The sequence below is a fragment of the Rissa tridactyla genome, chromosome 6 (genome assembly GCF_028500815.1).
Source record: "Rissa tridactyla isolate bRisTri1 chromosome 6, bRisTri1.patW.cur.20221130, whole genome shotgun sequence".
Lineage (NCBI taxonomy): Eukaryota > Metazoa > Chordata > Aves > Charadriiformes > Laridae > Rissa > Rissa tridactyla.
Window position 1 is genome coordinate 16743908 of NC_071471.1, and position 60948 is coordinate 16804855.

Consider the following 60948-nt stretch of genomic DNA (forward strand, 5'->3'; position numbering starts at 1 on the left):
TTGCCAATATATTATTGCACACAATAAAGGTTTTTGGAACTACAGAGATAAGGAATGGGTAATCTAGAAGACCCAGAATAATGATCCCAGAGCCATTCCAGTTGCTGCTCCAGCAAGCATTCCCAGTGCAAGATCTCCATCGCTGTCACGGTAACGCTCTCGAATGATGACATGGTTTGCAGGGGGTTGCCCGTAAGGTCCTAGGTAATAAGAAATTATTAGGAAGAGGGCAGAAGAAATGTGTATCCTAATATCATGCATTGCAATTTCAAAGCATGCCCGATCTTTCACTGTCTTCCTTCCATTGAACACTAAGATGATGTCAGCTACACAAGTAGAATACATCTCTGCTTTGGATTCAGCCTCCACATGTAGTAAATAAATCCAGAGGCATAGCAACACCTCTAGCCTCCTAAGAGTTTAATATCTGGGAGAAAAACTCACCACAAATGTAAAACTGAACATTGTTCTACATTTATATTAGCAAAGAACCTATGAATTACTTAAATCATTCTATCAGACACTTAGTGGATTTAATGTAAGAAATGGGTCTAAAAATTGATTCAACCTTGAAGTTAAGGGAAACAGTGCAGTTCCCCCAAAAAATATCTTTGGTAGCTCTTAAGCCAGTAGTTTGTCAGAAGCTGTGTATCAGTCATTTACTCTACAATTACTGCCTACTATTTCAATTCACCCTTCATATCCTGGACTGATCTGTTGTGTGGTGACAGCTGCTACGTTTATTTTCAGATGAAGACTGTCCCAGTAGTAAGGAATTAACCTAAGACTCAAGAAACAACGAATTGACCCTTGCTCTGCAACAGACTTGTACAAAGTCCACCTGTCATGTTTTGTGACTTAGCTCCTACCTGCAAAGCAAACATAATAGTATTGCTTTCCCTTCCAGGCATTTCAGGAAGATTAAGTATTCCTGAAGATATTGCAATGTTTTTTGTAACAGATACTGAAGTAATCCAAGTAACAGAAGTGGAAAAGGCTCTCACTGACTCGATACATGACTAGGAACCTCCTAAGAAGGATTATGTCAATTCAGAGCATGAGCAATAAAACCAAACGTACAGGGGTTAAGTTAGTTGCTGGGGTGAACTTGACCCCCAAGACTTAGTTGCAGTAACCCTAGCGAAAGAAAACGTCGAGGCTTGGTTAGTATGCCCAACCTATAACTAGTATGTTAACACACTGGACTTGCAAACTGTGTAGGAGAGTTACTGTTTAATACTGCATTTTTATCATACAGGTTTCTGAGGCTTGATTTCCAAGGCCTGCTGGTAGTTTAAAAATGGTTCTTGGGACGTTGAACAAGCTGATGCTTGTCATCTGCTGAGAACCAATAGATACAGATATAGATATATGATCTGTATCTTAGGACTTCACTAACTTAAATTAGGAAAGCTTTAAAAGCTTTAGGCTGATGCACCTCCCTTGTAACAAAAAATGGAAAAACAAATTAAATAACCTGACAAATGTCAAACGGAAAACAAAAATCTCCCTCAAAACTGAAAAAAATTCTGAATAGAGCTTCTTGTTTGCAGAGCCAGATCATAAGCAATTAGTAAGTTAAATCTTCTGATTTTTATTACCCGCACTGCTCTAATGCCCCAATTCTGTAGGACTGGGGCTCTCTATGCAAAACTAATCCTAAATTAAGGTGACTAAGCTTGAAAGATCACCCTAAAATTTTAGTCTCGTTCCTCTTTTATTTGGATTGAAAGCTATCCAAGCCTGAAGAGAGCAATAGAAGACTTTACAAGGCTGAATATACTGCCTTAGGGCAATTCCAGCACGCAGGGAAGGAACCAGTTACCACCATGCTTTGGGAGTGGATTTACCATTGAAACTTGCATTTAATTCTGAGGTCATAGCTGAACATCAGTGTTGAAATAATTAAGCCAGGTATAACAGCAACAGGTGAATCAAAAGCTCCATCAATGCCCAATATGGAGTACTGAATCAATCTTGTTCTGACTTTTCTATCTTTCCTTAGAAAAAATGCTGCCTACTGTAGTTAGAGTTATGTGTGCATCACGAAGAGTTTATGAAGTAATTTAAATATGTTTAGATCACATTGAAAAGGTTCAATCACTTAATACAAATTTCACTGCACTTACTTTGTTATGAAAGGGTAAGGGGACTTGATTATAGTTATGAGTCTGGTTTCTTTCTATCACCCTGTTGTGCAGGAGTGGTGGGTGGGAAAGGCTGGCTATTAATAGAATTAAAGCCAGAAAGACTGACTCAAATAGTTTCTCTAGGAAGGTGAAGGATATGGTTGATACTGCTTACCTTGGTATGGATACTGATAGGGAACGGCATAAGCTTGTCCATTGGAGGCATAGAAGACTTGAGGACCAGTAGGGGGATATGCGCCGTTGTACTGATCGTAGCCATAGCCATAGACCTGGTGAAATCAAAAACGTCCATTACAAAAGTATTCTTTGCTATGTATCCGATTATGCACTTTGTTCAGTTGTCCCTCATTTCTAATGCAGTTAAAGTTTCACTAAAATATCCAGTCTGTACTGATATAGTCTATGTACTGCCTGGAAAGGATTTAGAACAGCTGTTTGAAAAAATAAGTGCTCTTAAGCAGCATTCACTCTCCACCCTTCCTGGACGGTGAATGGCAGAGGCAGGGCCTGGATCACCAGGCAGAGCCACAGCAGCCTTACCAGCTTCTTCTCCCTGCCCTTATGCCAACAAGAGCTCTCTGGAGAGCTCAGAAGCGCCAGGCAGGCAGCAGTCGATCCCAAGAAACTCCAGCCAACTTTCCTCTAGCACACTGCAAATAAATGTCAGATTCAGGACAAATACTTCGTAGCCGTATGTTTTGGAAGCAATTTTGTTCTCCAAAAGAGGAGGCCTGCTGCTAGGCCCAGTATAGCTCCCAGTACCACATCTAGTTCTTAACTGTTACTTTTAACAGCAAGGGACTGGAGCAGAGCACCTATAGTGCAAAAGTAATACTACCCCAAACTATCCCTTTGTGTATCACCGCACATCAGTCAGAACATCCAGAAACCCCCAATATATACTAGTTCAGTCCCAGTGCTGCGCTTGCTCCACTGCAAACGAACTGTGCATCCAGAAGCTAGAGTTATCGTGTTGCTATGACATCTTAGATACAACAAAATCCTTGTGTGTTAAAATGACATCTCCAGTCATTAAATCCTATTTTAAAAACTCCTGATTTTATATTCTTCCAGTGCTTACACAGTGTGAAAGTGTAGTCACACTTCCTTACGTTAAAAGCTCCATGGCAAATATTTTTCAAGATTAGCCAAATAACTTCTGCCCTGTCTTTAAGAAGCTTTATTTTTCAAGTTCACTGAGCAGCCATCACTTTATATACTTCCTGGCCAAATCTGCCTCATCCCTTTCAAAGGAAATCCATCTCAAATAGGAGTGACAGTAGATTGTTAGAGCCTTACTCTCGCTCTCCTTTTGTACAAACCTTAAAGCTGGATTAACTGTGAAACACAGCACTTTGGGACTACAGTTTGGGTGCTTGAAGAATGCCTGCTTCTGGTACCACACTTATTTTAATGCTTCCCAGCTGCCACTCTTACCTCAGGTGATGGTGTAGCATAAGCTGTATAGGGAGGAGGGGCTGAGGAAATGGCTGTCTCATCATACATCACGTCAGATCCCACGTAGCCCTAAACACCACGGAAAGGTAGCAGTTATCACCTTTTCCTACAGATAGCCAGTTAGAGTAGTGCAAGGATTAAGACTTAATGACACCAAAGAAGGGGTAACCTTTAGACATGATGCAGTTAAGAAAGCAGTGAGTACCTTATAAAGCGCTGCAAAAAGAAGGTACTTGGAGAGCAGACCTGGGAGAACACAAATGCCTGATGAACCACAGGAAGGAGCCATAAAATTTTGTACCTGCGTGTGTGTGCGCGCACATGTGCATACAAGCATACTGATTCCTTCCCTCATTTGATAGCCTCAGTTTTAGAAATGACTCTCTTTTTCGTCCTCTGTTTTCAGATAAAAGTCTTCACAACTAAGCTAGCTGCTTCCTGGCACCCTACAGTGGTATCATCATGTTCTGCAAGAGCAGATAAAGGAAACAAACACAGTAGCTAAAAGTGGTACATGAACTTTTTAGAACATTGTCACAGTTCTTAGCCACCTCTCACTTTCTGTCTGTGAGGAGACTTAAAAAAAAATGCAGTAAGAGAAGTTTAAATGTAGGGATTTGAGGGGCTTGGTTGTTTTTAGGGAATTACTTTGAAATGCCACCCATAATTCTGGTCCTTTTTGAAGGCAGCTATGAGGCAAAGGTGATGACTTACTTGAATCCACCTACAAGGAGCTCTCAAAGATAATTAACATTTGTTACAAGAGCCTCATATTCTTGCCCCTAGTATCAGAAATCTACAGTGATGCTCTTAGTGTCCTATCCCAAGAAAAGAAAGCAGCTCCCTTTTTTTAATTTACAAGTGAACACTTTAATAGCTCAATAGAGAATGTTCCTATTGTCTCTTGCACCTGGACTGTAGGGCATACTATGGCCATAGCCCAGGTCAGATTTGTGTTGGAGGTTCTAAAGATTGCTTGAAACACACTGGTGAAAGCACTGTATGAGGAGGCAGGTATAACCATCACCTGCCAATAAGTCCAGCAAATGCTCACATGTTAGCAATAAATTTAATCTGTTCTGCTACAGGGAACTCTGTATAGGCATCTGACAAAAGCCTGCAAATGTCTGTAAATGACATAGTTCTCAAAGCTAGGGTGATCACCCTGCTATTCCAGTAAAGTTATGAGGCATTGTTGATTGCTCAGTATTTTTGAAAGCTGTGTCAGACTCCTACAGATGGACTCAAACCCAGTTACCCGGTTAGTTCAAGTCCTTGTTGGAGACCTTTAATAGCTTTGGGAAGTGCTAATTTATGATACTACTTGTGCTGAGAGCTACCTGTCCTGCTTTCAGTAGCAGGGGTCTGCCTTGGCTGACCAAGGTGATGCACTGGCAAGTTTTTAATACCGTCTACCAGGGCTGTCAGCTGAGTGTGAGAGACATGAAAAGCAGCAGCTCCTGAAACCAGGGGTCACCATCTCACACGTAAGCAAGATAAAGCCCCTAAAGCTAGAGCAGACAGAACCATGAGTGTTGTGTCCTCTGCATAAGGACAATTCTTTCACTTCTCATTTAACACCATGAAGCAGCATAGCATAGCTACAGTCAGAGGCAATCATGTCCAGGGTAGTTTTGCTATGACAAGCGTTTGCTTTGAGTATCTACAGATCTAAGTTATATCATATGACAGATGCCTCAGTACAGTGGCAATGTTAATGTGACTCATCAAAAACTGAGATAAGATTATAGAAAACCCAGCATTTCCTCATGAAACAGAAACATCTCAGGTTGGTTCAGTTTAGCCATCTAAGAAAGCTAGTGCTGAGGAGTACTCTGGAAGGCAGTCTGGAGGAAAAACAAATTAACAATACCCACAAGTGGCTGGATGTGGCTCCCCAAAGATACAGTTCTCTAGAGAACTCCAAGACTCACAGGGAGGCTTTCATGATTCCTGACCTCTTCACTCTCCACAGCTAGCATGCCAATGCAGAGGTGATATACTCCTCCTTGGCATGCCTGCACTCGCCTGCCAACACCTCTTGCTCCTCCCCTAGTCTCCGCCAGAAGCATCCCACAATGTAATGGATCTACATTAACAAACAGCTTCTTCGCAGTAAGCTTCCTTTAGCGCTGCGGCTGGTAGGCAACAAACACTAGCAGTGAAAACTGCATTTTTACTGGTTGCAGAGGTCCACAGCCTCAGTGCCCGCTTCTCTTACAGACCAGCTTCCCAAACATTCACTTCCACCCAGAGAAATTGTTCCCTGAAGTCATTCACTTCCACCCAGCATACATTTGACTTGGCTGCAAGGATGACATGTGCTCGTGATCCAGAGGATCATTCTTCTCCCCACCCACAAGCCTTAGCATCGTGCTCATGACTCTGTTTTTCTGTAGCAGAGAAATATGGAACACGATTTCAGAAGTAAATTGCTGGACAACACTGATGTGCTGCTTTCCATCAGTACCAAGTCTAGGTAGAAGACACTTACTGTGTTTGTTCTGGCATCCTGGAGAGCAATTTTCCACGCCCTGTGAAAAAAATACCATTATTTAGTGAAACGGTGATAAAAATTAACGCCTCTTTTTCTTTTTTGGACTATGAAAAGAACAAGGTTAGCAACGAGATGTATTACAGGAGCAGAGTTTAAGATACTGCATGTGTCAAGGCCTAATGATACACTAAAATGAATGCACAAAGATGTTCACCAAGACTGAGAAATAATTACTTTCTTTGCAGAGCTGAGAAGGAAGGAGGAGGAACACGAGAAGAAACAGAAGTAGTTTTGAAGGTCCTCACTGCAAGCCCAACAGCCAGGTAATATGCAGCCATGCTTGGGATAAGGAAATAGGATGAGGTGCACCAGAGAAGTTGTATCTCCTGCCTGAACAGTTGCATCTGTGCTGACTAGAGAATGTGGATCTTGACACTATTGCAGTTTGAACAGAAGGTACATATATTTCACACAGATACTCCCATGCCATATGGCTGGGAGCATGTTTGATGTACCACGCATACTGGGCAAACACTGGTGCTGGAAGTTATTTAACTATACATAGCCAAGCTCAGTTGAGAGTTCACAATAATGGAGTATATTCCTTTCACTACTGATCAGGATGTCCTTGGACTATGTGGGGTCGTGTGCTACTTGAAGAATGGGAAAAGTGAAGAAAAAAAATCCGTTCAGCAAGTCTCGCATTAACCATATTAATAAGATTCTTTTACTCCTCCTCACCCTTTGGTGTTTTCAGTGATTTAATTTGCAGTTAGTTTGCATGAGCCAGACAACTTCTTAGAGGAAAGCTACATTTTTTGTCACTGAAAGCTTGCTTTTGCTTGTTTGAAAACTTTCTTAAAATGTGTCTCTGAAAGTCCGAAAGAGGGAAAATAATTAAGGAGAGAAAGAAAAAGATAAAAGAGAAAGAGGCAGCAAAATCAATATTCTCTGGCAGACTTACAGGCAGTCATCGGCACTCTCTGCACAGAGGTTGACTGTCTTCCCATCACGGCAAACAATCTGCAGTAAACAGTCTCTCTGCTTCCCCTCTGGAGGCTGGAAATCTGAGTCAGAAAAAAAGAGACGAGTTATGAAATATCTATAACCAGAATTTCATCATTGCATTTACAAGAAGGTAGTATGCAAAAACTCTGGACAAATGAACTAAGGCCATTTGTAGCTGCTTTCCGTGGCATCAGAACAAATTACAGAAGGAAATAACCTGTTCTCGCTCTTTAGTGTCCTCAAGTATCTCTGAACATCAGTCCTAAGGAATGCAAGTGTCTTACAGCACAACCAATCCATATTTAATAATAAGTACTCTCCAACACTTGTGTCAGCATCAAGTTGAGTACTAACAAATGCTAGAAGTGAACTTAGTAATACTTGAAAAAAATCTGCTGAGGTTTCCTATTTCTAGTCCTGCCTGTCACTCCAGCCAGTGCTATAATTACACCAGTAACACTCTAGCATCAGACGCACAAATGTACTGTGAATGAACATCCCACTCTCACGTGCATGCCTGCCACCTGCGTACATGGTACACTGTCCTCGCTAAGTTTTAAAAGGAAGTAGCAAACCCTAACCTAATCTATCACGTGGTGATACTATGCTCTGGGTATCTATAAGGGAATTTAGTAATTGGTTGAGCTGGACTTTTTTGGGGGGATGAGGGATGGTGGGTTTTTTTAACAACAATGAAGTGCACGCTTCTTGGATATGTTTACTTCTGCAGTAGTGTTGTAAAGGGTATGCTGGGCAGGCACTGAAGTTGTAAAGAATCTCTGAATACCAAATCCTGAAGATTTCATTATTACCTCGACATTCATTCCCCACTCTGAGGTTGATGCAATGGATTCGCATGTGGATTTTATCTTCTATATCATGGCGATTTTGATCATCATAGAATATTAAGCGGCCATCAGACCACAGGTCAAACCAGTTCTTCTTCCAACGCCGTAAAATAGTACCTTAAAAATCAGACAGTCACTTTTAAGGGCACATATTGGGAAGTGTTTGTGTCCTAAAGTCAATAAAAAAATAAACCAAGAAATCTTTCACAGTTGCCCCAGACATTCTGAGGTGACAAACAAAATCCTATACTACAACATGCCCACCTCATAACATTACAGGATTGGGTTCCATATTTTATCTAGCATTCGAAGTCACAACTGAGTTTATTTTAAGTGCATAACCTAGCGCTTTAGTTCTAATTTGCTGCAAGAAAAAGCAGAGGGCATGACTAATTGAAGACTTTAAGTTAAGGTGTCAGGTAAAGTTTCCAAGTCTCTACTTATACAGCACTAATTACAGGGCAGCATCTGAAGCTGAATGCAAGTCAGACACCTTGATATGGTATATCCTGTTTCCCAGTGGTTTACCCAAAAGCTCACGTGGAAATGCTGTCATGACAGGTCATTTTATGAAGGTAAAAGGTAAAAAAAAAGCCAAACCAACCCAACCCACAAAGCTAGAAATGTGTTTTAAGAAAGACCTAGGAATTACCAAATCACTGTGATGTTTTTTGAAGTTAGACACATTGGGGATAAAAAGAGGTAAAAGGCCCATGACTTACTTTGCCGGAGCAGCCATCCACTCTTCACAAATGCCATTATTGTTTAATCTAGTGGACAGAAGAGGAGGGTGAGGGGGAGAAAAGCAGTCTTCAGTATTTCGCAATAATACATTAGAGGCATCTCAAGGTCAAGGTCATATATTATAGCTGCATGTACACAGCTTGTATTGCAGAAAGACAAGGTAGATCTCAGCTGAAGATATTCAGCAAGGCACAACTAGTACTCTAGGACTTAAAAAAATGGAACAAATGTGCAATTGTAGCAGTGTGACGCTTAGAGACCACTTTTAAGTTTAACTGGAAAGTGCACAAGCTTACAGCTACCACTCCTGTGACACGGGGAAAAGACAGGCTGGAGTGACTGCTTCCTGACTCACCACCAGTTCCTTTCAAACTTGTTCTTTTGACATACATGTGCTTCCTGTATTCTGCAGTCTCAAGTTACTAAGCACCCTCACTTCTTTTGTAGCTGCCTTTTTCTGTACTTCCCTCTTCTGGTTTTTTTCAATCACTGGCTCAAAGTCCAGCCAAAACAAAAGCTGAAACAGTTTAATCTTAAACAGGAAGGAGAAGGCTGTTTTTATGACTTGTATTTCTTCCAAATCATCACTAGCTCCCTCCAAGATGAATTGAAATAAGTAAAAGTTCAGCCCATAAAGTGAGATTCTTGTTTCTCCTTGACTTAAATGAAGCTTGAAATGGGATGGGAAGGACCCTGCATTAAATTCAAGTTATCACACATGACATTAAGCACTCGGCCACTGCATTCTGGTTTACGAGCATGCTAAAGAAAAAGAGATCAGGCACAGGATATATTGGAGGATTAGTTTTTATTTTATAGCATAATGGTGCTGTGATGATTGTTTTAAAATGGATTAATAAAAACACAACTATCTGGATGCAATCGAACTAGAAAAGCAAGAACAGAAGCATTTTAAAGCCTCCCTTGAGAAGGCTGCCTCTTTTAGAAATTATTTGTGGGGCTTGTAAGCCAATATGGGAGACAGATACTTAAACCTACCAGATAACATTCTACGTGTAGCAGTGTAAGAAGAGGTGAGGAAAGGTAGCTTAGTAGATCTGATAGACAGAGGAACTCCTCCCAGACAAGACAGGTGTTTAAAGCTGGGAGAAAGGAAGAGAATAGAGTTTTGTTATATTCTAGTAAAATACAGTTAGTAAGCATCCACTTATCTTCTGATGGATGTATATATGCTGTCTATTGGATATTACTTGTAGCTCTGTCCTCTTCACAGTACTGGGCAAATACTGCAGCTCACAAGTAAAGACTATAGCCAGCAGGATTTCACATTGAAGGAATGCCACATCCAGCACGGGCTCGGGTGTGATGATGAGAACCACCTGCAGCTAAAGTTTAAACTCCAAGATAAACCTCTTACTCTTGGCTTTTGTACCCAGCTCACTGGGAAAACAAACATTTATTTGACAGCCCATTCAAAGGGAGTGTCAAACTCCTATCCGGCTTTAATCCTGGTCATCAGGTCCTGCTCTGAGGTCTAAGCATGCTGTTGTCACCTGTCTACAGAGGGAGAGCTTCAGAACTAGAGGCCAATTTATTCTTCCAAAGTAACAAAGCGGTACAAAGGACCTGAGCCTCGTTCTCTCTCCACCCCAGGATATGCCCCTCTCCCCCTAGATTCTCCTTTACAAGGAAAGAGTCGTCTTACACTTCATTTTCACAGAAATGGGTCTCTCCAATGGTGCTTCCATGTCTTCCCATTTGCCCGCTAAGGTGAAATCACTGTATATCTCCAGAGGCCTTTTAATAGTCTAAGAGCCACTAAAGATCTTGCATGAACTCGAGTTCTGTTCCAAGTGCTAGATTAGGCCATTGAATGTTTGTTGCTGCCTTTAAACCTACTCTGTTACACAACAGCATAATTAGATTTAACTTAGACACATAAAGGGGAAGAAATGAAGAAGAAAACATTTTTTCTTGGCAAATTAAGCTTTGCCTGTCATTGCAGAATGCCTCATAATCAAAGTCTCACATTACAGAATGTCGCACAGCTATCGAGAGCTACAACAGCAGAAGAGGCTTCAGCAGCTGTACAGCACCTCACATGGAACCTCAGACGCAACAACTACATCTTCCCAGCACAGAATATTAGTGCCCAAAACTTAAGCTCTGGATAGAGAGCAAGCAATCACACAAAACAATCTGTCAGCACTGAAGGAGGAGGTGCAAAAACAATTAGATATTCTCCTCTGTCCCTTTTTAAGCACAGGCACTCACTTAAAGTCCTCTACAGTATTCACAATCAACCCACATTATGTTTAAAAGAGTATTTGCAGAGATAGATCAGAGCTGGCAAGATAAGTTGCAACTGAGTATTTATTTGCTTGTTAAACTAGCTCAGTGCAAACCAACATTCTGCTTAGCAATGTGGTTTAGTGATGGTTTTTGTGTCAGTGTTAGGTTGATGGTTGGACTAGATGATCTGAAAGGTCCCTTCCAACTGAGGCGATTCTATGATTCTAACATGGAAAATGGGATTTAAACAAAGATAAATCAATTTATCACCAACCTCAACAGAAGCTCCTTGGTGACTGAAATCTAAAAGTAGTAGCACTCTAAACTAAACACAAGTTAAGAGTAAATGCAGCAAAGGGGTGAGGCTATTCCTTCCTGCTCCCTAGAACAGCAGTTTTCCTTTTTTGCACAGAATATAATGTGGAATATCTAACAGTCTGTTCCAGTTCATTACTTCTCAAACCAGGTTGGCTGGTAAAAAAAGCAAACTTCAAAACAAATCAAGTGTATCTACCTGCAGCTTGTAATTACTAGAGCAATTTTGATTAATGCAGTCAAAGTAGCACTGGACCAGATGTCACAGCCCACGTGGATGGACGGGGCTCAGCCATCCCGACCGACCTCCAGAGCTGTCCCACTGACACCTCGCTGTCGCTCTCTTCCCAAGACTTCAGGCAGAGAACGACACAAAGCTCAGAGGAGCGTTAAATGTAACCCTCTTTGCCCCCCTCCCCCTTAAAACAGGTTTTCTATTTTTGGAACTTCCTTCCTCTGCCACTAGCTCCTCGCAGGCCTTTTTCCATGAAGTGGTGTTTGTTTTAGCCAACGCCCCACCCACGTGGCTCTCGGTTCAAAACCGGTTCACCAGTGAGCGACCCGGTGTTGGGAAACAGACGGCCTGGAGGAGGCACCATCCCATCTCTTCCCCCCGGGGCCCGCTCCCCCCGACAGGCCTCCGGGGGCGGGCTGGCCCGGGGCCCGGGCTCTGTCCCCCGCTCCTGCCCCGCCGCGGCGGCAGGCAGCTGCTCCGCGGATCCGCCTGCCCGGGCACCGCGACCGCTCCGCTCCCCGCGCCCCCTCCCCGGGCAGCGGGCAGAGCGCGGCTGCCTCGCCCCGAGAGCTCCCTCTTCACCGGCACAGCCCCTGCCGGGCCCGCCGGCCCCGGCCTGCTCGGCGGCCCCGCTGACCTTCGCGCGGGTGCCGGGCTGTGCCGAGCCGTGCCGGTCGGGGCATCCGCGCCGAGCCGCGCGCCCGCCGCCCCCCGCCGCCGTGCCCAGCCGCTGGCGGGCCGCCGCCCCTACCTGCCGTGCCGACCCCACCGCCGCCGGCCCCGCTCCGCCCGCGGGCAGCGACAGCCCCGTCCTGACGTCAGCCCGCCGCGCCGCGCCGCCCCGGCTGGGCTCGCGCCCCCCCCCGCCGCCACCGCCGGGGCCTGGCGGGACGCGCCGTGTGCTCCGTGCGAGCCCGCGGCCCGTGGTGGGGTGCCGGCCCCTGTTGGGGTCCCTCCGCGCCGGGCGGGACAGCCACCCCCTTACGGCTGATGTGGGCGCGCCGAGCCCCAGCGGTGTAACTGCACACCCACCCCCGCCGCGGGGTACAGCCCGGCATAGCGTCAGCCCCCGCGCACCAGGACTCTTAGACTTACTTCTTTTCTTTTATCTTATTTATAATTATGAAGGACGCTTTCTGATCTCATGCTATGGGACTGCAGCAGAGAACGGCAGAGTCACTTTGTTGAAGCAGTCACACGGGCGTTCAAGGCCAGAAAAGGCCGGCTGGGCTGTGACCTCTTACATAAACCAGCCAGAAACTGCATCTCCGGGATTCTTGCGTGACAGCTCTAAACTCTATTTGGGTCAGTGCTGCCCACACGCCACAAAATCTGAACCGATGGAGAAGGCACTGTATCACTGGTTAATTATTTTCACAGTTCAAATTGTGTTTTCCATTTCTAACCCAAAGTATATGAGGTAGTTACAGTTTAACTAATATTAGGGAGATTTCCTCTGGGTGATGTAAGTTTTCCCAGGCTGATCCTGGTAACATAGGAGGGAGTATGACTCCTGTTATCACAGTTAGTAAAAACAAGAAGAAGAAAAAAATAATTGATTGGTTGGCTTCAGCCAGTCTCTTTTTGTTTTAAGACTGGACAATACAGAAATAGCATTCATCATAGTTACAATTTCACATAATCTTTCAACAAGCTCCTAGACTTCCTCCTGCCCATCTTTTCGCTCTTGTTGAACACAACAGCAAGTCTAACTGGAAATTACCTAGAAAGCCTGTGATAGTGTAGTTCACGGCTGTGGTGTAGTGCATGCTTTGATGTATCGTTGAAGTACCATGGAAGTGGTGAAGGCAGAACAGGAGGGATAAAGAGAGATCATCTAGCTGTGAATAGAACTGCAGGTTTCAGAAACAACCAGTAAATGTGATTTGTGTACATCACATTCTGCAGCAAAGTCATTCCTTTTTATGTAGGAGTCCTTTCTCTGGGGCTAAAACTGTTCACCTTTCATTGCTGAAAAAGTATTTTCAACAACTTGGATGTACTGGGGTAGAGGTGGAAGGTAAGACAATCTTTATACTGGGGGAGGGAGCAGTTTTCATCTGGAATGAAAAATACTCCTCTTAAGGATTTGGGAACTCAGCAGATCCTATCCTTGGCGAGCAGTGACGAGGGGACAGCTGCCTTTTGGCATGTGTTCAGTGTTGGCTGTCTGGGTTTATATAAAACTTAGATTTTTCAGATTAGGTTTAAAACCATTTTGAAATTCATTGAGAAACTGTCATGGTGTTTCCTGAATGAATTGCCTCTGTGGGCACAGAACATCAAGATTTTGTTTAGTAGCTGTTTGGGACCATGTCCTACACTATGTTGACCTTGGAAAATCGGGCCGTGACCCCACACAGGTCCTGTTAAGAGGGTGCACAACAGAAGCACAGATCCAGGAAACACCAGCTCTTCAGTCTGCCGGAAACTCAGGCATATACTGGAAACCCATGCAAACATATATTAGGCTTATCATCTCATTAAATTCTGAAATATTTTGAAGTAAATATGTCGGGCTCTGCATTTGCTGATGAAACTTTCGTCAGGAAGTTTTTAACTAGCTGAGCTGAAGGCCTGAGTCTTAGTACCCTGAGCAAAAGAACTAGAATATTTAGATGAATACTATTACTAATGTGGATTGTTTTCAAATTGTTTGCCAGTGAAGCATGGAAGAGAAGGTTTTTGTTGAACTTTTAAGCCTATTCATAATTGCACCTTCAGTCTGGTCACGTTCTAAGCATGGTATAAGATTCATCCCTCCCTAATAACTTAAAAAAAATGTTTGGAATGTTTCAGAGTTACCAACCCCCTTTTTTTTTATCTCCCATTCTTGTCCTGAATCAAAGAAATCTAAAACAAGAAGTTCAACTTGCCAGTTGCAGTTAGAACATGCCAGTTAAAAATCAATTGGAAGACTAAATTGCTAAATGCTTAAGAAATTGCTATTTGGAAAAATTGAGCCATATGGTGACTTCTAATTCTTTGTCATAATGCAACTGATATAACCCATCTCTTCAGTACATGCTAAATCTTGACTGCCACCAACGTAAGCGTTCGATTTCCACAGTCATTTCAGGGTCTTCGTAGATTCTTTATACACTGCTAAAATCTGTATTTCAAATCTCCTACTTTTGTTTGTAAAATATAATTTGACTCTAAAGCAAGCAGAATACACATTTGCATTAAGGATAAACAAATTATTTTAAACAAAATGCACGCCAGTACTATTATAAGTACTGTAGTTAATGCTGTTAATACTACTACAGCTAATACAGTCCTCAACCAGGCTAAAAAAAAATCATATTAAGAATCATCATTGTTTGCAAGTTAATGAAATGAAAAATATTAAAATCAAGAAAAATATGAATAATCTGACCAAACAACCGTGTTTGCAACAGAAAGAGAGCTGCTGCTGGAGAACACCTGGATGAGGAATTTAAAGAACTAGGACTCCAAATTTGTTATATGGTTATTACTGTATTTATTAGTTTTCCAAAGCTTAAATATGAAGGTTATGGGCAACTTGAAACTATTTAGGCAATAGGTGAGAATAGCAGACCAGAGGATAGGTCCAAAGATAAAGCAAGCTTGATTAAGTGTTTGTGAAACTAAGCAACTCTGCAATAGTTGTACATAGCCTATAAAGTTTCCCTGTTGAGAGGGAGATGGAAAAGAACATAATTCTAGTTTTCCAGAAGGTTGTATTGTCTTAGCTATGTACATAATAGTCCCAAACAGAAAGGTAAATCACAGACTTGGACAAAAATCTTTATTCAGACTGCTTTAACATACCTCCTTCTCTCCTGTGGAAAAGACTCTTAGCTCTTATCTCCTACCATTCTTGTGGGTAATTGACCTGCACCCAGGATTAAAATTCCTTGGCACATTTTACCTGAAAAGAAATTAATCGTGCAATCAGCTTTTGTCACGTTGTCCCATGAGATGAGTGCTTACTTAGCGACTGAAGAGGGTTCTTGTGGTGTGGTACGGAGGTTCTGAACAGGACTGCAGTATACAGGCAGAGGAGGACAGCCTTCCCTCTGAGGAACTACAGTCCAGACAGGTCTCCTAACAGGAGTATTGTCTTACAGGCGAGGAGCTGAAGTGAAGGGCACAGATTTTTAAATTGCTTTGGGTTTTGTTCCATGCAAATTTACAAAATGTAACATATCCATATAGCAAAACATAACATGCAGTTGCAAAACATGGCATATCTGTATAACTTATCTGGAAGGTGAAGTTTGCTTGCAGACTGCAGAAACATTCTGTTCCAGCTGAACGCAGCTAGTAATAAGAGCTCAGCAGTGCAGCCCGGCATGTGCTAGGCCTGGAGGGAGGCATATTGTGATGGCAGACATGCAGGAAGGGTCTTCCACTCGTCTTTCCGCTCATCTTCCCAGCCCTCACCAACCTTGAGAGATAGATTTTGCTAAAGGTGATATGAGCAACAATCTACTGCATTGACAGAACAGATAAGCATTTTTGCAGCAATTCAAGAACTTAGACATCTGTGTCTTAGGAAAATCTGTGGGCTAAGGCTTCAGAACTGAGAAAAGCCTAAATTGCTTTTGAAAGTGGGACTTGCCTTTAAGCAGAACAATGCCTGATTAGCTCTAGCATACTGACAGCACGAGAGAGACTTGCCCTAGTGCACGAGAAGCTGTGGCAGAGCTGCAAGATGCTTCTTCTTGACCTATACCTGAAACCATGATTCCTCTCTTTTTCCTCCTTCTGGCCTGTGGTTCGTGGAGCACTCCAGACACCTCAGTATGCTTCTGCAATGAAATGATGTCTTCAGGGGAAACAGTCTGGAGAGGTACACGCAAATCAGATGCTGTCTGCGGCTTCCTGCTGCGAGGCCAGGCAGCAGATTGCAGAGTGCACCCAGAACAACAGACAAACAAAAAGTCCAGCCAAAAGCTGAGGAACTTTCTGGGTGAGACTCTGGGATTTCATTGTCAGCTTCTATTGTTTGGATCTGATTAAAAACAAGCTGGCAGGAGAAAGACCACGTGCTTATCAGACATCCCTGCAGGTCACGCTACTAGAAAGCCATGTGGCCTGTTTGGCAGGAACTGCGTTTTGGATTTCACTTTTATTTGTAGGCAGTTTTGAAAAGCACAGGATTATCAGGGATGGGCTAGGTCCCTTGCAACTTGCAGAAAAGTTCCTGTCTCATCACAGCCATTCTGAAGAGGAAGAAGAAAAAAAACTTGCACAACACATCTCTGTTTTCCACTAAGAACTGTGTTTGGGCCTGACAGCCAGCCATCATCAGTGGGAGTGTTTCCTTGGAATTATCTAGGCTCTGACTCTCACCTTTACATTGGCTGTACTATTCCATTAGCATTTAAAGACAGTTCTACATGCACAAAGGAGAGGATTTACACTCATAGCCAAAAGAAGGCCATGGCAAGGGAAGAGGGAGAAACCAAAAGAGTAGTTACACTCTGTTTGCATTGAAGGGACTAAAGCACAGGGACAGTAAGACTTAGTCACTTCAAAAATCTGTGCCAATGTGGTGAAACAGATCTACACCTCCTGTAGCCAGGCCATAGCCCAGTGGCCACCACCACAGAAGCTCCTGAGCTATATTCTAGTCTATCATTATATTTGAACCTAGGTAAGAAAGCTTCAGTTTCATGCTGCTTATTAATGAAGATTTAGACTTAGGGCAGGAGTTGACTTTGGGAGAACTGTTGATGAGGGGGCATCTGTTTTGCTTAATTTCGTTCTAAAAGCTCACTGGAACTGGTAAGTTAAAAGTCAATTCCCTCATCTTGCTCTGAAGACCCTGCTCTGTCTTGTCTTCAAATGCATATTGAGCCTGCCCTCTTAAACCCAGCCTGCCAAACACTAGAATAAATGGAAGTCATTGTGTCTTCAGAAGGTTTTGCATTAGGCCCCCATATTTTTTCCCTTCTCTTCCATCAGTCAGACATTAAACACCTTGTCACAAGATGGAGGGTGACTATCTGTCATGGTGACTAGTTGCTTCCTGAGAGTTATTGTGCTGTGTACTAGCTACACTGAAATGCATAGGAAGTGTTTGTGTTTGACTACTGTTTTTTTTATAGGGAGAGACTCCAATATCTGCATCTCCCTCTGCATGCCTTTTGAGTAAGCAGCTGGAGCTCTGGCTAAGGGTAGAGCTTCTTGACTGATAGTGGTTTATTTCTACAGCTGAGCTCTGCTATACAGTCCTGAGGTGTTCTGGTTTCCTCTGAGTGAAAATAGAAAATCTCACAGCTACTTTTCAGAAACAGTCCTGAAAGAGGGCCAGCGCATTCTACACACCCAAACCCAGGTACTCTGAATTCTTTGCTAAGAGTAATTTCTGCCAAGCTATATATTCCCCCTGAGATCCTCTGACCAAGTTTCAGTACGAGGGCCGCCACACAGCGTAGTGCCATTTGTTGTTGCTAAGAGAAGCCAGAAGCAAATTATCTCCCATCAGAACAAGATAAAGGCCAGTAAAGTCTGCCTCAGAAGTGTCTCCCTTCATCTGCCCCTTTGTATTTAGTTCTCCTGAATGATTTTTCTTACTTAATTCTCCTTCTTTTCAAACCTCTACTCTGTCACTTCTGAGACTGGATATTTATCTTGCACATACACGGACATTGACGCAGAAATGTTTTAGGCCCATGGCCTGCAAGAGGAAGAGTGGAGAATGCAGCACCTTGCATCAGCATTCAACTTGCAGAGTTAGTAGAAAGAGGCAGGCGCATGAAACAATATGCAGGATAATCTTCTTTGTCTAAGCAAAACTATAGATTGCATATCAAGCTGAAACATTCCAGATATGAATCTGACTGGCATACAGAGCAGTTCCCTTGCAGCCCGCACCTAGGTTCCCCTCTTATAGAAAGGCTACAAAGGATGGAAGTATATGCCTAGGTTGAAGGAAGAGACATCCCTTCTATCGCCACTGACATGATAGCACAACATTGCTACAGGGGCTGGCAGCCTAAACTTTGCTATGATCATATTGGATTTGAGTCAAAGCAGAAATGTTATCGCCTTTTGTTTCCTTACTGTGTCAAGTCTGGAAGTGCTTGCAGGTTGCTATAAAATGCCATCAAAATGAAAATTGTAAAGATTTCTATTTGAAGCACTGAAGGTATTTCCTCTATATTGATGTGTTGGGCCAGCACTGGAAGAGACAGCCCTTAATTAAAATGTAGTGAAGAATACTCCAGACAGCGCCTATTTGTGCAGTAGTTGATAAATGTAGAGAGGATAATGCTCTCCATATTGTATATTCTTTGCATGTACAAAAGCTTAAGAGACAATTACTTGACAATTTCTATGTACCTTGCAGAAAGCATTCACCAGAAACCAGTGATGGGAACAATCAAGCTCCAGGCATGGAGCCAATATGCAACTGACTTTCACAGTGTGTGGATCAATTGCTGAAAACCTCATCTATATGAAAAAGGCTTCCGAGTGAACACTAAAAGCTCTTTACATGATTTGACCCATGATCTAACAACAACCAGAAATGGAGAGTTCTGTTGTCATTTGTATCACAGTAATTACAGAGGCTTGGGCATCTCTGTGCTCTGTATGTATGCAAACCACGAGGCAGCCCTTCCTCCAGTACCTTATCATTGAACAGACATGGTACAAAAAGGGTTAATACAACCCATCTCTGAGACCAGCTCAGCAGATACCGTGCTATTTACTTATTTTGAACAGGTTGATAAGTTGGCTCCAAAGCAGAAAGCTGTTTTCCAAAACCACTCAAGCAAGAAAAGCAGATAGAGTGATTTCAGGGATTGTGGTTTCACTGTAGTTTTATTGCCAGCTGTGTCAGTTTTTCAAGGTGCGCTGCCTGGTTTGCAGCTCGGCAATAACATTCAGCCAACATCCATGTCTTCAAAGAAATTATTTTAGCCAAAGACATAAGAGTTAAGGCAATATTTCAGACATTCTTTGTTCAAGTGTCACTCGACTCTGAAAAAGCTACAAACCTTCAGAAGAATGTTAGATCTGTAGGATGTGAATTCTTCCTGCTGTGTTTTGTGTGGTACCCTACACAGTGGGGTTTGGTCTCAGCCAGGCCCTACTGTAATATAAGTAAGAGAATAAATTATTGCAGAACAGGCACTTACAAAGTTTAAGGCATATCAAGAGAGTTCATGTTCCCTCAGAACTAGCACAGTTTGAGATCTAATAGTCCTAATTCAGTGCATAAAAGCTGTCTACTTCAGGCGTTGCCTTCCCTGTGACTGTTCCTATTGATAGGCATCTGTGCTGAATCAAAGCATTAGGCCAGTACGGTCAAAAAAGTTAAAAATGCCCATCCCTCATGTTCAGCAAGGATTGGGACCTACCAGCTGGCATTTGACAACGCCTCAGACATTTGGAGCCAGCAAGGGATCTCCATGTAGAAAATCCAAGTATCCCATTTATTCATGTTCCTTCCACAGCATTTACAACAAACACATCTGCATATCGTCTATACATCTGCTCACTCAGTGTGTGGAAGCTTAGATTAACTGAGTGTGCTTTTGGCTTCAAACTCAATGAGTCAATGAAGATAATCGCTAATCTGGAGACATTTCATTTCTGAGTCCCTTCATGATGCCCTTTTCTTTGCCAGCCACTGAGCCACTGTAATGTGATAATTCCACTGCTGACAGAGCCTAAATGAAGCCAGACAAGTTATAATGTGTAATAGGATTTCCTGGAAGCTTCCTTATGCTGTCCTCATTTGTATAGCTAGAAGTTCGGATTTGCCAACTTATTAGGTGCCTAAAGAAGCAGGTAGGAATCAATTTTATAAATAATCTAAGGAGGTGCATCATCTTCTTCTTAACTTTCTGAGGCACTTTTCATATACTTCTAAGGTACCAATTCATCCCATCAAACTTCCCAGTACATTAGGTACTGGGACAGTAATGCAGTTGCTTTAGATTCCCTCTATGATCTCCAGAAGACAGAAAGGCCTCTCCAGGGAGTACTTCCACCCATCTTGATTTCAGTCACTCTTTAAGGGTGCCATTATCTCTCTATTGAAACCCTAGAGCGATCCTTCTCCTAATTTAGGTGTATCAGGGGCCTACGGCTAAGTAGAAAAAACCCTGGATGTAGGGTTTCTCACTGTATCTTGACATGTCTTGAAAACGTGGTCCAAGATGAGTTCTTCCTTGAGAAGCACAGAGCACGCGGGTTCATGCATTCACTTTGACTTGAAGAGAACATTGGCTTCAACTGAAATAGTGGCTCTAACACTCACTGTTGCTCACCTGTGGTGGTTGCACTGCATAGTAGTCGTCATTTCTCCAAAGCTTGCAGAAAGATCTGTTAGCTCTTTCCTTGGGGAAGAGGGAAGGGCTTAGAACACTATATATTGCTCTCATTAATATTGCATTGCCCTGCAATAGCACTGAGCTCCTCCTTGTACCTAAATAACGCCTGTCCCATTAAAAAGCTTAGGTACATTAAAAAAATGCTGGAAGGCATTAATATTTATATTACCCTTAAAATGCACATAAGCGGGTGATGACAGCAAGTTCTCTTTCTTTGTCTGAGTCTAGTATGCTTTCCTTTTGCTGAGCTGAAATTCCTAGCTCTTGTGCACTGTAATAATCATTCTTGGAAACTTCTGTCTTGGAGGGCTGGCTGCTGCCATCGCTGAGTTGTGCTGCTAATTGACTTGCATGCTTCCCCTTTGGTTTTATCCATTGAATCGCTGTGTGTCATTAATGCTCTCACCTCTGTATGTCATTAATGCTCTCACCCCGGCCTTTGTGCTTTGAATTCAAGAGCAGATGATGACAGAAAAATCTGTAAATTAGATGACCTACAGCAATACCATTTCCGTATGAGACAGTAAAAAGCATCCCCACCAATTTACTTCGGAGCTTGTCAGCTTTCTTTTATACTTCATTCCTGGAGCATGTGTAGGAATAAAACACATCATCGCCACATCTAATACAACCATAATAGAAATACAATACGGATGTCAGGTTTTGCAAATGGATTTTTTCCCATTTACATCCACGCAGTTGCCCTCATCAAAACTTTCCTTGACCTCCTGGGAGCCCTTTGCTTTCACACAAAATGGAGGCAAAAATGATGCCAAGTTGAAATAGGACTCCCATTTTGTACTTGTGTCAAAAGACTGCCAGCCAGGGAAGAAGAGGGTATCTGGTTCCTAGTGGCACTCTTTATACCATGAAGCTGATGAAAAAATCATCACTGCTGGAATTATCTCTGCCAGCCTCAGCTGAGAGCACTGGCAAGCAGTGAGGTACACAATGAAGGGATGCAGACAGTAGCCTAATTATTTTCATGTCAGTGATACACTGAGTGCACTCAGTTCACCGGGGAATAAACAGAGCTTTCAAGGGAATGGGGACAGCTGAGGAGAATACTCTTTTGATTTACATCTTCCAGCACTCGTCAGATGCATAATTGCTATGAAAGCAGCATGTATATGGAAGATGCTTATTGCAGCTGAGAAGGCGTTACTGGTTTCTTTAAAACTCAATTTCACGGGAAGAATAGATCCAGTGTAACAAAGCCCATCGTGACTCACTTGCGCAGAGAAAGATTCGCACTCCAGGAGCTGTTATTGTGGTGAGATACTGTTGTTATGATCCAGCAATACTTTAAAAATGCCCAAGTAAATAGAAAACTGTACCCTGGCTGTACCCTGGCTGTAGTCGGGAGAGAGCCAGCTGGCTCTTGGGGCATCCAGATGCGGGCACAGGCCGGGGGGGTGCAGCTGCCTGCGCTCATGTGCCTCCAGGAACAGGAGCTGAATTCAAGCATGAACCAAGCACTGTGTCTGTCATGAGGATCTCACTTTTGAGGGTTTTGTTTTGTTCTTAATCTTTGCTGCTGAAAGCGTCTGCATCGGCAGAGAAAAAAATCTGTGACTCTAGGGTCAGGCAGCTGAACTGGGGAAAAAGCACAGGGGAAATTCCATGGAACTGATCAGACTTGTACCACAAGATCATGTACCAAGAGGTTGTTTAGATAGGGTGTATCTGGCGTTTTCTGGACACTTGCAGAAATGCAGAGAGCTCATGATACTCAGAATTATTCATTTATTTGAGGGTTTTTTTCCCCCAAAACAGAATTGAAAATTATTAGACCTGTTTCATAGCTTTTTCCTATGCTTCCTCTAAGATATGGGCTACGTAAGGGAAGAAGGATGTTAGAAAGAATACCAGGCATAACCCAGTTTAGAAGAGCTTTATATAGTCAGTAAAAAACAAAATAACACAGATTCCACAACAGGCATTGTCCCTATGCCCAAATGCAGGACTCTGAAGGGCAAGTCAATACAGAAAGCTTTGAACAGCATATTGTGTGCATCCTTATGCATTACTTATTTTCATTGGATTTATTGCCTTCAATTTCTTAGCAAACTGCTTACAGAAGTTTAATGATGATTGTGAGGCACACTTCCATCAATATGTGGTGCTACAAAATTGCCTTTATTTGCATTATGTCTATATATATATATGCCTATAAAAAGAAATTTAAGCTTTCCTGTTGTGTGATGAAGTTGATCTTTGTAACAGGTTTTTTTTGTGACTAGATTATACCTTCTTAAACTGATAGTAGGAAGAAAGTGAAATAGGTTCATCTAAAGTTCAGCATCCAACCTTATAATTTTAGAAAGTTGACTGCGTAGTAAGGGATCAGCTGTTAAATTCTGTAAATTACCTATGCTGAAAAGTAAAATTTTATTAGAGACAGGCAGGGTTGAACACCTACGATTAACCCATCAGCAAAGCAATTACAAAACAGCAAAGAGTCACCTAGTCCAGAATTCAGTTTATGGAAGTCAGGTACTACTTTCAAAGCAAGACCACTTTACAAAATCCAGATACTTCAGAAAAAGAAACTAGTGTCAGAAAGTCATGAAGAATTCAAAGTCAAGGTCCCCACAGAACGTAGCACTTGCTAATAAACACCCTCTGCGTTAAGTTGTGCAAGTTAGGAGAGCACCCAACATTTGCAAACAAGTGTGCAGGATTACATCTTTTTGCAGAAGTTTGCTAAAAACAGCAGTGTGTACCTAGCCTGAAAAAAAAAAAAAGGACAAAAGAAGAAGAGAAAAGAATGATAACAACATTACATACTCCAGAGGTTTAAAAAAGCATACAAAATTTTGGTTGATATACCAGCCGCCTTTGTTGCTAGTTGCAGACTTGATGCATTAGTTATTCACATGAAGCCTCTGGAAAAGCAGGAATGTTCTGTTCTTTTCTTGAAAATGTGACATATTTTACTTGGTAGAATGAATTGTATTCTAGGCACTTCTTAGATCCATAGCTGTAGGAAGCGTTTCTGCTTGATATTTTTAACATATCTGCTAGCAAATTCAGAAATCAGAATGTAAAATCCAAGGCACCATGAAGATTTGAAATAGTCTTAATTTTATGTGGTAATTTAACATCAAGTATCAGAGAGCACGGCTGAAAACACTGCTTATATCAAGCAATACAGTATTTTTATGTAATTAATGTCTTATAGATCAGTTTCAGTAAAGTTTGCTTATTCACTAAACAGAGCCACAATGAAAAATAGCATACTGTAAATTAAGACATCAACTGACAACTGTATTTTCCTGTGGTAGAGGGCTATGAAACATGATTGATTTCATTAAATGTAGCCTAACTTCATCATAAAAATGTTTTATGGACCTGAACAAATATTTGTTTAATGAGGGAGTTAGCCATAATAGGTTTTCACAATTTGCAGCATCAGAATAATAAAAAATATCCCTATTGAATGGAGTTTCAATATATAGTACTTCCCTGGATGTTACTCAACAGTAAGAAAAAAGCAATGCAGAATGTGGTATGGGGAGAATATGCTTCCCTGGTAAACGTTGTGTCTAGATCAGATAGCATGAGATTGGTAATTAAAAACGAGGGGGAGGCCACCAATTTGGTGAGTCAGGCTTTGCACTGAAAAGTGAAATGTATTCAATATTGTCCAAACTAGACATAGCTAAACTACATTTCCCTGTGCTTACGCACATCTTCACGGCTGTGGTCAGCCTTGTGGCTAATGTCTAATTAACAATTAGATAATTGACTTTTGCTGTTGGGATCGATGTTACAAGCGCAGAGGCTTGTTAGAAGCAGGGTTTGTCAGAGGTAGTCTGTGCGTGCCATGAGGCCTGGCAGTATAGGGGGCTAAAGAAAGTTTTAGGTACAGGCTTAATAGAGAGGGAACCGAAGGAAGAACTATTTAACCATTTTTAGTGAATATCAAGTTCTACTAGTTCCAATAAAGTTCTGACAGTAGTTCTTGAAGAAACTGGTTCTCTGTAGGGCCTTATTATTGTCACATAAGTGTCAGCGTTTGGCTGGATTAGTTGAACTTTCCAAGCAGAATATATTGATAGGCAAATGGGAATCACTGGTGAGCATTATCACGAAGGAGGTGCAAAGAGCACTGAATGTTCTCTTTTTCTTTAAAATGTCATGGAAATGTCTGGCAGATAATGATCATTTGCTTTTCTACAATAACTACTCAAGACTTTTGTCTCTGCCATTATAAGCACTTGGACTAGGAACTGTCAAGCTGAGTATATTAATCTTAGTGGAAGTTTCTGCTTTAAAGTGCTTCAAATGTGTATTTGAGTGAGAGAGGTATCTGTCAGAGTAGAAGTGTAGAATCATTACCATCTGAAAATGTCTCAGTGCAGTGTTTCACTGTTGTTAATTTTAATCACAGAATGGTTCGGGTTGGAAGGGACCTTAAAGATCACCTCGTTCCAAGCCCCCTGCCCTGAGCAGGGACACCTCCCACTAGACCAGGCTGCTCAAAGCCCCATCCAGCCTGGCCTTGAACACTTCCAGGGATAGGGCATCCACAGCTTCTCAGGGCAACCTGTTCCAGTGTCTCACCACCCTCACAGGAAAGAATTTTTTCCTAATATTTAACCTAAATCTCCCCTCTTTCAGTTTAAAACTGTCACCCCTTGTCCTATCGCTACACTCCCTGATAAAATGTCCCTCCCCATCCTTCCTGTAGGCCCCCTTTAGGTACTGGAAGGCTGCTATAAGGTCTCCCTGGAGCCTTCTCTTCTCCAGGCTGAACAGCCCCAACTCTCTCAGCCTGTCCTCATAGCAGAGGGGTTCCAGCCCTATAATTTGAAACCTCTTTATAAACACTATGAGAAGTGACAAAGATGAAGGGCATTCAGCTGTCAAATAGCACAGCTTTTGGAAACTAGTTTTTCCCCCCAAACAAAAGAAAAATAACAAGTTCAGGATTTTTGCAAATGGTATTTCTTTCCATATAGCAATGACAACACTTCTTCCTGATGAAACAGGTAAGAATTGCAGCTGATGTAAATTGGATGCTGTGTGTTCATATAAAATGAATTGCTGGCGTGTAAACTGGTGTATATAACAAAAGTAACAAACTTACTGTATAAACTAAGAAAAAGTAATATCAAAGAAATTTAAAGACTCATCTTAAAGCTTCAGTGTACATCCACATGCCTGCAGCTCTTGGCCTGCTGCCCTGCTTTGAATGAAAGACTTGGTGGGACAAATGGAGCCAGTCGTCAACTTTCACCCCTGAGATGGGGACGGGGACAGAGGTCAAACAGGTGCAGTTTTTCCTGCATACAAACTCGGGCTGGAACAAGGATTTTAATCACATCTTTAATGGAACTTCCAGCCTGTGGCAACAAGACCCTTCACTCACTGATTGTCTGGCCTTGGCGCGTTGAATATGCCAGCTCCGTTTGTGTACGGATACCTGGCGAACAGCACAACATTGCCAGGTGTCATGTGTGTGTCTGTCAGCAAACCCTTCTGTGGCTCTGAGCATCTGTCTTGGAAGGGTTTTTTCAGCACCAGAATGATTCCCAGAAGACAGACAGATGGTACCATCTGTGTAGTCTTCTGATTTCCAGCCTTAGTGCTTGCTGCGATCTCACTGGGTACCTCTTTTATTTAAGAATAACTTGTTCAGTTTATGATGCCAACTGATTCACATTTAGAATTGGCCTAAAAATTTCCAGGGCCAGTGGTCATCTCCGTGCCTCTTTTGTGGTTCTCAGGAAGCTTGTTTTGATGGAAATGAGTCACATCCTTAGAGCATGCTTCACTCGTTATGTTGTCAAAGCAGAAATACAGATAAGGAAAAAATGTACTTGGGGAGAATTACCAGGCCACATACTTAGATGTGACACAAAATCCCTTGAAGCAGACTTAGAAGAGAAAATGTTTAATAGTTACCATTTCAGTAAATAGCATAGGGAAAATAATAAATCATACTGTGCTGTGATTCTTAACAACATAGACATCTATTATCCTAGCCTTATCTTCATTGGGTTGCAGGTTTAGAACTTTGCATAGTAGCTAAAAATATGGAGAAACATACTGTACATTCTTTAAGAGGGGCAATCAGTCTTCTACTGGAGGAATGTCAGATACTGTTTTCCTCCCAATCAGGGCAGTTTCAAGAGGAAGCTAAACTGGTGTTTCATTTTCCATCCCAAGTTTCCATGGTAACAGCATGTAATCATCATATTTGTAAATAGCAACTACCCATTTAACTTCATAGCCACTTTGAACATTTTTTGCCGCAATTTTAACCTCCTTGAAATGTCCAGCTCTGTCTTCTTACAATTTTGCTGCCCATATATATAATTATTTGGGGCTATTTATGACATCTTCAGTGATGGTAGTAGCAATGTAATATGTATAAGTGTGTGTTGTGTGTGTGTGTACAGGCATACATGCACGGACACATATCTTTATGATGAACATTGTCAGGCAATGGCACATCCCATTATAAATCTTCATTTTTCTACTTCTAATAACTTCCCCAAGTTGAGGCCACTCAGGTTGAATGCCATTCAGCCCAATTTACATTCCAGAGGTTTCTTTTGATAATTTGAAGTTTCAGCTAACTTTTTTCAATTGTAGTCAAGAATGTGGCTGTGGAAGAAAACAACATTTTGCCTTCATGGAGAAGATTCTTACAGCCTTTCGGCAATCCCTGGAACAGGGCTGTAGAGCACGTGGATGATGCCTTGCTGTCACAGACACAGCTTTTTGCTCTCCTACTAAGAACTAACCCAAATTTGGCCAAGTTTTAATCCTGTGAAAAATTTCATCTCTCATATACGCAGTCTTGCCTTCCTAAAATTCATAGCTTGAATTTGCTAATGTTTCTATCTGCATAAAGCACAGTTTAGTCCCTGGAACTCCTACGTGCTGCCTGGCTGCATGTGCCCAATCCCCAATTGACTGAGTGTGCACCATGGTGTCTGCTGCTCCAGGGCTGAATGACACTTGATCTCTAACTGCCTTTGTTTGGGTTCAGTGCAGCCTGGGGACAAGAAGTGAAAGCAGAAACAGAGAGAAAGGGAGAAGGACTCTTCTGTGAGACCTGCACGTATGGTTAACGTTAAACAGGTATATAAAAGCTTTGCAGAGTAAGGATGCTGTGCATGTTTTTAACAAAGCCCCTTCCCCGAATCTCTCAAAGCACATCCCTTGCAAACTTAGGCTCTTTCCCATTTCCACCCCATCCACCTCATATCCCCAGAACACCACTTCAGGTAGAATTATAAATCAAGAATACAGCTTTTGGTTTTGACCTGAGTAAGTGATCTCTATTGGAATCTTGTCAGTTGTTTTCCATTAGGAGAAACTGAGGATGAAGTGGGGTATTACTTTGATGTAGCCTTTTTTTTTTCCTAAAGAATATACAAAGGTCCATTTCCTTGGGCACAGGAGGAATTAAGGATACTCATAGTATCTAGTCCCTTGCAGTTAGCAGTTGGCCAGACAAATTCATTCTGGCCATGATCCCAAAGCTAGTCCTTACTGCTGTTTTAGCTTTCTCTGGCTCCTCCGTGAAATCCTCTGCTGATGTTACCATCCTGGACAGACGCACATGAGGCTATCGAACGGTATGAGCCAGCCTACTGCTGCACTTGCACACAGCTGCCAGTGAAATCACGTCGCCCACACAGCTTGGATGGCTGAGCCCTCTTGTATGCAGTCTGTATTTCGGGGGGTGGCACTTAATGTTTCCACGGTCTATTCCATAAAGAAATGTATTTTCCTACATTTATCCTGCATAAAAGACAACTGTTTATGCCCATGAATTCCAGAATGTAGCCCACACTCACGATAGCATATCATTTTTAAGAACAAGAAAAAATAGCAACAGAAAAATCCTTGCAGGTACACCAAAGTTAAACAATTACATTGTGCAAAAATGCATTCGTGTACTGTTAACAAGAACTACCAGCATCAGATATATTTGAAACGTGCTTAAAACAGGAGTATCAGAAAAATATTAGTATTTTCTCTTTTCTTCCTTCCAGATTCTAGAAAATAATCCAAATTTTTGCAGACAGACTTTTGAACTGAAGCAAATAGTTTTTGGTGATTTCGAGGGGAGTGCTGTTACTTAGTTTCCAGTAGGCTGGAAGATGGGCAGCACAAGCTGGTATCTGTCTGCAAAAGACTCTGTAGACTCAAGCTCCTGACTTCTTGCTGCTTAATTTAAGTCATTTATTGTAGTGTCTGGAGAAATAAATAGAATCAGAAATTGATGACCTTAATAATAAATAAGATCAAATATACCCTTTCACTTTATTAATGAACAAATGAAAAAGGGTGCAAAAAATTAATAGATATTTTTGTTTAAGATATCAAAATGATAACATTCTTTTTATTTCCTTCTTCACAACATTGAATTAACCCTGTTTCTCTTTCTTCTGCAAAACATTGGCATCAAATAAAAAGCAACGGGTCAGTGACAGGGAATACATATTGGCTTCCTTTTCTAAGTGCTATTATTCTTACTCTTGATTCTGGCAAATATAGGACAAAATTGAATATAGTATTCCATAACACTCTCTGGAAATTGTAAAATATTCTACTGATGCTAGTTTGAATGCTGTTAAACATTTATCTGTAGCAGCTTATTTATCTTGAAGCTGGGGGGGGGCAGGATTCTAACTACTTCTATGTAGAATTTTTATTGTTAAATTCTAACAAAAGAATTTCAGTTTTATTTGTAGAGGCTCAGGGTGACTTACAGCACTAAGCAAACAGAGCAGGTGTTCACTCTGCCAGAACTACTGCTTATGGCATTTATCGGTCTGGGAAGTCTCTCTCCTCTGCTTTTGCAACAAACTAAAGGAGATTATTACAGTGCTTTCAATAGTATTCAGCAAAACTGCAGCTGATGATTTGCATCGTTAAAATAAGTCACAACATTAACGAACATTTGCAAAGCCCCACTAAATGCCTTAATGCAGTGGTCCATGTTGTAAGCTCTTACTAATAGAAACGTAGAAAATACGTGTTTCTTTGTTATTTGCTCTGCCTTTGAACAGCTCTATACCTAGTGTACAAAAGCTGTCCACATGTTTATCAATAGGACACAGTGGCTTAAAACCTGCCTCCATTTAGTGGAAAAGAAATCTAACCAGGAGATTAAGGATTTTACTGTGTAATAACAGAGTAGAATTGAGACCTTGATATTTACATACATACATACATACATTTACATGCGGCACAGCATACTTTCCTTATGTTAGCTGTGCATAACGTAGGTATGCACTGAGTGGAAATACTTCCGATGCCCATAAAACAGAATCAAAAGAAATGGTTCTACTGAATAATAAATCTTCTGATGCCCATAAAACAGAATCAAAAGAAATGGTTCTACTGAATAATAAGTCTTTCCTGTCTGAATTTGTGTTAGATCTGTGCTACAGCTGGTGACCACATGGACTACTTTTTTCAGAGGCTTTTGTGTACCTGATGAAGATACCTGTGATGGACTTGTCATTGTAGAAAAGCATGTGGCCCATACAGAAATCCTCAAGGAATTAAACTCTCATAAAAAGGAAATGTGCCCACTATAGAGAAACGGAAAGAATCAGGGAAAATAGCATTCTGAGATATTTTCATATGGTTGGTGTGTCAGCAGGGTTCTGGCAGATGCCCTCAGAAAATCAGAACACATTTGCACATTTCTTCATCCGCATAACACCTTTTGAATTATGTTTGTCACCCAAAGCGTTTGATCAAAAAGTACACTTTTGAAGACTTTTAATGCCGGAGAGAGTGATAAGGCCCACAGAGATGGCATTTTGATCTTGTGGAAAAAATATGAAGGGGAAGCATGAGAAGAGCTTCTGAATGGTGAAGGAAAGGGGTAGGAATGGAAGAAGGCAAAAATGAGAAATGCTTGTGAATATTTTTATAGCATTTACCACTCTTACTGAAGGCAATAAAAACTGCCTAAAATCTAATTTTCAATCAAGATACCAACTCTTAGGGGTATTTTTTAATTACAGGCTCACTTGAGACTGCTAAACAATATAGACAAGCTATTAAAATATATCCTGAATTAACATCACCCTCCACACATCTCCATTGCATGCTCTTACTTGCATGCCAGTAAGTTTTGCTTCCTTTAGAACGTGTATTATGGGTTTAAAATACACAGACAACACAGTTCAAAACCACAAAACAAAGTAATAAGATGACAGTAAAGGCCTATCCGTTTATTTACAAAACTGGAAAAGAGTTACCCAGGTGAAAATGTCACGCTATTGCAATAGCTTCTAATTGCCACTGGGTGGTGGCTGTCCAAGTCGTCTCTCTTCAGGGCAAGTCTGTAGGTATCGCGGACGCACAGATTTCCAGAACAGTTGAAGCAATTCCAGATGAGACAGCTGATAGCAGAGGAGATTCTCAGCAGTGCAGAATAGCGGGGGGTGGGGTGTTGGCTGTTTCCAATATTATGGAATATTCCACAAACAGAAGAATTCGTTTTGGCGCAAGTACCAGCTCACAGTAGATGGTATCTTTCCCTGTAGTGCCGTTATTGTCTCTTCCTCATTACTAAAAATTGAGTCCCCTCCAACAGATATATTGAAGTGTCCAAGACTACATCTTCTCAAGCAATTTTTTTGTATCATTAGTGTGGTTACAGCAGTTATGACCTCTCATCCCCCAGATAGGTGTCTCTCCTCTTACCCAAACAAACCACACACAGAGGAAACACTCCCCTGAGGAGAAGGATTGGGGGTGCTGGTGGACAAGAAGCTGAACATGAGCTGGCAATGTGCGCTTGCAGCCCAGAAGGCCAACCGCATCCTGGGCTGCATCAAAAGCAGCATGGCCAACAGGGTGAGGGAGGTGATTCTACCCCTCTACTCCTCTCTGGTGAGATCCCACCTGGAGTACTGCGTCCAGCTCTGGAGTCCTCAACACAAGAAGGACATGGACCTGTTGGAAAGAGTCCAGCACAGGGCCATGAAGATGATCAAAGGGCTGGAGCACCGCTGCTATGAGGACAGGCTGAGAGAGTTGGGGTTGTTCAGCCTGGAGAAGAGAAGGCTCCAGGGAAACCTTATAGCAGCCTTCTGGTACCTAAAGGGGGCCTACAGGAAGGATGGGGAGGGACTCTTTATCAGGGAGTGTAGTGATAGGACAAGGGGTAATGGTTTTAAACTGAAAGAGGGGAGATTTAGGTTAAATATTAGGAAAAAATTCTTTCCTGTGAGGGTGGTGAGACACTGGAACAGGTTACCCAGGGAGGTTGTGTCTGCCCCGTCCCTGGAGATGTTCAAGGCCAGGTTGGATGGGGCTTTGAGCAGCCTGGTCTGGTGGGAGGTGTCCCTGCCCAGGGCAGGGGGCTTGGAACGAGATGATCTTTAAGGTCCCTTTCAACCCGAACCATTCTGTGATTCTGTGATTTTATGAAAAGTATTGCACTGTAATGCTGGAGACAGTATTTATGAGTCACCATTGTACTCATTCCTCTCCAGATGTTAACGGTAGCATTCTTTTTGTAAGGTAGCTAGAGTCAATGCACCAACTCTCCGTTTATTGTAGTATTGCTCTGCAACTGACCAGCATGATTGATGAATGTCAGTTCACTTTTCTGGAAAGCATATTACAGTAAGAGGGAGACATCTGAGGATAATTAGAAAAGAGCAAGCTGTCCCACCTGTCATAAATGTCAGCAAGCTGTGAATCAATTTGCAGTTGTGCTGCAGAGAACATTATCACTTCTACATTTTACTACTGAAGCAATGACACTGTACAAGAGAAATATCAGGTCTTCAGTTTTATTAGTGTTTAAAAATAATTTCCTTCTTTTCGTAATTTTTTTCCAACCACATTTATATGTTTGTGTTTTACTGGTTGACGAGGGTTGCGCACCATACAATCAATACGTAGTTAATATATGAGACTAATAATTGCACAAACCAGACAGTGATTGGCTTATGTATATGCTGCCAGTGTGTAAGATTGTTGCTTTGCCATCTCTTTGGTATCAGATTTTTGTTTTGGCTGGAATGTTTTCCACCACGGTGTATGGTATTACCCCATGAGACAAGTTTAAGCTTACAATTTAGGCATAGTTTGCAGAATGCTATCTAGCACAAACAGTAATACCCCTATGGTTTTTAATAGTAATGCACAGTGGGATAACAGAAAGGGGTGTTAATCATGTTGCATATCCCTACGCAAGGGAAATTTTAGTGAACCTAGTCACCCAATTCAGCAGGTTTCTGAGGCACCCTGTAACGTCAGGCAAGCCTATGAATGCCAGGCCCGTTTGCACAGGCTGTGTGCGCCAGAGCTCAACCTGTTGTATTGGAAACCTTTAACAAAAAGCTGATGTGGTATCTTTTGTTGTCATCCCTTTGGGATTTAAGGACTTGTTGGTTTATCTGTAACATTTGTCTGTCCAGCCGCGCAGTTTGTTACAGCAGCAGGGCTGCTGCTCAGAACACCCCTGCAGTGCCCCATCACCAATTGTCACCAGAGACAGGCCGACGCTTGGCCATTTGCCTCTGACCTGTTGCAGTTTGTTTGGTGTTGACGCCAGTTACCACTCTCCAGCAGCACGCTGGCCTGTGCACTCGTGTGCAACCTAGGATCAATGAACACTGGAATTGCAGTCATGCTGGCCGCCCCCTCTTTGGTAGTATTCATCACGGTGCCTGTCAGGAACACCTCTGACCGAATGGCACCGTTTGTAGACCCTTCCCGACAGATGCCCTCTGCTCAGGCTGCCTCCACGTGCTCAGAGTTACGCTCCCTTAACAGCTGCTGAGCAGTGCCCAGTGCTCTCTCGGCTTAGGACAAGCACACGCAGCTTTCCGTGTCATTTTGTGAAGGATATGAATTCTGCACAGCTCTCACTTTGGTCTCTTTTGCTGCGTGTTCAATAATGCCCACAGTCTCTGGGCCAAATTCCATCTACCATACGTTGCTATTTTGTCCCATCCTCAGCAGATGCACAGTGCTTTATGAAAAGCTTAATTCTAGGCGAGAAGTCCAAGTGTTTTGTCTGAGGACAAAATGGTGACCTTGGCAGGCCTGGTTAGGTCCAAGCATGGTAAGGGTGTCTTCTACCCGTCAGTGGCAGGACGGAGTGGCAGTCAGAAAGCTCCCTGACCTAAAATCCTAACATCTGTTGAAGCCCGCCTCGCTCAGCTCTTTCAGCTTTGTACCGAGCTCAGTACAGTGCTGATTTCTAGAAAAGTTTCATGGTTTTGTCTGCTCTGAGCAAACAAAAACTACCGAAAAAGTTAAAATTTCCACGAGGAGTTACTGCACTGACAGAAGTACCGCCCAGGCGCCTCGCTGAGCGGTGCTGTACAGTCCAGCTCTCCTTTTCCTCACGGGTTTCACCTCAGACTGATCTCCAATTTTTCCCTGCCGCCGCCCACCCGTCTCCCGTCGGGGCTCAGCCCTGCACCCTGCTGCCAACCGGCCCGCCACAGCCCGCCCCGCCGCTGCTCAGCCCCGGCCCCGCGGCCGGGCGCCGGTACGCCCCAGGCACCGCCACCCGGTAATGGCGGCGGCGGGGGGGCGGCCCGCGGGCGCTTCCGCCCACGTGACGGCGGCTTCCGCCCTCTCGCCTAGGTGCGCGCGCCCCCTCCCCCGCGGAAGTGACGTAGGGCGCTGGGTCGGTGCGCAGTTGTTCGGTGCGGCCGGGCGCGGAGGAGTCGGAGTCGCCCGGCGGCCACTGCCCCCCCCGCCCCGCGCAGACAGCGCCGCCTGGCCCCGCCCGCCGCTCCGCCCCGCCGCCGCCTCCCCCCGCACCCGCGTACCGACGGGCGCACGCACCCGGGCAGCGAGACAGCCAGCGACGGTCGGGCCGCCACCACGAAGCGCCGCAGCCCGGTGAGTGTGAGGCGCCCAGGCCCGCCGCGACCGCGGGTGGCGCCGGCTTCCGGAGCTGCTCCTTCCCCCCCCTCTCCCCGCCGCGCCGGGCCGGGCCCGTTATGCAAGGGAGCCCGGGCCCGGCGCCTCCGGCGCGGCCTGCGCCGCCGGCCTCCCGGGCGGGCCGTGCCGCTTGGCGGCTCACCCGGAGCTGTCCCGGCGACCCGTTCTCCGGCGGCGGGGTGGGCCCGGATCCCGGCGCAGGGGCGGGGGGCGGGTCCCAGCGGCGGCGCGGGCAGCGCAGCGGGCGATGCCGGGGAGAGCGCTGCCGGCCGGCGGGCAGCTGCGCACCGCTCTCCGCCAGGCGGGGCCGCCAGTAACCTTCAGCGGCGCTCGGGGGCCGGGAGGGCTCTCGGTAACAGGTGTTTGCAGCGGCCTTGGCACGGCGGGAGGTGGTGGGCCCGCGGAGCAGGGAGCCGGTCACCGGCCGCCCCGAGGCACCGGGGTGGGCAGGGCCTGCGGCCGCCCCGGGACTCATCCCCTTCTGCTTTCCGGCGCTGCCGGCAACTCAGGTTACCTCTGCGCAGTCGGTTGGTTTTGAATGCATGGGGCGTCTTGAATATTGGTTTGTTGCTGAAGATTGTGCCGTTGGTAACTTCATAAAAATTCGGTGTAGTGTCACGAGGGGCTCAGTCGGCTGGATTTGCAAATAAACAGTGCCAGTAAGCTTCAGCTGCGTGTGAAAGGCTGTGCGTGGTTTGCACGTTGTATCTGCCCTATTACCTGTGTATCTGTGAGCTGGAGGAAGGAACAACGTTGTAGTTGTCTGTAGCTTCTAGGAAGAGTTGTGAGGCAAAACCAAAAAAGGCCTGGTGCAAACTGCGCTTCCAGGGCTCTTCTAGAACTTTTGGAACCAAACTGTAAACACTGGCCAAATGATGAAATCTGTGCTCTGAGAAACGTAAGAAGTTAAGTTTTAAGTAAGGGGTGGTATACAGCTCTCAGCATGAGAAGAGCTGGATTTAATGTGTTCTTCAATGTTCAGTAGTAGAGTACATGTTACCTAATTTGACTAGACTTTCTGTCTGCTCTAATGTGATTTTACTGTAAGATGTATAATTGTTAGTGTCATAAAACTTCCATGCTTGTACAACGCATGCTTCCCAACCTGTACTTTTTGTGGTAGTAATTACATGCTTTAACTTTCAGGTTAAAAAGTAGGAGGAATTAAGAGGCTTTTGGAGATTCTATCTCAATTTGGAACTTGTGACAGTTTCATCTTATTTCAGAAATGAACATGGAGTAAACTGAGAATTAATTAATTGAAAAAATGCTTTGTAGGATAGAAATCTACCAAGAAGTAGAGCTTCAGGTTTTAACCAAAAAGTTGTGAATAAGATTCCTTCACGTAGTTTTATTCTTCCAATTTGATTTTTTTTCCCCCCTGTTTTCATCGTTGATTAACTTCTCCTAAATTGGGCAATAGGTAGGCTTCCAAGACTCATACCATGAGGAACAGATGATTTTGCGGCACTACTCCACTTTTTTGAAATGAGAATATGCACGATCTCAAAATTATGCAGAAGATGCAAGGATTTGAGCTGACAATTTTTATCCTCTTGTGCAGTGGCAACAACAGAAATTGTAGGCTTCAAGAAACGCTGGGCTATTTGCTTAATCTAGCCATAGGTAGTGCGGTTTTTGAAGAAAAAAGGTTTTGATAATGTTCTGGGTTTTTTTTGAAGAATAGAACAATGCCACTAATGAACAAATGAAGTTAGTTCACGAGCAGGATCTTAGTATGACATTTTTGATATAAGTTTTATTTTTGTGAATGACATATAGAACTAACTCTAAGTCTTGAATATATAACCAGATTCTCTGTCATACAAGTAGTATGGGTGTTAATGTATGTATAGTTAAAATCTGTTATTCAACAAAAAAACCCCAATATAACAACAAACTACTAGTAGAATAGGCTTACAGATGAGAACTGTATTCATTAGAAAGGATTAAAAAGTCTAAACGACTCTATTCCTTTGTAGTCTTACAGAAATAATTGTGTGCACGCAAAACATAGAATGGTGATTGCAGGTGTCTCATTCTTTCTATTTTATGACAAGAACATCGAGCAGGGGAGGAAGACTTGCATGTGAATGGTGTTTCCATCCTTGTATTTTGCCTTATGCAAGAACTTTGGGCCAAGTTGTTAACTGTCCTTTTCCAGGCTGTGGTTCTGCAGCCTCAGTCTGTACTGCCACTATCCAGTCCTCCTCCCTTCCTTGCATTGGAACTGGTGTTGTCTTAGCCATTTTGGTGATGGGTGTCAGCTCTCTCAAGCTGGTAGGAAGAAAACAGGAACCCCCTGCCCAAGAAACTCCAGCAAACCCCTGAATTCTGCCATCTAACTTAGGTGTTGTAACTTACCGAGGGGTTAGAGTGCCAGTGCTGTCCCAGCGCAGGGAGTGGGGTTGATTGCCAGAAGCGTGGCAGTTCTGTGTAAGCGTTGATTCCAGCTGGCTTCAGTCATGGACTCCCAGAAACCCAGCCCCTCTTTTGAACAGGGGTAATGCTTCCTGGTAAAATTCAGTGACCTTTCCTGAGGTCTTGGGTGAATGGAAGAAATGAAGCACACACTACCTGCAAATACCAATGCAGCGTGGGAAGTGTTGTTTTAGACTTTATGAAGTCTTGAATGCCTGCTGATATGAGCCCTCCTATTTTAAACTAATTGTGACAAAAGAGCCTGTTACTTGGCCTAGGATTTTCATCAAAGGGCCTGTTTTGGTGGCTAAAGTTTTAACAGAACATAATGCAACTGAGACTTTAATCCTTGTCAGTTATTTGAAGAGCAGGAGTGTCCTGAACTATTTTGTTTGTAACTTAGCAGTGGAAGGGACTCTTTTTACGTTACAAACTACCAGACTTTAAGAAATTGCATTTTACTTCTGTTAAGCTTTGACTGGAAATCCAATGGGTAAAATGTAGAACACTACTAAGATGATAATTAACATTGCTGAAGTATATAAGTGGAAACTGGGTCATTTGTACAGCATTTTAAAAACATTCCAGGATGGATAGATATATGTTAAATACTGTAATGACTTAAAGTGAATCTGCTTAAGTTCCAAGAATGAAAACGTTAGTGGACCACAACAGTATGCTTTAGACAAGGTACTTATTTAAGAGAGATTCTTCCCCAATTCTTGTGATAGAGTTGTCATAAAAAGAGCACAAAGTGGCACTCAGTAGATACTGTTCTGATAGTGTTTCTGCACAACTCTGAAAATATATTATGGTAATATATCTGTTACAAAGGAATGTGCAGTTTGGTTTACGGTATTTGCATTGATCTGTGGTTTTTTGCATGTATCTCTGTAAAATGATTTTTAAAAGCAGAATTTCCTAGAAACGTGCTCATTCTGAGTGTAGCAGGAAAAGCTATGTGCAAAAGTGTATCTAATTCGGAGTGGTAGAGCTTCAGTATTAGCAGCAGTTGGCCTTTGTGCTCAGCTTCCTGAAACATGGGTTTAAGAGAAGGGTGATTATCCTGGTATCTGTCCCAAGATGAGATTTAACAGGCTTGATCAAAACTGAGTTTGATTGTTTGGCTTCGGCAAGAACGGAAAGTGAAGCATTCACGCTTCCCAAGCATGCTTGCATAGTCTTTAATTGCAGCATCTTTAATAAGTATGATTACCTTCATTTCAGCTGAAAGAATTAGTTGGCTGTAATTTATATACAGTTGACTCTCTGCAATTTATATACAGATGATGCACAGTAGACACTTATTTGCATATACATTAACATGAGAATGCTTTGGAGGGGATGCCAACAAAAAGGTTGAAAGCCACGATTCTTTGGGTTCACTTTATACTTGCTTCCCTGGCATTTGATGTGGACTTTGAGCATTACAGGGAAGTGGACTGCAAGGTTCCATATTTCAATACAACAGATGCCCTTCCAAGTAAAATTACGGTAAGAGCGGGATGATTGCAACCACTGGGTAATACTGTATAATTATACTTACACATGTTGGGTCCTTCAGAGAAGGCCTGAAAATAATTATTTTTAATTAGAAGTCATCTGAAGTTTTGTCTGCGTTAGAAAAACCGTAAGCAGCTTTTGTATAAGCTGGTGTATCTGTACTTGTATTTCAGTGGTGAAAGCAGAAGTGGTGAGAGTACGTACCTGTTTAGCCAAAGTTGAATTAGTGTGTGTTTGTGTGTACATGCACAAATTTTGAAGTATGGATGCATTTGAAGTGGAAGTTGACATTGTTTCCAGTACGAGGCAGCTCGTAGGCTCCCAGTGCCATGGTTTTTTTCCCCCTTGCTTAAGTGGAATTCCTTTCTCTTAATCTGCGCTTCCTTTGAGATTGTCTGGTGAGTTGTCTGACCTTTTCTATTCATTTTCTGTACCTTTTCAGCTTTGTATGGCTTCTAAGTCATCACCCCAGAATGTGTGTCACTGTGTTCTTCTGCAGTCATTGACTACTAATATGTCTAAAAACTGGTGGGGTTTTTTATTGTATTTTACCCAAATATTCACAGAATGCTCCTGCTGGTTTTCTAGGCCTCTTCTCGTTGCCATTCAGAATGGGTTACAGGGTCTTCTTTCCTCCTAGTTGCTGTAGAGACTGCAAGGAGGAGCAACATACTTGTAGGAATATGGGGGTGTGGGAGATATTTGTTTGTATTTGAGCGGAAGGGTATGGCCACCTCCGTAAAGACTTTTACCTCGCAACTCAGAAATGCTGAGACTGAGGTGAAGCTTGAACCTCTTATGGGTGTTTGTAAATTTAGAGACAAAATGTGACAAAATTAACATTGAAAGAGGAGCAGAGAAGGAAATGCAGGGAGATAGTAAGGGAACAGACTGAAAGTTTTCAAAAATGAGAGTCATTATTTGGAAAAGAGGATACACAGAAGAAAGTATGGGGGGAAAAGTAACTGTCTAGCTACAATAAAGTATTAGTCCAGCAAAATACGCCTCTTCGTTGTGGCACAGCAGAGTTAATGCTAGTAAAACTCCATGGGGCTTCAGTGGAACGTAATGCTCTATACTTGAAGACAGCTGATTTGCTGCAGAACATTTCCAAAGAGATTTGTGTCAAACTGCTTTTTTGATTTTGGTCAGGTGATTAAAACATGCTGTTCTGGGGAACTCTCTTCATACTAAGCAATGTAAATGGCAGGTTGGTTCTTTTTTTGACTCATTCCTAATGGATTCCGTTGTCTTGATATGTAATCAAGTATGAAGCTGGAAAAAATCATGCTATTTAAGTTTATATTATTGCTAAGTGTGTGTGAGAGAAAGTCCAAGAAACTGATGAATCTTGTAACTGTCTTACATCAAGTTTGAGTGTTTTACGAACCTGATGATAGACTTTCTGACAGCATTTGCTTTCTGATTTCCTAATTTTGTGTTTCTTTTACTTCTGTTGTGTACTACGAGTTGCTAAAACTCTTGGCGCAGAGCTGGTTTTAGTGTTACTTTAAAAAGCAAACTACTTACACTTTATACAGTCACTTAACGTTGGTTTATCAGTGCAGCTATACTGACAAACTTAGCTCTGATTCCTGCCATAACCTATTCTGTAAGTAAAGTAGTTCATGTGCAATCATCGCTCTTTCTTGCTTCATAGACTTTATTTACAAAATTCTGTTAAATTGTGTTAAACTGCTTAACATACTGTTCATTTAAGTAAGACAGCATCTCAAGACGTAGAAGAGGAAGTGACTCAAGTATCAGATACTATGAGTTAATAAGAAAGTCTGGTTTCATAGTGTGCTATCCTGTCTTGGTGTCAGAGATTATTTGTAGGAAAAGAAGTGGTAAATCTGTAAATATGCAGAAAATCAGATGATTGATGATATTGTGGTTAAAATATGGGGATTTTTTTTCTAAAATATAAGATAAGTTGTGAACAGTACTCTTACAAGAGGTATGTGGTAGGTTTGCTTGTGAGCTGTGCTGCAGTGACTTATATTTCTGGTATATAGACATACTAGGAAAATTTAAGAAGCATCTTCAATGCCATTTTATTTTCCTTGGTGTTTACGTACAAGATCCTATGTAAAACTGGGGATTTGGTTTTATTCCTGCCAGTGGTGCTAGCTTAGGTGCCTTTTTGGTGTGTGAGTACATAATTCAGAAATGACCAGACACAACTGTTAGCTTCTCATAGGCTCTGAAGAACTTAGCAGCAAGTAAACAAATAAATAAATGAGAGCTACCTGTCTAATACAGATAGTCTTTTGCCACTTACTTCTGTAATACTTGGGCTATTGATGGTGGATGAATTTAGTGCTGGTAAAGGACTGGAATCCCGCTCTGGAAATGCCAGTAGTAATAGGCAGTATGTATTTGCATCCCTTGGCTAGATGCTTCAAGAAAGAAATGGGAAGAAATCAAGATTGGTATATGGTAGATGGGTAAGTGATTGATAGGTGACATGGGGGGAGAAGTCCAACGCACGTGAACTCCTGCAGTGGGTTATGGATTTCCATGCCATGGGGGAGCTCTCAGGGATGGAACTATTTTGAAGGCAGGCTTTGCAACAGGGAATGTTTCATTCCGGACACATTCTGTAGCCGACTGAGGGTTGTGATGCTTTAAAACTTCTGCAGTGACTCTCCCTTGCTCGTAGCTACAGTTTTAATGTTGATGAATAGTGGAATTGCTGCTTTTTCTTCTGTTACTTTTCCTTCTGATAGGCTTTCCCTGGTTTCCAGTTCCATTTTAGCTGATGAGATTCCAAGCTTTCCCTATACTTGAGTAAATACTTTTTTCTTTTTTTTTTTTTCTTTTCTTCCCCTGATTCAGTTACTGAAACCATGAATCCTGTGTATAGCCCTGGATCTTCTGGGGTTCCCTATGCAAATGCCAAAGGAATTGGTTATCCAGGTAAGTAACATCTTTCTTTTTTTTTAATGCATTTTTGTTACACCGGTCTCTGTAATCAAGAAGAAATACTCACTTACCAATGGTTTCATGTATGGTAATCTGTTTTGGTATTTTTGTGAGGTTTTCTTAAATTCAAAAAGTGACATTTCAAGAGTCATGTTAGTTGTTCTATTATATTTCTAACTTCAGTATCTCTTCCGAAGCAGCTTATTCTAGGAGCTCTAATAATTACGCCCTGCAAGAAGAGGAGTCAGTCTGTTTCTGCTTCTAGTTGGCTGGTGCTGTTAACCTTTCTATCTTCTAATTCTTGTTCATGCTGTCTGTTTTATGACTGCCTGAAGCATAGCATGAAACATGGGACCAAGAACATGGCCAAAAATGTTTTTAAAACAGAAATTATATATATTTCTTGCTTCCTCTGCTTCTCATTTGACTTCAGTTTTCTCACCAGGGTTTTTTTCCCCCTCATCTCCTAATGTGTGTGTGAGCAGGCTTGATTTCTGATCTTCCCATAGTTCAGAATGACCCAATGATAAGGAAATGATAAGATTTGGACAGAACTTTCCGGGAAAGCCAAAGAGAAGGGCTGTGTGCTTCTGAGACACACTTCATGTATGTCTTGATGCAGTCTTTTTTTTCTGCTATCTGCAGGGTAAGGGAATTATTCTATCCTGGGAGAGGCTGGAGGGTCTTTCAGCTCAGATGTTATGTATTGTAGCCAATTAAACTTTTGTAGCTTTTACGGGGAGGCTATTTTATGATTTAGTTGGTGTTTGTGTTGGGAACTAGAAATCATTCTGTGCCATTACTGTTTACATTCTTTGTAGCTGTACTATATTTTTCTACGGGTATTTACCATTTTTAAATTTGTTTTTCAGCTTAGGTAGTGTACTGGAGTTCCTCTTTTCCTGTTCCACTCTTCTCTGTTCCTTCTTCTAAATACTGCTGCATAAATGAATTTTCTTCACTGTTGACTTGATTGTCTCAAAAACCTTTTAACTTTTATTTTTGCTTTTCAGCTACTTTTATTTTTTTCCTCAAACTAGTGTACCTTTCTTGATTTCCACAGTATTTGTAAGGGGAAAACAAAAATATGTTGCAATGTTTTTAAGTCTATTGAGTGACTGAAATGGTGCAGTAATAAATTGTAAAGCTGATGCTGTGTAACCATAAGTCCCGCGGGATGGTTTTATTGTCTGTAACTGTCTTAGTTGTATGGATGACAGCAATTTTATAATAAGGCAAGCAGCAGTGGTTTACTAATTAGTATCAGTTACAATTATTGCTACATTTGTAATAGATTACTTTTCCAAGGCTTTCTTTTGCTTTAGATAAAGATGGTTAGGAATTATTTAAATATAACTTTATATTTATACCTCTGTTCATTTTCTAAACACAGATTTATATTCACCAGGGTTTCATTTGTACTTACAACCATTTAAACATTGCACTGAAGTTCTTGTTTACACTGACCTAAGTGGTACCTTAATTAATTAGGAAGATATGTTTTGTAGATTCATAAATAGCAGTTTAAACAACATTGCAACTTCTAATCTTTTATTCTACTGTTAAACATATTAGACTACATTTTGAATTACGTAAGTGCTGTGTATTTGCCAGTCTTCACTTCATTGTAAATTAATATAACTAAAATATATGTAATTGAAGTAGAATTGTTACAGAAGTGTCATGCCACAAAGTGGTCACTCAAAATTCTTCCTTACAGCAGTCAGTCGGTTTATGCAACTGTGACCCCAAAATTCAATTTAATCAATGAGATCTTGTGTTGCACTCTTACAGATAGTTTGCTGAGCTGCCTGGTTCAGGCTTAAAGGTTGTGGGATAAATGCAAAACATGTTCTCTAAAATGAAAAGCAGTCTTGCATTTTAGGATTTTATTTAAAAAAAGCCCCAAACTGTTGCATGACTAAATCTCCCTTCTTTGCCTCTCCTAATTTAAAAGCAAGAGATTCTCAATTCAGAATCATTGAATTAACTGGGTTGCATGGTAATAGAAAGTAATGAATCTATCGCTAGGTGGAACGTGTTATTTAAAGGCACTGTGTTTCTAAAGCTGTTGCATATTTAATAGCTGTTTATATTATACTACATCTATTTGAGGGTTTGGATGGGTTTAAAGTAGCAAGCAACCAATATTCGAATGTTCTCCCATGGATGAGAGTTCTGTGTAGAAGTTAACTGCTGCTTGTTGTAGTTACATTTTTAAACAAAGAGCTTGTTTCTTGAGCAGCCCGGAGTCCTCTACTGTGGAGCTAAACCTGGGAAGAAAGAAGAGAGGACTGAAAATGTACACAACAGAAATAATGTTGCAGATGTGTAGTTGGTTTGAGTAAGGTGTAAAGCTCTACTAAAGCTTTTCACTAGCAGCTTGTGAATTTGAAAACTTAAGAGCTATTTACACTCTGAAAAGTTGTTATGAATTGGATAAGTTATTTTTACCTTTGATTTTTAAGCCTAATGCTTTTCTTAGTATTATCCATGCTGACCACCTAATAGTAGTGCCAAGTGTCTGTCACCTGATATCTTTACAGAGTGCTTTACAAAACGAGGTTAGCATATATAGTCCTGAGCTAAGGAATTCTTTTTTATCAGGTGTAATTGCTAAGGACTCTGGGATTTATAGCAAAACAGAAACTTTTTCAAATTTGAATAGCAGTTTAAAACTAGCAGCTTTAGGGCTGATAGTGAATATGCAAATAGTAACTGCCTTTTATCTGGAGCAGTTGAAATCTTTATATGTTGATAACAAAATATGGTAGGAACTCTGTAAATACAGACGTTACTCAGTTGTACACTTTGAAATAATGTAAATAAGTTCCTGGAAAGATTAAAAGCTATAATTAATTCAGAAATTTCACTTATTACAATCTAAATAAACTTTCGATCTTTCAAGTAACTGTAGCTTTTTCTAATGCTGTTTTTCGCCTTATGTTGGAGGACAGTATAGTGCGATGTTAGTTCAGCCATAGTGGTTCTCGTATTCTGGTATGGAATTCTTTTACCTGTGGTTTTGCTGATACCTCAGTGAATCACTTGTTACTGTTGACTGTCATAGTACGTGCCTGAAACTGGTGAGCTTCTTTGATACCTGAGTGTAATAACAAGTCTGTATCAAATGCAACAAGCATTTTTGGACTACCTAAGGCTGCTTTGTACTCTCTACTTGGGATATCTCTGATCTGGAGTGTCAGAGTCACTCTGAATTCTGGGGATCTAGGGATTAATTTCTGTGAAAAAGTCTCTTTTCTTCAGATAAATATTTTACATACATCGGGTCTTAACTTGAGGCAGGGGGAGGAGGGTTGGATAGTTGCATAAGACTTTGCTGTCCAACCGACTGAAGAGTTACTTGGCCAACTTCGAGATCTACTGAAGCAGGGATGTAAGGGAGAATGGCACTTGTGACTCCTTAGCTGTTCCCTTCATCTAGCGTTCAGCTTCGGGTGGCTTGGGAGAAGAGGAGCCTGGTGTTTTAGTTGAGGAGGTGTGATTGAAGGCTATCTTTCAGCTTATCTCAATTAAAAGATATACAGCGAGAACCTTTGAGAGTGAAGTCTGGTTAGACTGAGCAGTCAGTCTAGAAAATAACTTTGACATGTTCTTTCTTTTAGCTGGCTTCCCAATGGGCTATGCAGCGGCTGCTCCTGCCTATTCCCCTAATATGTATCCTGGAGCAAATCCTACCTTCCAAACAGGTATGTGTAATAGGTATATCAAAGCAGTAACTGAAGTTTGGAAGCTGTTAGAACCAAGAATGAGGAAGAGCTTGTAGGGGCTTACAATAACACTTATACTGTGGGATAAGTTTTACATTACTTTGAATATGACTCATAAGGAATCATCTGATAAATTGAGTATAATCTTGTCTTAAGTCATACTGCTTTCACCTTCACAGAAGGTAGAAGATGAGTTTTTAGCTGTTGTTTCTATATTTCAGGCTGGTGTTTGAGGATTGCATTGCATTTCCCTTCGCTGCTTCCTTCATGATTCTCCTTGCTTTGCAGCCTACTGGTTGTTTCCAGATTCCTGTTTTTTCTTCTGTTGTCTTCAAAATTCTTTTTTTTTCATCCTTTTCTTAAATCGTATCTTTCTGAGTTCAGCTTGCTGCCGCCTTTCAGCCCTTAAAATTATCTTGCACGAACTAATTGTCTGGAAATGCTGGGTAAAACTGTTTTGTCCACAGTGGATACTGGGAGAGGATTTAGGTAACTGCACTTGAATGCTTGTCATTTAAGAGAAGGGGAACGTGGTGAGCCTAGGAAAATGAGATGGAAAACCAGACACAACAGAAACCAAATCACTTGCCTAAGTTCTTTTCATGTAGTTCTGCTTTCACTAATAGAAGATGGTTTTGATGTGCTAATGCTTGAAACAAAACAGAAACTGGTCTCATTTAATTTCCACTTAAACCAGGAACATACATCTGATAGAACAGTATTCTCCCTGTGGTTATTTTGCACGCCAAGGAATTCCTTACATTGCTTTGTTAATGTAGACTTGGGCCATCTTCAGGAGCTCTTTAACTTGCTGGTATTACGCCAGTTTTTCAGGGATACATGTGGCACATAACCAACTTTGTCCCTGAGTGCCCTTGTGTAACTTTCAGGGTGAGGAAAGGATGCTGCTTGAAATTAGGAAGCTGATGGTGTGGCAACCTGCTTGCAGTATTGAATTTCAGTGCTGAAGTTTGTAACGCATGGCATTTCGTTAACTACCAGGAGACTCTTCAAAGGGTGTGGCAGCAATAACCGAGGCAAGAGAAAGTCATCTAAAATGTTTGCCTGCGGAACCTGTTAAAATGTGTAGCTGTGTAGCTGTCCCTGGAACTGTGAAGTATTCTAGTTGGTGCAACCTGTGACTCTGTGCAGTTTGCTGCTTAGAGGCATAGCAAGTGCAGAACTGATTTTGGCATGTCTTCAGTCTTGAATTTAAGTCATGGAAAGGGATGGATATTACAAGTTACAGTAATTTAAAAAAAAAAAATCTATCCTTTGGATAGGGTATTGCCTCCGTGCAGGTGTCATGTCTAGGGGTACCAGCTTGCATTTGCACTGGATTGCTTAAGAACTTCTTTGAGAGCAGTTCCCGTCCGGGTGTAGCTCTCAGCATGGGAATCAAAATCATGTGTGGGCTTTTATTATCGGCTTGTATTGCTTACTGATAGGCTGTCCAGTTCCACGGTTGAGATTGCCTTAGTGATTTGTCTCTGCCTTCTGTAGTTTGTTGTACGTATCACGAGGGTTCCTGCTGCTGTGCTGAGGAGTAGCTGTAGTTTTTGATTCTAGGATCAAATAACTGAAAGGTAGTTCCAGTTTTACTACTGGTTGCAGTTTGCAGATCCTACTGCAGGAAGGTGAAGATAAGCTGCATGTGATCAATTTACCAAATCACAAGACTGATGTAAGAAATTTTTCACTTTTGTGTGAAAAAGGAGTAAAGAGGTATAGAAGTTGTATACCATCTTTGAATGTCCTTATTTTTTTTTAAAGCTAGAACTATTAGAGTCTTCATTGCTGTTGAATAGGAAATAAGCTTTTATTTCAGAACTAAGAATAGCTTTAATTTTTAGCTACTCTTTAAGCTATGAACTAAAGTTCAAAATGTCCATATTTTCTAATTTGGGCAGATAACAATTTGAAGTACTTTGTCCTAACAGCTGCGATTTTTTTTTTAACTTTTCTGATGTAACTGTTTGTTTTTAGAATCAAAGCTTTTGTAAATTCATATCACGCAGCAGTATTTGAACATGCCATGGCACTGCTATTGAAAAAGGGTACCTTTTTACAGGTATCTTTCTTAAATTTCTGTGGTTTTGAATAGCCATGTGGTTTACTTTTAAGGTCTTTGCTCCCTGTAAGGGAGAAAAAAATTAAGTGGGAAGGCAGAGTACTTCTTGTACAGATGTACCGCTTTGCAAGAATGAAAGTTAAATTGCCTGTACAGCTGTATTAGTGGGATTTTAGAATGAGAGTGGGCTTGACTGAGGACATAGTGGTCGTTCAGTAGTGGTGCTTCATGATCGGCGTTTGTAGCAGAGTTTTTCAACACAAATATCTCTCCATAGTAGTTACTTCCTCAGCATGCTCTATTCATTAGGATCTCTAAAAACAAAAGTTCAGAATAAGTGCTGCGCTAGCTTTCTTTAGTGTCTCTAAAGGTGATAAATTCTATTTAAAAAAAAAAAACCACACAAAGTAAACCTATTTCTTTGTTAACGTAACAATTTTCAGTTTGAAGGGTGGCATTAAATTGGAAAGGAACTCAGACTTCTGCAAAAAGAATGAAGGTCATCTGTCATCATGCTGTCTGCATAGGCTGATTTGTCACAACACAAATACCAGTGTTCTCTCTGCTTTATGGCTTCAGATCTCTGTACTGAAGTCAGCACATTCTAGACAGTTTTTAAAGTAAACCTCATCTCTATTCTGATAGTCTCATTTTTTTTCTATAATTGCCAAGTGTTTTTTCTTCCTTGTGTTGCCCTAGCACCAGTGTGTACAATCCCAACTAAATAGAAATCGTATCTGTGGATGTTGTATCTCCTAGTGTGGTGGACCTACATAAGACCCAAGACCTTTTCAGCATAGCACAGGCTAGGGCCTTGATACTTTCTCCAGAATAGCTCACGCCTGTTGTTTACTACCCTAAATGTTATTGCTGGGGGATGCTGCTGCTAAGGTATTTCTGTTCCCACTTCGGCCATTAAGCCATAGTATAATCATGGAAGTATAGCGTGCAGCAGCAATGGTGCCTTTCATAGATCTCTTCCATGCCTCATCAAGCCCTTGTTCTGTTATCCTGAGGCCTTGGCTGATGAGGGTTGGAGAAATTATGGAAGAACTGTCTTTAGGCAGGGTCTGAATCAGCAGTTGCTACTTATCTCTGTAAAAATTGAACAGTTCCCACCATTTACAAGGCAGACTGATTTTGGGGGCTTTCTAATAGGAATGCAAAATTCTTTCTGATGGCATCTGAAGTCTTATTGTAATATATAAAAATAATTCTTAAGTGATGATTAAGGGTATGTCTATGTATGTAATACACAAAAAAGAGATTTAAAGATACTAAAGTGCCTTTGAAATCTAATTTGCACTTGCGATGAATTCTACAGTGCTTGTGTGTTTTTAAGATATGGCCTTTCGTGTTTATTTTAGCCAGTTCAGAAAATGCCAGAAAACAAATATGAATAAATCTAAGTTGAAGTAGAGGTTGCAGATTGTGTCTCTCAGTTCTCTGAAAAGCCATCTCGAGCTCTTTACGTGATTCTAACTTTTGAATTTCTTATTCTTGTGTTGTATCATCTTCTACACAAGGTAACGTCAGGTTTGTTAACCATTACTATGTTTTGCTAGTACAATTTGGGCTGTGTTGAGAACCGGGCTGATACTAACATGTGCCAAATCCTCCTATGTAGAAATGCTGACTAACATGCCAAATCCAAGTATTTAATAATATTACTACAAAAATACAATTCAACTTTTTTTTTTCCCCTGGTAGCCATAGATTTGAAAAGCAAATTGTGCAAAAACGCAGCTAACTTTTCATGCTTAGTTGACACGGTCAAGTATTCTTTTCAGACTGTTATCAGTATTAAGTAAATGGTAGAACTTATGCTTGGATATTGTGACTAGCCTACTAAGTACTCACATGAAGATTAGAGAATTTGGAAATAAAGAAAACTATTACCTCTGACTCTAGAAAGCAGTGTACTGACACTTGTTTTTCATGTTTTTAATGCAGATTTACCTTTGTTTCAGGTTATACGCCAGGCACCCCATATAAAGTATCTTGTTCACCCACTAGTGGTGCAGTGCCACCCTATTCCTCATCGCCGAATCCCTATCAGACTGCTGTGTACCCAGTTCGAAGTGCCTACCCACAGCAGAACCCATATGCACAGGTAAATGAACAAACCCAAAAAAACTGTGTTTGGATTGCATTTTGTTCATCTTGTAATATCCGCTCAAACTCTTAACTTTACATCACATCTGTTTCTTTGTGGATGGAGAGAATTTCTATCTGCCTCCAGAGAATACTTACTACAGTGATTTACAGAGTGCACTTTTACATTCTCTCTCTCATGACAGTTACTCTGCACTTCCTGAGTGTGTTCAGTCTTTGAAGAGACACTAGATTCAGTAGTTTTAAAAGTGTGTGCTGGATGCTATAGCTACTGCATCCTGATATCATTTTCTCAAAAATTATCATAAAGTTGCATTAATTTTTTTTTTTAGGAGGCCTCTGTTCTGATTCACGGAGTTGTCAAGTCTCAGAGCAGGCAAATTGTTGAAAACTACTAGAAAGCATAGAATTAAGCCACTTTAGTAAACATGATATTTTGGGGAAAAGTTGTCCCTCTTTTTGCATAGAGGAAACTCGGCTGGTGCGTATGCAGTAGTTGAAGAGAATAAGTACGTAACAAGGATTATCCAGTCTGCTTAGTGTATTTAGATGTGTTAAAAACCTTTGGTTCCTTAACTAAAAGCAGCTGAATAAAAAGCTGTGAAAGAATGAGAGAAGTTTTGTCATGGATTAATATATAAAACGATCTGAAATGAAGGGAAGGAATGACAAATGAGCCCATATTGCTGGAGATGCAGTCAGCATTGGAGTTCTGCAAAGGTCCCTGCTTTTGAATGTTATCCAGAATGCCTTAAAAAGAGGCCAAATGTTAAAAAGTTTGCCAGTGAAATGCAATTGGAATAGTTGAAATTAATGTTTTGGCTTCTGCTCTGTAAATACATTGCATCTTTAGGATAATACTTTTTTATGATACATTTGTGAAAGAAGACATCATTTATCTTCCCCACCAGATAAACTATAATTATTTAATTTCCTTTTTCTCTCTAACAGCAAGGCACTTATTACACACAGCCTTTATATGCAGCACCACCCCACGTAATTCACCACACCACAGTTGTGCAGCCTAACGGCATGCCAGCAACGATGTATCCTGCTCCGATTCCGCCACCAAGAGGAAACGGTGTGACTATGGGGATGGTGGCTGGGACTACTATGGCAATGTCAGCAGGTATATGAGCTCGGAACCCTTGTGTTTTCTTGATGAAGTTTTCCTTTCAGGTCGAGACAGAACACAGCTGAATTACAAAAATGTGGTGCCAGAGCTGTGCCTTGGGTCCAGCGGGATCAGGTTTCATACTTGTTCAGTGATATTTTGATCATCTCTAAGGATGGAGATATCAAATCCTCTTTTCAGATATTAGTGTTATGGTAGAATAGTTCTTCTGTATATCCGTATGGAATTCCACTTACTCTTGCATCCTTTGCTTATCAGTGTCAAGAGTCTGGCTTCTCATACATTTCTCTATGCCTAGCTGAAAACAGCAGCCTCTTCAGGCTGAGGAAAATGCGGTGTTCTCAACCCACCCTCATATCGCTGACCTTCTCTGTATGTCGAGATACAACATTTTATGTGTTTGCACTGCCTGCAGGTCGTCTGTGCATTAGACAATGGTTAGGGATGTCTGCTTCCTAATGCCACACTCTTTAAGTGGTAGTATTTTGGAGAAAATGTTGTGTAACCATTATCTAAACTCATCTGTGAGTGTTTGGTTTACTAAAGGCATGTCATTCTTTGTTACTCAGTGGGCGTAGAAGAAATGTTCACGTTCACTCAAAGGATGCTCAATTCAGTAATCTAAAAAACAAGAGCCATGAGCTTGTTTTCAGATTCTGGTTTTTATCTTGTCAGATTTATAATTTAATCTGAGGAATCTCAAAACTAGAGAACTTGGTATCACAAACTGAGCTAACAGTGGAGTTTCGTATGTGGGCGAGTTATCCCAGTGTTTGTTACTGTTCTTACAAAGCACTGTAGACCTTGCTGTCTCGGCCTGTTTGTTTCTGAAGTCTGTAAAAACCTATCTGGAATAGTGCAAACAAGAACTAATTTATTCTGATTTATCAGTCAAGTTATCTCTACCATCTGATATTCTTATGGCCTGTAACGCCTGCTGTGGGAAAAAGTTTTGCAGTGAATAATGCTTATGTTGCAGGGTTTCTGCTAGAGCTATTTTTGAGTAAGGAGTATCTTTGTGTGCATTGTACTAAACATCAAAATGATCCTCTTGCGTAAATGTTTGAAGGAAGATTGGGGCTGGAGAGCAAAACGATGCTAGTAATTTTAAATCGGAAGATAAGCAAGCTGTAATAGTGCTTTTTTTTTTTTAAATTAACTTTTTTGTCCTTTTCTTTTTCTGTACTACAGTTTGTGCTTACTGAAAAAAATGTTCTCTTCATCCTAGGTACTTTGTTGACAACTCATTCCCCAACTCCAGTAGCCCCTCATCCAGTTACTATGCCCACATATCGGGCTCCAGGAACACCAACCTATAGTTATGTGCCCCCACAGTGGTGATCATCCTGGCAGTCAGTGTAAGTTACCCGTTTAGATTGAAAGCAACTAATCTTTCTTATAAATGACAGCATTGCAGGTTGGTTTTGGGAGATTTTTCAGAAGGTAAGCAGTCTGGAGTATTTCTATATTATTCTAATTGAGTAAGAATACACAAAAATTATTGCTTATGTAGTCGCTGTTCCCTGCAGGGAGAGAAGCCTAATCAGACTTCTTCAGTGGTCTGTATCTCCAGAAATTATGAAACGTTTTCATGGTTCATGATTGTTGAATATGAAAGAATGAGCCTTATTAAAATACATCTGTGACTAAATGTATTCAGTATTTTGGATTCATTGGTAATTGTTGAATTCATCAGTACTGTGATTCGTGAATGAAGCAATGTGTGTAACTTTGTAGTTTTACTTTTGATTGGCTGAGTATGTAGGCAAGGTGTGTGTTTTGCCTTGCACTGAGGGTGAATCCTTCTCACAAGCTGCTGAAACAAATACACAACCTTGAGTTAATTTCATATATTTGCTCTGTTTCGGGTAAGTCTCAGTTCATATTTCTTGCAGTCAGCATGGAAAGATCATTTCTAGTGTGGACCAAAATTTAGATCATGGGTTTCAAGTAAAGGAGTTTTAATTTTGAAATCTGCTATAAGGTGGGATGGGTTTTGAGGGCATAATGTGTGTCAAACTGACGCAAAGCCTAATGTTTTTGGGAGCCTCACTTCTGCATAAATTGAGAACAGCTTAATTTGAAATAAGGACTGGTCAGTCCAACTGAACTAGAAATTTTCACTTCCAATCCATTAGTTTATGATGAAGTTAACTTTGTTTTAAATTTCTTTGGATTTCTGTTTCAGCAGTTAGGAGAGCTCTGTGATTACAGGTGACTGTATTCCCTCTGAGTTAGTAATGCAACAGCTGTTTCTCATTTTGCTCTGATGCTCCGTATCAGTCTGCAGATATGAAATGTTTCACATATAATATTACAGCCAAGAATGTTGCATTACATGAGCATAAAAAGTGAGAGTTTTGCTGTGACTAAACTCATGACTGCTGGTAATTAAGTTTAGCATAAAATACCTTTTTAATATTGCACCTTCTACTTAAGACAAATCTCCTAGTGATGATGGACAGCTGGAATGGACGTGAGAGGAGAAAATCGCTGTAGTGAATTCTTAGCCTAGAAGCCCATAGGTTTCAGTTGACTGGATAAGTGGGAGGGTGGCATTATATACTACTCAACATCCATTGTGTGTACGTATCAGTGTGCTGCATGCAGTGTTAAAATGTTCTGCCACGCTCAAATAGTATTTCACATAATTAAGACTATTTCCTACTTCCCCCCCCCCCCCCCCCCCCCCCCCGTCTTAATGTAGGTTTGAAGATGGGAGATATGCAATCAAGAAATTGAGGTTTAAAAGTTGGTGCTGAAGCCCTCATGCCTCCAACCAGGACTTTTCTTCTGAATGCTTTCAACACTTGGCTAAACACTACTAATTCCTGATCACTGAAGATTTTCCAGTGCTGCATATCTTACATCTTGGAACTCCAGCAGTTAGTCTTAAAGCAAATCCTGTTTTGTGGACTGTCTTGCAATTTTTTAGCTAATTATAATGATAAAAAGGGAGTATAAATTTATTCTGATCCATATCTAGTTGAATGCATGTTAAAACACAAAAACAAAGCTTGCTCAATCTACCTGCAGTGACTGATGCAAAAACCATCATATGCAAATCCAAAGGAACCGAAAAGTATTTTACAACTTGTATCACTAATGCACTGTTGTAATGTATGCAGGGTCTTAAAAGGTAGAATCATGAAAGTGAGTTTCTTTATAGAATACCATAATATACATTAGATAAGTGCTTCAGCCTTTTTCAGGTTGATGGAGTTGCCAGTTTAAAAGGGGCATATTTTTATTTAAGTGATGTATTCTTTTCAAATTCAACTACTCAATTGGAGTGACTGGAAAACGAGTCAGACAAGCTGTAGAAATCCCGCACACTATTAGTTTACTTCATACCTTTTCATTTTCACTATATGGATTCAGTGTTATACAGATGTTCTTAAGGATCAGAATGAAATGACAAAGGTAACGCTGTGTGTGCCAGTAACTAAAGCAAACTTCCTTGAGGCATAACTGGCTGTTAGGAATAGTAGGAGGTGACATCACCTGCGTAATGAATTGCATGTCCTGGGGAGACGTATATCCAGTGCTATCTTTCATATGATGCAAGATGTGTCAAAGTGAGACTGCCACACAGACCGATAGAAAAACACTTTCTTTTAGTTCTCAGTTCAGGAAATCCGTGCTGTTTTTCCTAAGGAATGTTGTAGTCAGTTGAAAACGTATGTGCAGTTGATCCAGCTTGCTTTCCTGAAACTTAAGAAACGCCAGGGCTTTCTACAACAAACAGGAGGAGTTCAGCTGCATGTTATTCTGAGGAAAGCTTGTGTGCCTGATGAGTATGTTAAAGGGGAACAAATCATTTTAACACAATTTCCTTATTATTAGCTACTTGCAGTATGGACTATGGGTATGCTGTAGTAGGGCTGCCAGAATATAAAGGTTTCAAATAGCTGTTCTCTTTTTTTTTTTCCTGAAAATATTTGTAATTGAAGTAGGAGCCATTTGTTGGTTACAGCATTTTGATGTGTTTTCTTAGTATTTTCTTCTTTTACTTCCTGAATTGCACTTGGAAGCACATAAAATAGGACTGACTGCAGATTAGCATTTCATTGCAATGAGTCACTTCTGATATTCTTTCTTGCAACTTCAATTTTTAAGAAGTACCTCAAAGCAAATGCTGTAGGGATAAAGGGCTAGCCTTAGAACCCATTTGTATACCAAAATTGTTACAGGAGAGATTTTAAATTTTTAAATTTGAATATTGCACATAAAATCAAGGTTTTTCTTAAACCTGCTTGACTTAACGATTCCAGAAAGATGCAACTTTCTTTTTTTTGGATACATTCTGCCTGCAATAAATTATGCAGTAAATGGTTATAAAATGTTGTTCCCTTTTAAGCGTTTACACAGAGGTATATCAGGCTGTATTGTTCTTGTAGGTTTATTTCCATTCAGAAGTAAATTTTTTTAAGTTGTGTATCTAGTTACGCTTTGTTTTGGGGTGTTCTGCTCCTATACAGATTTGGCAGCTACTTCAGGGTAGCATCAGTGCTGATTTAATGCTGCCGTTCCAGTACTCTGCCCTGCTGGGAGGCTTATGTACCTTCATAACCCCTTGGTGGTTAGAGCCTTCAGTAACTTTGTTTTTTTACAGTAAGCACTCTACATATTTTGTACTTCCTTTTATTTTTATTTTGGTTTAATAAACTTTAGGTTTATTTTGCATGAATCGTTGTCAGCAGACGGCCCCCTTATTTCTAATGCCTTGAACATAACTATGTTGGAATAAGTACTTTAAACCTTACTCATGAGCACTTACTGCAGCTTAGGGATTTCCATATGTTTTTATATGGAGCAGAAAATTACCCCACAAAAACTTCTTTGAATCTGTACTGCTTTGTTCAAGTCTGTTTAACAATTCCATTTGTGTAGTAGATTTGCAGCTTTGATTAGTCAGGTGTGCCAGAGAGTACAGTGAACATTACTACAGGCCATTTGTCTGTTTTAGCTAGTAGAGAGTGATATTTTGTTGTCTTAGCATGATTTTAACAGAGCTGAGGAATGAAACAGTGCTATTTTGGGGAGAAGCTGTGAAGAACAAGCTCAAAGCTTTGCTGTCTCCTGTCTCATCACCCAACAAACTAAAGCTTTGAAAATCATAGGAGAGAACTTTCATGAATGCTGCAATAGGTAAATAGTTGAGGAATGAATAGAACTTCCTATATATTTGCTCTAACTTCAGATTCCTAAATGTCATCTTGGAATTGGTCTCTGTATAATATTCCATAACATTTAGGCGGTCTCACTTACTTGAGCACTTTTTATTCTAAGTTGCGTTATGGGATTCATCCACGAGGGGGAAACTGTACCTTTTTTAAAAGGTACTTACACCTTCCAGGTTCGAGTGATTATAACCTACTGGAAGGGTGGAGCGCGTCTCCAGTAGTCGATACGGAAAGTAACCAAAAGCACAGTGCAGGGGGACGGGGGGAATATGTGTATATATAACTATCTTAATGGTATTTTGTTGCAAATAGTAGAAAGCATGGATATAAAACTGCGGCGGGGGAAACTGTACATCGTTAAAAAGGCGTTTACACAGTGAGGGTCTTATGAAACATTCTCTCCTGCTTTTTATATAACATTCCCTATTTAGAATTCCTTTATAAATAAATACGCAGTGTGTGTTTGCACTAGAGCTCCTCAGCAAATGAAAAGAGCTAGTGCAGTAGAGACATTTCAGATCAAGCTTCTCTTTAAAAAAAAAAAAACCAAACAAAAAAAAGCAAACAAAAAAACCCTTTTATGGCAGCTTTATATGATTAAAAAAAAAAAAGTACTACTTTAAACCTGGAACTGAAAATAACTGTTGCAGCAATAACAAAGAGAAGTCCAAGAAAGATATTTTTTTTTTAAATTCAAATTTCAGGTGTTGAGTTTAGATAAAGTATTTTTTAAAAACTGAGGTATTCCCTATGTCAGTAACAACTGATCAAAATGTCTTTTAAATGTAGCAGCAGCAAAAGAAAAATGGCTAATAATTGGCACGAAAAACGTGTAGCCCTAGTCAGTGGCGTGGTGGTTATTAACGGAACACTAGGAAGGAAAATGGAGAACCTACTACTAGATCTTGCTTTTGCTTGTTGTAACCATCTCCTGTTTGACGTTTCTAGGAGATGTGCAGGAATGCCATTCAAGAAAGCTTCTTTTTGAGTGTACTATGCAAGTTAAATGCTTAGATGCAGTGGTAGATGAAAAAATCCTTTATTTTAGTTGAAGTCCTTCCTTGTATCGCTTCATCCACTGGAAAAAAAACCAACAAAACAAACAAACAAAAAAAAGCACCACCACCACCCGTAAGTACCACCGTGTCTTAGTGTTGTCTGAGCATAGTTCATGGTACAGAGCTGTATACCAGGGTACTCAGCATTGACTACTCTTGATGGAGCGTCGTGGCTTTGCTGCCACTTGGGTAGTGAGGCCACTTAAGGTGTCTGAGCAAGAGATGGTCAGAATTGACTTGGAATCACTCCCCAGTATTATACACCATTTGTTTGGGTTTAGGACATATTTTTGCTTGAATAGGTAAGCACAGCGATCCCATACTACCACTTAACTCTGGGCTTAAACTCCTGCCAGAGAGTAATAAATACCATGTGTGTGAAACCTCCCGTCGTAGGGACGTGAGCAATGGTGATGCTTCAGCTGGCACTTGGGGGAAGAGGGTAGGATGCTGTGGTGGTTGAATGGTAATTCGCAGTTGCCCGGGCTGTGGTTTGTGCAGTAGTTGGTAGGAAGTAGGCACGGTCCATGTCCAGCCTTCTCCAGCAGGTGTCACTGGCTGACCTTCACATGTGCAGAGGGTCCCGTTCATCCTCATGTCCAAGTGTTTGTGAACGCCTGTTCCGAAGACATAAAGATTTAAGCTCATTCAAATCGTGCTCATTAATATCAGTGTCAGCTTTCTAATCCCGTATTTTGCCAACTCTAAGCTTCCTGCAGTGACCCTCAGATTTGAGGAGGTAGAATGCCAGTTAACAGAACAACTGCAGCAAAGTTAGGATAGTTCTGTGCATCAGGCCTCGCCAAGAATGAAGTTCATTCTGAGATCTCCTCTGAAGCAGCGAGGACTTCTTCAGCAGGCTGTGCGCCCCTCTCCTTGGGGGGGCGTTGAGAGAAAATCAGGGGTGTTTCGTAGCCAGAAGAGGGGGAAAAGGAACAGTGCTTATCTGGGGACAAGGAAACCTTTTCTTGTGTGGGTTGAACATAACACTGAAACGTCTGAATTCCACGGGTAGTAAGGGTCCATTTGTGATTCAACAAAAAATAATCTAAACAACTTATGGGCTCTGAAGTTTCAACATCAAGAAAGCGAACATGACTTTTCTAAACTGTTGTGACTTTTGGGCACTTAGCAGGCAAACTGGGAAAGCTTTTTTTAGCTGGCTGCTGTACAGACTTGTTTTAAGTAGAATGGATTTGTTAGTGGGTTTTTTTTTATTGTAATGCTATTATTGGCTGCCCTCATGTCTAAGATTTGAAAAAGTGAGTGCATGCGATGGAAGTACAAGAGGCCCCAGTAATAGTTCTCCATGTTTGTTATGAAATAGACACAGGTTTCCTTTTTATGACTTTTTTTAAAACTGTCTTACGAGCAGTTGTATTGGTACTTTTTTTTTAAGTTTAGGTCAATGTTGTCTTCCAGAATAAGTTTTAAAGGCATCACTCACTCCCGCATTGAACTATCGCATCAACACCAAGAGTGGAGATTCCATTCTGAGCCAGTTCAATTGTGAAAATTCATACTTTTTTATTTTTTATGCAATTCAATGAGTAGATGAGCTCAGATTTAAATTCTTAAAAGCACGTTTATTGTAACAAGAATTGTTATGTATTAATACTTCAGTTTTCAATAAAGATTGACTTGTGTTGCTTATCGTGGTGGGTTTTTTTCTACTGTCTTTGACATCCTTTTCGAAGAGATTGTGTTGCTGTGTAGCAGTATGGTGTGTTGAAAGTCTAAGCTAATGAAACCTGGTGATTGATCGAAGCAAAGTGAAACAGTTAAGCGACTTTTCTCAGTAAGGTTTCTTAAAGGCCAACAGAACACAGCAGTAAAGGCTTCCCCATGGGGAATAAGCTGCCCTGAGCTGCCCTGCCTGAGAGTGTGGTAAAGGTGATGCAGCCCTGCCTCGTTTCCTGGATTTCCTGGGGTTTGAGTTTTTTATTATTTTATAGCTTAAAACAAAGGAAATGGAACAGATGTAAAATTTCACAACGCTTTAGCATTTACTTGATACCAAATCAATGCTGTTTCAGAGGTGCCAGGCCTCGAGCAGAAAGCTGTTAAAAACCAATGTGTTGAGTGTTCCCCATGAGGGAAAGAACCGAGTAGGTGTGAGGTGGGGGCAGTTACCCTGTTTCTGTGGAGTGTGGGTGGCTATAAATGACACTAATGTTCAAATGCAAGTATGTGTACTTGGGGGGGGGGGACACGACACAGGATTATGTTGCTTGAACTAACCCGGCTATTTTCATTTATTGTAGGTCTCCAAAAATAACAGTAACTTACCTGGTAACGTTCCTGTGAAAAGCAGCACAAGTGGAAGAGGAAGGTATAATGTCAATAACTGCATTCGACTGCAGAAATAACATTTAGGTTTTGAGATTATTGCTACAGGTGGTCTTTTTGTTGTTCAGTCAGGTAGTTCAGCCTCTAAAATAGTAGTTGAGCACTAGGAATCCCGTGGACAGATTTTTCAGTGCATTTTACCTCGAGCTAATTGCTGGTCAGTTATGCTGGCATCGCTCTTACAGGGAGATGGGTTTGGGGTGGTTTTTTTGCAGATCATTGGAGCTGATGAAAATTCTTACTCTCTAACCAGTGGGCTGCTGGAATCTGGGAGGATATGAAGGGGAAATACCGTTCTCCAGAATGATGCTGATCATTCTTGGGTTAGAGGGATTCTGGTACAGCTGTTCTTGCGGTGGTCTGTTGTGAGGAATTACTCTGTACTGTATCTGACACTCATAAAAACATGGTACTGAACTTGTAAGTCTGTATGTGGGATTCCTTGCTTGTTTGTTTTAACTGTATCCATGGAAGTACCAAAATGGTGGATCAGTAATGGTTTGATTTTTTATTTTTTTTTTTCTTCCAAGATTCATTTTGCAGTGACCTGGTGATGTGTGTTACTCTCCCGCTTACTGGCTGTTAGTTACTTGCTCTGAAGGTTAGATGTATTGATAAGAATTCCCCTCATTTTAGAGGCAGCTCTAAACACTTGATAACAGCCAGAGCTTCTTCCAGACAAGTAACTGCTCAGTTAGTGATTGTCAGAAATAAGACGTTTTGAGTTTTAGGTTTTCCTGTAACTGATTATGGAAGAAAAGAAAGCTTGCTTTTTCTGACACTTGGCTTGCCGGAGACAAATTCAAGTAACACAAACAGCTTTGTTGGTGAGCTTCCCCTGGAATCCAGAGTGATGTACTCGTCACTTTGCTGGGAATTTTCCTTTGTAGGAAATGTCAGTCACAGTGCTGGGTAGCAGGTGTTGCTGCATTACGTGGACTTGCGTGGGGGAAGCTAAATACTTTCCTAGATTTTATTTCAAAATCCATCAGGCTATTAGCTATCCTATCTTAATCATCCAGAATAGAATGGGATCCATGGAACAACTTTCAAAAAAATAAATATATAAATAATTGTACAGCAGTAAGAGGTGTTTGGTGGCTGCGGTAAGTTGTGTTGCCTGTGTTATGGAGAGAACGGCAGACCTCCGGGGAGGGCTCTTGAGCCTCGTGGGTGCAGGTAACCCATCGCTACAGACCTCGGTGTGGACTAAAGGGTACTTCAGACACAAACTTGACAGAGAAAACTTGGGACCGAGCAGCCCAACTGTCCACTTAAATTAGTGCAGCTGGACCTTCATTTTGGGGCTATATTAATCTAATTTGTAGTGTTTTATAATAGCTTGCTCTTTTCTGGGCAAGAAGGGTAAAATGCATGGACAGATGGATGCTTCAGAAAGAGGGAGGGGAACACGCCTTTCCGTGGTTCTGCTTTTCCCAGCCTCACTGTAAGAACTGTTGTCGTGTGAAATTCACCGTTGAGATCGAATGCTCTCAATGCATGAATGTTAAGATGGCTGAAGCTGGGGAGAAGGTGTTTCTTGACGGTGTGATTTAGATAGCAAGTGCATTATTTCAGGTCGTTGGAGGTTGAAGAAAAAGAATTATCAAGCCTAGGTAGTGGATGTGCAGGCAGGCTGCTACTTCTAAGGGGCAAGAAGCAGGGGTGGAAGGATAGAAGGAACTCTTAAGCAGAATACTGTTACGTAGCTACATTTGATTATG

The 60948-nt window shown here is 41.4% G+C and overlaps 2 protein-coding genes across 5 annotated transcripts in view; one reads left to right on the forward strand and one right to left on the reverse strand.

Moving 5' to 3' along the window:
- PLEKHB2 (pleckstrin homology domain containing B2) overlaps nucleotides 1-12716 on the reverse strand; it is a 16659-nt gene extending 3943 nt beyond the window's left edge. Inside the window, exons 1-9 of one of the 4 annotated variants that reach the window (XM_054206494.1) lie at nucleotides 12260-12281; nucleotides 9705-9808; nucleotides 8684-8731; nucleotides 7926-8078; nucleotides 7070-7172; nucleotides 6103-6142; nucleotides 3588-3677; nucleotides 2305-2419; nucleotides 1-200 (exon numbers count right to left, since the gene is read on the reverse strand). The exon at nucleotides 1-200 is cut by the window's left edge and continues 3943 nt beyond it. In XM_054206494.1, the coding sequence (XP_054062469.1) occupies nucleotides 64-200; nucleotides 2305-2419; nucleotides 3588-3677; nucleotides 6103-6142; nucleotides 7070-7172; nucleotides 7926-8078; nucleotides 8684-8720 (675 nt within the window). In that variant the 5' untranslated portion in view covers nucleotides 8721-8731; nucleotides 9705-9808; nucleotides 12260-12281 and the 3' untranslated portion in view covers nucleotides 1-63. Of the gene's footprint in view, nucleotides 201-2304; nucleotides 2420-3587; nucleotides 3678-6102; nucleotides 6143-7069; nucleotides 7173-7925; nucleotides 8079-8683; nucleotides 8732-9704; nucleotides 9809-12259; nucleotides 12352-12603 lie in introns of those variants that run through there. The other 3 variants (XM_054206495.1, XM_054206493.1, XM_054206496.1) reach the window with 3 other exon arrangements.
- A 21813-nt stretch (nucleotides 12717-34529) lies between these two features.
- Nucleotides 34530-58528, forward strand: FAM168B (family with sequence similarity 168 member B). The gene is made up of 7 exons (XM_054206850.1): nucleotides 34530-34685; nucleotides 41493-41573; nucleotides 45206-45289; nucleotides 49352-49494; nucleotides 50448-50625; nucleotides 51860-51989; nucleotides 53339-58528. Exons 2-6 carry the CDS (start codon nucleotides 41504-41506, stop codon nucleotides 51970-51972), a joined length of 588 nt encoding a protein of 195 aa, XP_054062825.1. The 5' UTR covers nucleotides 34530-34685; nucleotides 41493-41503; the 3' UTR covers nucleotides 51973-51989; nucleotides 53339-58528.
- Nucleotides 58529-60948: the final 2420 nt, after the last annotated feature.

Coding starts and splice junctions, on each gene's coding strand:
- FAM168B (XM_054206850.1), top strand. CDS start 41,504: ATGAATCCTGTGTATAGCCCTGGATCTTCTGGGGTTCCCTATGCAAAT. Junction 49,495..50,447: donor AGCAGAACCCATATGCACAG/GTAAATGAACAA, acceptor TCTCTCTAACAG/CAAGGCACTTATTACACACA. Junction 50,626..51,859: donor TACTATGGCAATGTCAGCAG/GTATATGAGCTC, acceptor TCTTCATCCTAG/GTACTTTGTTGACAACTCAT.